Here is a 72089-nt window from a genome sequence, read left to right on the forward strand (position 1 = left end):
GAGGTGGTGAATACACCTCAAAGGCCTTTGAGCATTTCTTGAGGAAGCATGGAATAAGGAGACATCTGACTTGCGGGTATACACCTCAGCAGAATGGTGTAGCTGAGAGAAAGAATAGAGTCATATGTGAAGTGGCAAGGGCAATGCTTAATGAAAAGAGCATGCCAGATTACTATTGGGCAGAAGCATGTGCTACTGCAGTTTATATATTGAACAAAACACCTACAACAGCCATTCATGGAAGCACGCCAGAGATGCGGCTCACAAGTTACAGGCCAGACATTGGACATCTTAAAGTTTTTGGATGCATAGCTTATGTGCATGTGCCTGATGAAACAAGAAGGAAGTTGGATCCTAAGGCAGAGAAATGTATATTTGTTGGACATGCACAGGATCGAAAGGCCTACAAGTGTTATAATCCACAAACTAGACAAGTGGTCATCTCACGTGATGTGGTGTTTGATGAGCTTGCTAGTTGGTATAAAGCAAAAGATGAGGGTGTTATTGAGTCACTTGAGGCTGATGTACATGTGAACTTGCCATCACAAGCAAGTTCTAGTTCTACTACTATGTCTGGGCCAGCACAGCAGAAGCTGAGAGTAGCAGTGTACGTCCATGGTCAGGACGTTTGAGGCATGAGAGTGTAAGCACTGGGAGTAGTGCTATGGATAAAGGCAAAAAGAAAGTCGAAGGAATTGGAATCACAGGATATGAGTCATCTAGTTCTGAGAGTTTGGATGAGGAGTTTGGCATACCTGTTTTACGCACACCTGGTGCGAGGCAGGACAGATATGTGCTACCACATGCTAGAGTTACAGGTGTACAGAGTGACCCGCATGCATTGCGGAGATCCCAAAGGGTCAGATATCCTGTTGACAGATTGACATATAGAGATTTTGCTATGCACTATGCATACATGACATCTATGGTGAAGCATGTGGAACCTACATGCTATACAGAGGCTATTGGAGAGCATGTATGGGAAAAAGCAATGGATGTGGAGATGGACGCATTGGTCCATAATGATACATGGGATTTGGTTGCACTACCAAAGGACAAGAATGTTATTGGATGTAAATGGGTTTACAAAGTGAAGTGCAAATGATGGTTCTATTGAAAGACATAAGGCAAGATTGGTAGCAAAGGGTTATGCACAGACCCAAGGATTGGATTATGATGAGACGTTTAGTCCAGTGGCTAAGATGGGCACAGTGAGAGCAGTCATTGCTATGGCTGCAGCTAATGGCTGGGAAATGCATCAGATGGATGTCAAGAATGCATTTCTGAATGGAGATCTACAAGAGGAAGTATACATGGCACAGCCAGAAGGGTATGTACATCCTAGATATCCCACTCACGTATGCAGGTTGAAAAAGGCATTATATGGTCTGAAGCAAGCACCACGTGCTTGGAGTGATAAGATGAGTAGATATCTTATCTCACTTGGTTTTCAGATTTCTACAGCAGATTCTTCACTGTATGTGAAGAAGACACAGCATGGGATTGTTTTACTAGTCATCTATGTGGATGACTTGATTATCACAGGTGATCATGGTGCAGATGTGATGCATGTCAAGAAAGCTTTGAGTGGGCAATTTGACATGAAAGATCTTGGTGAGTTGAGATACTTCCTTGGCATTGAAGTGGTGAAAGATCATGCAGGTACTTGGTTAGTACAGCGCCAATATGCATTGGATATGTTGGCAAAGTATGGCATGACAGGGTGTAAGCCTATGAGTACACCATTGGAGAAAAATGTGAAGTTGCGGGCTGATTATGGTGAGGAATTGGATGATCCTTCTATGTACAGGAAGATGGTTGGTAGTCTCATATATATGACTATCACACGCCCGGATTTGAGTTATGCTGTGGGGCTAGTCAGCCAGTTTATGCAGAGCCCCAGGAAACCACATTTGGATGCAGTGAGACGCATCATGAGATATGTGAAGACCACAGCACATTATGGTCTATTTTATGAGAGTGGTAAAAGCTTGGACATACATGGCTACACAGATGCTGATTGGGCAGGTAGCGCATATGACAGGAGGTCTACTAGTGGATATGCTTTTACACTTGGAAGTGCTGTGGTGAGTTGGAGTAGCAAAAAGCAACCTACAGTTGCTTTGTCCAGTACAGAGGCTGAGTACAGAGGAGAAGCCATTGCTACTTGTGAGGCTATATGGTTAAAGAGTCTCTTGACAGATTTATGTGAGCCTCTTGATGGCAAAGTTGTCATACATTGTGACAACATGAGCAGTATACAGTTGGCAAAGAATCCAGTGTTTCATGCGAGAACCAAACACATAGAGGTCCATTATCACTTTGTCAGAGAGAAGGTGCTCGATGGTTCAGTTGATCTTCAGTATGTGAAGACTGATGAGCAGGTGGCAGACATCTTTACGAAGCCACTTAGTAGGGAGAAGTTTGAGTACTTCCGGACTATGTTGGGAGTACATGGGATGAGCTTGAGGGGGAGTGTTGAGAGTCTTGATATCCCAAGCTCATCTACATCTTCATCGGCAGTACGTCATGAGCTTGAGAGGGGCTGTTGAGATTCAAGCTCGATGTCAGTGTGAGCCAGCTATGCTATGTGCTGGCAGATTAGGTAGGAACATGTGTGAGACATAAATGACCGCGTGTCCAGCTGGTCATAGTGTGTGGACATTAGCTAGGGTTAGTAGAGTGTGGACAGAACTCATTGTGTGTTGTGTGGGTTATGGATTAGTGCATCATGCTTTGTGTGAGAGTGGACATGGCTTCCCTCTATGGTTATGGGTTTGCAATATACTTTAGGGTTTGCTCCTGTGTGTGTGTCTCCTCCTCCTCTACCGTTCTTTCAACAAACATTGTACCCAAACATTTTCCTATGGTGACCAAACATTGCGAGAATGTGGGAGAGACAATGCGTGCAAATCTTGGTCAGTATATCTACGCATGTTTGGATTAGCAAATAGCGCCTAGTGTAGATTCTTCAAGTCTCTTAGTGCTAGAGAGGCCATGGAAAATCCCGCTTTTCCCCATGCCATCATACCCAAACATGCTTTGATGGTGGCCAAACTTTGTGATCATGTCGGGGACCCAGCCCCACATGCTTGCAAAGTTTGGTCAACCTCTAAGCATGCTTGCATTAGAAATTAGCACCCAGTGTGAATGTTTCAAGTCTTTTAGTGCTTGGGAGGCCATAGTAAATCTCTCAAGAGAGGCCATGGAAAATCTTGCTCTTCCCCATGCCATCATACCCAAACATGCTTCGATGGTGACTAGACTTTGCGAGCATGTGGGAGAGCCCACCCCACATGCTTGCAAAGTTTGGTCAACATCAGAGCATAGTTGCATTAGCAATTAGTGCCTAGTGTGGATTTTTAAAGTCTCTTAATGCTTGAGAGGCCATAGAAATTTGCTCTCTTCCCCATGCCGTCATACCCAAACATGCTCTAAAAGAGAGGCCATGGATAATTGACATATGGGAGGGTTCCACCCCTACATTCTCGCAAAGTTTGGTAAGCATTCGGAGCATGCTTGGATTAGAAAATAGCACCCAGTGCAGATTTTTCAAATCTCTTAGTGCAAGGCCATTGAAAATCCTACTCTTCCTAATGCCATCATATCCAAAGATGCTCCGATGGTGACCAAAACTTGCGAGCATGTGGGAAGGACCCACCCCCACATGCTCGCAAAGTCTAGATAGCATTGGAGCATGGTTAAACTAGCAATTAGCACCCAATCTGGATTTCTCAAGTCTCTTAGTGCTCAAGAGGCCATGGAAAATCTCTCTCTTCCCCATGCTATCATACTCAAACATGCACTGATGGTGGTGAGCAAACTTTGCAAGCATGTGGGGGGGATCCACCCCCACATGCTTGCAAAGTTTGGTCAGCATCGTAGCATTGTTGGACTAGAAATTAATGCCCAATGTGGATTTTTCTAGTCTCTTAGTGCTCGAGAGGCCATGGAAAATCCCGCTCTTCCCCTTTCCATTATGCCCAAACATGCTCCGATTGGTGACTAAACTTTGGGATCATGTGGGAGGGACCCACCCCCACATGCGAGAAACGTTTAGTTAGCACTGGGAGCATGGTTAGATTAGCAATTTGTGCCCAGTGTAGATTTCTCAAGTCTCTTAGTGATAGTAGAGAGGCCATGGAAAATCCCATGCCATCGTACCCAAAACATGCTCTCATGGAGTCCAAACTTTATGATCATGTCGGGGGGACCCAAAACATGCTGTCGTGGAGTCCAAACTTTATGATCATGTCGGGGGGACCCAGCCCACATGCTCGCAAAGTTTTCTAAGCATCGAAGCATAGTTAGACTAGCAATTAGTGCCCAATGTGGATTCTTCAAGTCTCATAGTGCCCAATGTGGATTCTTCAAGGCTCATAGTGCTCGAGAGGTCTCATAGTGCTCGAGAGGCCATGGAAATTCTTGGTCTTCCCCATGCCGTCGTACCAACACATGCTGTCATGGTGACCAAAATTTGCGAGCATGTGGGGGAGACCCACCTTCACATGCTCTGACGGTGGTGACCAAACTTTGCGAGCATGTGGGGGTGGGTCCCCTACATGGTCGCAAAGTTTGGTTTGCATCGAAGCATGTTTGGATTAGCAATTAGCGCCCAATGTAGGTTTTTCAAGTCTCTTAGTGCTTGAGAGGCCATGGAAAATCCCGCTCCTCCCCATGCCATCGTACCCAAACATGCTCCGATCCTGACCAAACTTTGCGAGCATGTGGGGGAACCATCCCCACATGCTCACCAAGTTTAGTTAGCATCGGAGCATGGTTAGATTACTAGTTAGCAACAAACAGTGCAGGTTTTTCAAGTGTCTTAGTGCTCAAGGGGCCAAAGAAAACCTCGCTATTCCCGATGCCATCATACTTAAACATGTTCTGATGGTAACTAAACTTTGCATGCATGTGGGGGGGACCCAAGCCCATATGTTGGAAATGTTTGGTAAGTATCGAACATTGTTTGGATTAGCAATTAGTGCCCAATGTAGAGTTTTCAAGTCTTTTAGTACTTCCGAGGCCATGGAAAATCTTACTCTTCCAGATGCATCGTACCCAAACATGTTTTGATGCTGACAATTAGCACCCAGTGTAGATTTATCAAGTCCTTTAGTGCTCGAGAGGCCATGGAAAATCCCGTTCTTCCCCATAACATCATACCCAAACATTCTCCCATGGTGACCAAACATTGCGAGCATGTGGGAGGGACAAACCCCCACATGCACACAAATCTTGGTCACCATCTGAGCATGTTTGGATTAGCAATAAGTGCCTACTGCAGATTCTTCAAGTCTCTTAGGGAGGCCTTGGAAAATCCCACTTTTCCCCATGCCATTATACCCAAACATGCTTTGATGGTGGCCAAACTTTGTGATCATGTCGGAGACCCAGCCCTGCATGCTTGCAAAGTTTGGTCAACCTCTAAGCATGCTTGCATTAGAAATTAGCGCCCAGTGTGAAAGTTTCAAGTCTCTTAGTGCTTGGGAGACCATAGTAAATCTCTCTCCAGAGGCCATGGAAAATCCTGCTCTTCCCCATGCTAAACATGCTTCGATGGGGTGACCAGACTTTGCGAGCATGTGGGAGAGACCCACCCCCACATGCTCGCAAAGTTTGGTCAGCATCAGAGCATAGTTGCATTAGCAATTAGCGCTAGTGTGGATTTCTTAAGTCTCTTAATACTTGAGAGGCCATAGAAATTCGTGCTCTTCCCCATGCCGTCATACCCAAACATGCTCTAAAAGAGAGGCCATGGAAAATTGACATGTGGGAGGGTTCCACCCCTACATTCTCGCAAAGTTTGGTAAGCATTCGGAGCATGCTTGGATTAGAAAATAGCACCCAGTGCGGATTTTTCAAATCTCTAGTACTTGAGAGGCCATTGAAAATCCTGCTCTTCCTAATGCCATCATACCCAAAGATGCTCCGAGGGTGACCAAAACTTGCAAGCATGTGGGAAGGACCCACCCCCACATGCTCGCAAAGTCTGGTTATTAGTATCGAAGCATGGTTAAACTAGCAATTAGCACCCAATCTGGATTTCTTAAGTCTCTTAGTGCTTGAGAGGCCATGGAAAATCTCGTTCTTTCCCATGCTATCGTACTCAAACATGCGCCAATGGTGAGCAAACTTTGCGAGCATGCGGGGGGGACCCACCCCCACATGCTTGCAAAGTTTGATCAGCATCGGAGCATGGTTGGACTATAAATGAATGCCCAATGCTGATTTTTCTAGTCTCTTAATGCTCGAGAGGCCATGGAAAATCCCTCTCTTCCCCTTTCCATCATGCCCAAACATGCTCCGATGGTGACTAAACTTTGGGATCATGTGGGAGGGACCAACCCCCACATGTTCGCAAAGTTTAGCTAGCATTGGGAGCATGGTTAGATTAGCAATTTGTGCCCAGTGTAGATTTCTCAAGTCTCTTAGTGATAGAGAGGCCATGGAAAATCCCATGCCATCGTATCCAAACATGCCATCGTACCCAAACATGCTCTGATGGAGTCCAAACTTTATGATCATGTCGGGGGGACCCAACCCACATGCTTGTAAAGTTTTCTAAGCATCAAAGCATGATTAGATTAGCAAATAGCACCTAGTGTGGATTAGATTAGCAAATAGCGCCTAGTGTGGATTCTTCAAGTCTCATAGTGCTCAAGAGTCCATGGAAATTCCTGGTCTTTCCCATGTTGTCGTACCAACACATGCTGTCATAGTGACCAAAATTTGCGAGCGGGGGAGACCCACCTTCACATGCTCTGATGGTGACCAAACTTTGCGAGCATGTGGGGGTGGGTCCCTTGCATGATCGCAAAGTTTGGTCAACACTGGAGCATGTTTGGATTAGCAATTAGCAACCAATGTAGGTTTTACAAGTCTCTTAGTGCTTGAGAGGCCATGGAAAATCCCATTCCTTCCCATGCCATCGTACCCAAACATGCTCCGAATACTGACCAAACTTTGCGAGCATGTGGGGGAACCATCCCCACGTGCTCATCAAGTTTAGTCAACATTGGAGCATGGTTAGATTACTAGTTAGCGAATAGTGCAGGTTTTTCAAGTGTCTTAGTGCTCGAGGGGCCAAAGAAAACCCCACTCTTCCCGATGCCATCGTATCCAAACATGTTCTGATGGTAACCAAACTTTGCGTGCATGTGGGGGGGACCCACCCCATATGCTGAAAATGTTTGGTAAGTATTGGACCATGATTGGATTGGTAATTAGCATGCCAAGTGTAGATTTTTCAAGTCTCTTAGTGCTTGAGAGGCCATGGAAAATCCCCAACATGATTACAAAGTTTGGTCCCCATGCCATCATACCCAAACATGCTTCGATGGTGACCAAACTTTGCAATCATGTTGGGGGGACTTAGACCCACATGCTTGCAAAGTTAGGTTAGCATCTGAGCATGGTTGCATTAGAAGCTGCGCCCAGTGTGGATTTTTCAAGTCTCTTAGTGCTTGGGAGGGCATGGAAAATCCTGCTTCTTTCCCATGCCATCATACCTAAACACGCTTTGATGGTGACCAAACTGTGCGAGCATGTGGGAGGGACCACCCCCACATGCTCGCAAAGTTTGGTCAACATCGAAGCATAGTTGCATTAGCAATTAGCACTGAGTGTGGATTTTTCAAGTATCTTAACGCTTGAGAGGCCATGGAAAATCGCGCTCTTCCCCATGCCATCGTACCCAAACATGCTTTGATAGAGAGGCCATGGATAATTGACATGTGGGAGGGACCCACCCCCAGATGCTCACAAAGTTTGGTCAGCATGGGCGCATGCTTGGATTAGCAATTAGCTCCCAGTGCGGATTTTTCAAATCTCTTAGTGCTTGAGAGGCCATGGAAAATCCCACTTTTCCCAATGCCATCTTACCCAAAGATGCTCCTCCACCGATGGTGACCAAACCTTGAGAGCATGTGGGAAGGACCCACCCCCACATGCTCGCAAAGTCTGGTTAGCATTGGAGCATGGTTGGACTAGCATTTAGTGCCTAATGTGGATTTTTCAAGTCTCTTAGTGCTTGAGAGGCCATGGAAAATCTCCTTCTTCTCCATGCTATCATACCCAAACATGATAATGGTTAAAAACCTTTGCGAGCACCTGAGGGGGACCCACCACCGCATGCTTGCAAAGTTTGGTCAGCATTGTAGCATGGTTGGATTACCAATTAATGCCCAATGCATATTTTTGAAGTCTCTTAGTGATAGAGAGGCCATGGAAAATCCCATGCCATCGTACCCAAACATACTCCGATGGAGACCAAACTTTGTGATCATGTCGAGGGGACCCACCTCACATACTTGCAAAGTTTGCTCAGTTTTGAAGAATGGTTGGATTAGCAATTAGCGCCCAGTGTGGATTCTTTAAGTCTCATAGTGCTCGAGAGGCCATGGAAAATCTTGGTCTTCCCCATGCCATCATACCAAAACATGCTCTAATGGTGAACAAAATTTGTGAGCATGTGGGGGGGGCACCTTCACATTCTCCTAATGTTTGGTAAGCACATCAGCATGTTTGGATTAGCAACTAGCGTGTAATGAAGGTTTTTCAAGTCTCCTAGTGCTTGAGAGGCCATGGATAATACCACCCCTCCCCATGCCATCGTACCCAAACATGCTTTGATGCTGACCAAACTTTGTGAGAATGTGGGTGACCCACCCGCACATGCTCACAAAGTTGGTCAGCATTGGAACATGGTTAGATTACATGTTACCACCCAGTGTAGATTTTTCAATGGAAAATCCTGCTCTTACCCATGCCATCATACACAAATGTGTTGTGATGGTGACCAAACTCTGCGTGCATGTGGGGGAACCTAGCTCCATATGCAGGAAAAGTTTGGTCAGTATCGGACCATGTCTGGTATAGAAATTAGCACCCAATGTAGGTTTTTTAAGTCTCTTACAGTGCTTGAGAGGCAATGAAAAATCCTACCCCTCCCCATGCCATCGTACCAAAACATGCTCTGATTATGCTGACTACACTTTGCGAGCATGTGGGGGACCCACCCCCACCATGCTTGCAAAGTTTCATCAGCGTTGGAGCATGGTTAGATTACCAATTCGTGCCCAGTGCAGATTTTTCAAATCTCTTTAGTGCTTGAGGGACCATGGAAAATCCCACTCTTCCCCACATGCCATCGTACCCAAACATGTTCTCATGGTGGTGACCAAACTTTGCGTGCATGTGGGGGAGACCCAGCCACATATGTTGGAAACGTTTGGTCACTACTATCAGACCATGTTTGGTATAGAAATTAGCGCCCAGTGTAGATTTTTCAAGTCTCTTAGTGCTTGAGAGGCCATGGAAAACTTCGCTCTTCCTCATGCCATCATACCCAAACATGATCTAATGCTGACCAAACTTTGCAAGCACGTGGGCTGACCCACCCCCACATCCTCGCAAAGTTTGGCCATCATCAGATCATGTTTGGATGGGAAATTAGCACCTAGTGCAGATTTTTCAAGTCCCTTAGTGCTAGAGAGGCCATAGAAAATCCCACTCTTCTCCATGCCATCGTACCCAAACATGCTCCGATGGTGGCCACGTTTTGTGATCATGTGTGGGAAAGACCTAGCCCCACATGCTCGCAAAGTTTGGTCAGCATGGGAGCATGGTTGGACTAGAAATTAGCACCCAATGTGCATTTTTCAAGTCTCTTAGTGTTGGGAGGCCATGAAAAATCTATCTCGAGAGGCCATGGAAAATCCTTCTCTTCCCCATGCCATCATACACAAACATCTTTGATGGTGACCAAACTTTGCGAGCATGTTGGACGGACCCACCACCCCCACATGCTCCCAAAGTTTGGTTAACATCGGAGCATAGTTGCATTAGCAATTAGCATCAAGTGTGGATTTTTCAAGTCTCGTTGGGGGAGGGACCCACTCCATCATGTTTGCAAATTTTGGTTATTATCAGAGCATAATTGCATTAGCTAGCGCTTAACGTTCATTTTTCAAGTCGCTTAATGCTTGAGAGGCCATGGAAAATCATGTTATTCCCTATGCCATCGACCCAAACATGCTCTGATAAAGAGAACATGGATAATTGACATGTGGGAGGGACAAACCCCCATATTCTCGCAAAGTTTGGTCAGCATTAGAGCATGCTTGGATTAGGAATTAGCACCCAATGTGGATTTTTCTAATCTCTTAATGCTTTGAGAGGCCATGTAAAATCTCCTTCTTCCCAATGCCATCGTACCCAAATGTTGCCATATATAGAGGCAGTGATGTGTGTGAACACACTTAGGACCGTCGGGGCACTTTTTTCCTCTTTAGGAGGTTTTTTCCCCGGCTTGGATATACGCCCATCATTCTAGGGCTAACTCATCTTTTGTACATTGACACAATCTAATACACTTTGTGTTGTGTGCATTCTTGCTTCTTCTTCTCCAAGCTTTGTGTGCTTTCCTGTAACCCTAATTCCAACATTGGTATCAGAGCAGGCATCGGCTCCCAGGGCTACGCCGCTAGCACCCTTCGGCTCACGTTCTCCGATTGAGAAATTTTGACAGTGCAATTTTTTGCAAAACAAGCATACGTATTCTATTGTGGACCGTGCTACATAGTAGGAGTTGTTTTCTGTTCAGTCTTTGCTTCATTACAGGTAGCTTTTGCATCAGTTTCAGTCAGTGGCCATGACTGATAATAGCAATGATGTATTTCGCATGTTGTCTGCTGATGACAAACTCGATGGAGACAGCAACTACCCACTTTGGGCATACATGATGCAGCACGTTTTGGTTGCAAAAGGAGTGTGGAACATTGTGCAGGGTATGGATGTACATCCAGGTTCTATGGATGTAGGATCTATTTAGGATGTTGCAGGTTCTAGCAGCTCTACTGTTGCTGCTGTTTTACCCAGTGCTGAACAAGCTCGTTGGGATGGTAAAGATGCACAAGCTCATGCCTTGATTGCACTTTCTCTCAAACGTAACATCACTCCACATATTCGCTCAGCTAAAACAGCAAAACAGGCTTGGGATATTCTAGCTGGTTTGTATGCAGGTCATAACGAGGCAAAAATCTCTTACCTACGTAAAGAGCTAGAATCGAAGATTATGCAGGAAGATGATGACATGAATGTTTTTCTTGCTGAGATTAAAGATCTCAAGGAACAGTTGATTTCTGTAGGTGAGATTATTCCTGATCATTCTCTTGTGCAGACTGTTCTTGATGCTTTACCTGAGTCATATCAGACTTTTGCTTCCACGTGGAGACTTGTTACTGAGAGGACAGACCTGATGTTGTCAAGTATGATACTTTAGTCAATAAGCTCTTGCAAGAAGCACAGCCCACCAGGAAAAACAGGGCAGCATGTAGTTGATCAGGCATTTGTTGCTGCCCAGCAGAGAAGAAGTGGTAAGGCAGCCCCTTCCACTGTTTCTTCTCCTATTAGTAGGTCTGCAACTTCTTCTCCTTCCACGGGTAGCAACAATAGGTCTAAGAAGGCTCTTGATAAAGGCTCTGCTGCCCAGTAGAGAAGAAGTGGTAAGGCAGCCCCTTCCACTGTTTCTTCTCCTATTAGTAGGTCTGCAACTTCTTCTCCTTCCACAGGTAGCAACAATAGGTCTAAGAAGGCTCTTGATAAAGGCAAAAAAAAATCAGGTGTAACTATTGTAAGGCAAGTGATCCCTTAGCACGAACCAGGCTCTGATACCATGAAAAGATGTAGGGGGGAAGAGAGCTTGAGCTCTTGCAAGCACACACACACACACAAAACCCTAATAAAGAACACACAAGGTGAGAGGCTGAAATCTTCTTCTCTACTCAACACTCAACACACCATATACAAGAATAAGAGTACACATAATATGAAAGGTACTCAACCAATACATACACAGGTTCTCTATAGTGTGAACCCGACTAAATGAGCTGGCGCTATAACTATGCCAGTCTCTAGAATGGCTGTCACACAGCCTGTCATCCCATTGGCTGCATATCACCCAAGATCTCACCAACCATGCTGTAAGTGTGGGGCCTATCCCCCAGGCGGGTCATCAGTGTCCACCGCCTCACTAGACGAGCTCGATATCTCAATAATGGACACACCAAATTTTGTGATCATGTCGGGGGAACCCACCCCACCTACTTGCAAAGTTTGCTTAACATCGAAGCATTCTTGGATTAGCAATTAGCGCCTAGTTTGGATTCCTTAAGTCTGGAAAATCCCGGTCTTCCCCATGCTATGGTAGCAAAACATGCTCTGATAGTGACCAAAATTTGTGAGCATGTGGGGGGGACCCACCTTCACATTCTCCTAAATTTTGGTCTACACCGGAGCATGTTTGGATTAGCAATTAGTGCGCAATGTAGGTTTTTCAAGTCTCTTAGTGCTTGAGAGGCCATGGAATATCCCGCCCCTCCCCATGCCATCGTACCCAAACATGCTCTGATGTTGACCAAACTTTGCGAGCATGTGGGGGGCGCCCACCCTCGCATGCTCATAAAGTTTGGTCAACATTGGAGCATGGTTATATTATCAATATTAGCACCCAGTGTGGATTTTTCAAGTCTCTTAGTGCTCGAGGGGCCATGGAAAATCCCACTCTTCCCCATGCCATCATATCCAAACATGTTCTGATGGTGACCAAACTTTGCATGCATGTGGGGGGGACCCAGCCCCATATTGTGAAAATGTTTGGTCAGTATCGGACCATGTTTGGTATAGAAATTAGTGCAAGTGAATATTTTTCAATTCTCTTAGTGCTTTAGAGGCCACAAAAAAATCCCGCTCTTTGAGATGCCATCATACACAAACATGCTGGGTGCGTCTATTTAGCGAGCCAAGAGCAGTGAGCACAGAGCAGTGAGTAGAAATAAAGTCCTTGTGAAAGTGAGCAAGTAGGGGCATGGTATGATGTTAAGCGAGCATGTAATGTTAAAGAGAAGAGTGAAACCATAGTGCAACTCTATAATGAACAGAACAAAGAAGACTAAAAAAGTTTAAAAATGACTATTGCAAATAAAGCATTTTCAAATGAATGGTGCGGATATAAAAAATCACTACAAAACTCATACTACTTGGCTCGCTAAAAAGACGTTGAATTGGTCATTGAGCTACTAATAGAAACAAACTATTGTTTGCAACCACATGGAAACCACAGCGACCAGAGAGCATAGAAATCAAGCCATTAAGATGCACACCAATTTTAATAGCCATACCACTGACACAACAATATAATACTCTTTAGAAACCATAACCATAGGATTTAAAAATTTTATAATCCAAATAAAAATTGTCCAACAATCAGCTACATGCTATTGTAAAAAACATTCAGAAAAATAACATCCATCAAAACATTACTTCCAATAGTCCCAAAAAAATGATTGTCTCAATTAAAAAAAAGACTATCTCTAATGGCATTCTGATGTAGACATGTGATCCTCATAACTGCAAGAGACACAAAGAAAAGAAAATAAGCTTTATCAATACAAAATTATTCTCTACTAACATATTTATCTTTTCAACATGCATACCTTTGCTGAGTATGGTTCTAACAGGTGATCATAGATCCGCTCATCCTTGTCTAACATTATGACATTGCGATCCATAAATGCTGCCACTAGCCCAAGAGTTCCAGTGCCAGCAAACAAATCCAAAATCGTGTCCCCAGGACGACTGAAGACGGAGACGATGTATTTGCTAAGCCGCTGACCTCTCTGACAACCGCCCCGCCATGGTCTACCCTTTCTCTTCACCAGATCCTCCGATGGCACTCTTGAAAACGCACACAAACCATTAACCATATGCCATAAAGATCACCGAAAATCATTTTAAATTCTATCTTGATTTGAATGCATACATACATGTCAAAGATAAGATCTTGCCCTACATCAAGATCATCACCTAGTGCCAAATCCCTTAGTTGATCCCCATGCATCACAAAGCTTGTAGCAGGAGATGTTGAGCGAACAAAAACAGCCAATATTAGACAAGTGACCTACAAGCAAAGACACATTGGTTGTTCATGCATTTTCACCTTAAATGGGACAAAGAAGATTTGCACAAATGACAGCCCCAAAGAGAACAACACCAATACCTGGGTAGTAATCATTTGCCCCATCTTCTTCCCAATAGGTGGAGTACACCTCACAACCTGTCTATGATAAATGCCAAACCCAACGCTCTGTGCAACCTGCTCAATGGTCACTCCTTCTTCCATAGTGTAAAGGCATGTAAAGAAGCCTCGATCCGAGAGACAAGAATCAACAACTTTAAAAGTAGAGTCATACATGCCATCCCCAATCTTATTCCAATATGGAACCTTGTTTGCAACACAACCTCCAATGATGATATTTGAGGGGAAGTCTGCAAATATCAACTCCACACAGTAATCGGACCCTCTACTCTTGACATTCCCTACTGTGCAAATAACATTCATGGCATCAAGCACTTGCTTTCCCAATGAGGATGCATCCTCCATGTTCACAAAAGTAGCTGCAAGGTCCTCAATACTGACATTGAAGGCATAAATGGTTCCTATAGACAGGTTTTTGACATTTAACACACATAGTCTCAAGTCAAAACAATCGGATCACGATAGAGATGAGGTAGGAAGCTCACATACCTGGAGCTTGCAATGTCTTGGTTATGATGTCAGTTGGTTGTATCCCGCCTGCACTACTATTGGATGTCTGTTTGTTGACTCTGCTCCCTATTTGCTTCCATTGCTCGATTCACCTCCAATGCACGATTCACTATTTCCCTCCCTAAATTCACTGGCAATGACTTACGAAAAGAAGCCGATGCAATCGATGTTGCATGTGATGTGGATGTGGCCTCATTATGATCAATTTGCTGGCTACGAAGCTCCAATATAGACTTATGTTGGCGATACAGATCAAGCTCCTCCTCAGGCACATGGTTTCTTTCAAGGTCCAACCACCACGAGCAGAAACGAGACTCTATGCTTGACATGGCCTGTTCAATGACAAACATGGGTAAACACAACTCAAACTAAATATGAACATGTTTCTCAATCATGGATTCAAAATGACAAATTCAATCACTTACTCTTCCAAGCTTCAAATCGGCATACATATAAGATTGATTGTCAACACAAAGCCACACACTAGCGAGAGGGGGTAAAATATCCAATTGGTGCTCCTCAATTTCAGAAAGCAACCATCTGCAAGCCAAAGCACAAATGATAAAACAACACACAGAAAGAAGCATGCATGTTTTTTAACAAGGAATATCTGGGTTATGTTGGAGGAAAACCTATAAACGACTCGCCGTGTAGCACTTTGTAGGCCTGGTTGATGGTCAATATCATGGCTAAATTTTATGCCTCCTTCGTGCACTTTGAAAGCCCTTTTGAAGTACTTTCTTCTGCATAGAACAACAAAAGAGGTGAATCGGCTCTCACCTGGCAACCTGACTCGATCGGCATTTTTAATATCATTTTGGATTCTCAAACCCAGCTCCGTGATCTGAAGCCAGTAGGAGTACATGTGCAGCCATTCCCTAACCTTTGTCTTATCATTTGGCATACCCTCAAGTGATCGCACTGCAGCCTGAGAGTTGTCCAATAGCTTGACAATGTGAGCCTTATCTGTGTCTCTGATGCAAGCAGAACCTATCATATTGAGCTTTTCCTCTGTGGCCACATGATTGCTTGACGCGTGCCATGGGAGGGAGAGCACTGCACACCAAAAGGCCTCACCGTTGGAGGGATCAGCAATCCTTGCATATTTTGATGTTTTTCCTCTGTAGAGAACTTCTACCTTTCGAGTCACATTCTCCCTAGCAGACTCGGCAAGTGGTCCATTTGATGCCTCATCAATTTTTTGCTCCATCTCATCCTTGAACAAGAGCCAAGTCATAATCTGGATTGGCAAATGAAGCCAACTAGGCCTTCCTCTGGCAGATGCACTTTGCATCTCTCTCTCAACCCATAGCTTGTCCTCATTGTCCAAATGTGCCATGAGAGTTGTTAGGTCGGACTCTCCCAATCTTCTTAGTTGAAATAGACGATCACCAAATGTGGTTGGCACAAATGCATAATCATGCGTCCTACAAAACAAAGAAGAAATATGTTAATATTCTTGAGTACAAACAACTTACTTGACATAGAAGGACACTCTGATGACAAATTAACTTACTTGTTCAACCTGGACAATGAAAACAAAAGCTCACCCACATCCCTCCGCTCGAACACATAAAATTTACAGAGAACACAACAATGCATGGACAAATCCCCTTGAAACCCTGTAATAAAACACAAAATTAGGAAGGACAAAGAAGCATAAGAAACTATAACATCCCAATGAGAACTCACCTGTAGAAATGCAGTCCATCCAAGCATTGTGTCGATTATTACCATCAAGAATATGCACCATTTTTCGGCTCAAGTACGGACCCCACTCGGGGTCAAGTGCAAGAGTTTCCTCAAATTGTTGATTCACAGTCCTCCAATGCTCATCCCAAGATTCCTCCCTCTCTTGTGTCAATGGTGTCTCCTCCCCTTCTAAGTCCATAATTGATACTGTGAAAGCTCCCATGCTCTCAATGTACCCACCTAGTTTTTTGAAGCTTCGAGTAAGAGATTTATCTGTTGAGGGAGAAACCTTTCGGATTGCCTCCGTCTGGATCATCCTACAGAGAGGAACACGTGGAGGTGGAGACCTAAATTTGACTCCTATCCTATCTAAAAAGGCTTGTGGAGTAGATGTCTCTAGAATCTTCCCAAAAATATCAACCTTATTTTTTTTCTGCTTGCTTCCTTCAGTTTGGGTTGTGACAACTGTTTCTTCTTGATCCTCTAGTGGATGTGTGTTCTCTTCCCCCTCTATCTCTCTCCCAGTATCCTCAGTATTCTCACCTTCATCCTCATTATCACCACCTTGAGTATTCTCACCCTCATTTTGATCACCTTTATTTTCCTCAATTGCCCCCACTACATTTTGTCCATCCTCCTCATTTCTTTCATCACTATGTAGATGCTGCCTATCCATATCCACCTCCAGGTTAGTGTCATCTATGATATGTACCGCATGCTCTGTAGTAGTAGGGTTTGAGGAGGCGGCTTGCTCCAAAGTGCTAGAAAAATCAGCTTGCCTCCTTGTGTGTCTCGATGAGCTCTCACCTGGGCCAACCTGCACACTCTTTTTTCGCTTAGCAAGAGGTAACTCATCCATTTTTGCACAACAAGAACCTTTCAAGCAAGATGCTCTAGTGAAATGACTCGAACTCATTTGAAAACCAGATAGCCATGCAAAAATACAAGAACAAATCTTCAAATAGTATTGTACTCGTATTGTATAATTAATTGATTATTTTAACAGCAAATTCAGTAATACGACACAAACTTAAAGAAAAGGTGGCACATTCACTAAAGAGATTAAATTCAGTACTGCAACACAATCATCAAACAAAGGTGGCACATTCACTATCCAACAAAACGGCCAACTCATTATAACGAACAGAATATCTTTGAGATTATCATATGGAGTGCTTTGGCCCAAATTCCAAGGCATTCAAAGCCGTATTGAATATTTTAAAAAAATCTCCATTGGAAAATATTTACGGAGCCCTTTTCAGGTGTTCAATTCAAGGCATTCAAATTTATTGGAAAATATATAAAGATTCGGTAGCCCAAAACTGAAGGCATTCAATATTGAGTACTAATAAACTTTAGAAGTGATATTTCGCAATCCAACACTTTTTTAAGGACAAACTTTTTTCTTTTTGTGCTATTGTTCTTTAGATGCACATGTTTGCTGGTCTCCTCTCTCGACTGTGTGAGCCGTTTCTCAACCAAGAAGACATCAAATGTGAGTTTTTTGAGCTTCTTGTATACAAAAAGTCTACATAATATAGACAGTAGTAAGAGAGACAGTCTATGCAATGTGTTTGAGACAGCACCATATAGATAGCATGTTCTTCACTACTCTCTCCAAATTTCTGTCGCCGGCCCCCCTGGCGGGGGAGTTCGGGGGCAGCGCCCCCGAAGCTTGAAACGAACTCAAAATCATGATGATTTTGTCAATGCTTGGCAGCAAAACATCCTATTATTTTGTGCGCTGAGCGCACAAATTAATTCAAGAAAAATAGCAAGAGGTAACGCCGCACATCTCATACTGTGTGTGGAGTGTGGCAGCAGCAAAACATCCTATTATTTTGTGCACTGAGCGCACAAATTCATTCAAGAAAAATAGCAAGAAGTAATGCCGCACATCTCATACTACTGTGTGTGGAGTGTGGCAGCAGCAAAACATCCTATTATTTTGTGCGCTGAGCGCACAAATTCATTCAAGCAAAATAGCACAAATTCATGGATGATGATACCTTTCTGTGTCTCTTTGTTGGGGAGAAAGATTGGAGTGGGGAGAGGGCCCTGCGCATGAGATCAGCGTTTCTTTGCTGGGGAGACGTATGATGCTTCATGATCGCTTCTCTGCGTGTGTGTTTGAGGGAAGATGCTTCTGTGTGGAGGACGACTAAAAGCGTTAAGTAATTGCTTCATAAGAAGTAGCCGACTACTAAAAACCCTAAGTTAGGCACTGGACAAATTTTTTTATCCTAACACTAATGAATTTCAACACTAAAATTTAAGGGTTTGGTCAATATTTTTCTGATTTATTTAAATCTATAGCACAGTTATGCTATGGCATCCAACTGGTAGAGTTTTTGAAATCTAACAGGAGATTATGAAAAAGCGCAAGAACTAACACAAAGCAAATATGTGTGTGTGTGTGTGTGTGCGTGTGTGTGTGTATACATACACACACGTGTACACACAAACATATATACATATATACATGTACTCTTTTTGATACCCTTCATTATGACTATTTTTGCAATAAATATTTTTATTTGCTTCTACCCATAGTCTTAAAATGAGCCTGGTAAAATTGTATTATGGCTAGTATATGCTATTGATTAGAGAAAGAACATCTAGTATTAAAATATTTTTGGCTAATATTCAATGTAAATTCCTTAATTGTTGTTGTGATTGCATTATGCAGGGAGGCTCGTGTTTTCCTCCATTCTACAATGGGTGCATGCATCCAAGTCCCCTTCTTGAATGGCAAATGTCTTGTGTCAATCAACATGATCCGGGGGAAGCTTGGAACTATTGGTGGGATAAATGTGGAGGCCTTACTTGAAATTGGAGGAGAGTATGAGCCCATTTGTCCTTTACACTTGTATGCAGGGATTGGAGACGAGGCATATTTTATCTTGGAGCATTCATTGTCCTCTGTATATATTGTCAAATCAGAGAATTATTTTGAGACCCCAGAACAAGGCCCCTCAACTATATTTCCTCCCGGTTCTCGAAAGAGTACTCCAATGTAAGTGGCATTAACTTTGACTTTGACATTTTCTGTTTTGCATTGCGCATTGAATTAGAGAGCATTGTGCTTTACAGTGACTTGGACACTGAAGAGATAGAAGAAATCAATGTCCAAGCACATGGGTCATTGCAAGAGGAGATAGAGGTCTCTCCTGTGGAAAAGTGCTTTCAACATTTGGAAGAGGAAGATGTTCAGTTTGATACTGCGGTCTCTTGCTTTCAAATAATCCGCATGTTACCTCCTACTGATGTCTTGCACACTTTAATCCATGATTGTGATTACAAAGGCAAGGTAAAAGAGCTTCCCAAGGTGTACCCAGAGTTCAGTACATATGAGCTTGAAGGTGGGAAAGGTATGGAAGGGATGGAGCAAAAATACGAGGGCAACATTTGGACAAAGCCACAAACGCAAACTAGGGCCAATAAAACTTTTGTTCTTAGGAAGAGCTTCTGCGGGGGAACCTTCCAGTGCATGAATGAGCACTGCTCCTTTAGGACACGTATGAATCAACCAAACAAACTCCATTGGAATGGGCAGCTGATAAAATCTCCAAAATATGGGAATTTAGCAATTGGGAGCTTCGGGAACCTTGAGTGTTTTTTCTGCAAGCATGTGCCAATGTGTCTTAAAGAATGTCCTGCCTGTGTCTATTATTTTATGCCAAAAGAATCAATGCATAGCAGACTATTTATTCATTATGGCAAACATACACACATGGTTTCCAAGGGAATGTGCCGAGCATCGATACGAAATATCAAGGCCTTTGTAGCACGTGCAGTGGGCATCGACCACAACGCTGGGCCCAGAAAGGTACAAATGATTGTGGCAAGGGAGGTGGTTCTAAGAGCATTCACTGATGATGACAAGGCACAGGGAGAATTCATGACAGAGAGGGAGCTACAGGAGATGTCGCAAGAGTTGCAAAGTTTGATAAATGTCAAAAAGTACGTAGGAAGTGCAATTTAGCAAAGAATAGTATGCAATTATCATCTTTAATACACTAAGTATGCTTTATGAATGCAGGGTGAAGCAGATGGTAATGCAAACACGAAAAACAACACGGCCTCTGGGTGAAGGATATGAAGCCATTCTTAATCTAAAAAGAACATGCCATTTTGAGTTCTTCCATGGTTCTCGATTTCCATTGCAAGCCACCACTACTACTGAGCGTTGCTTTATCTTTAAGATGTCTACTACTGGACCTGGTTCTGGGATTGACATTGTTCGGCGAATGGACAAGGATGGTAATGGGGATCTTAATCAAGCATGGGTCTGCTTTGATCATGTGCATCGAGTGGATACTGGATGGCATACAATGGGAGCACATGTTTATGACCACATGTAAGTTACAAGCGGTAGAGAGCATTGCTTAATTTGTGTCTTTAATATAACTCTGTTTCCATTTGTGGCATGCAGGATTGGTGAGCTATTGACAATAGCAACTTGTGAATTTAGAGAAGAGGATGAGGATGCTCAAGTCATGTTTTGGGAAAATATGAATTTGGTAATGGTGGAGCACACAGGGAAGGTAGCAAATTTTTTTGGGTTTATGGCGGATGAGGCTGGCGCTAACTGGAATGCAGTGAGACGTGTCTTCAACGACGGAAAGGAGATGATTGAAAGGGAAAGGTCATGTTTATGGCATTGGGAAGACAACCTTCGTGTCCACACGCAGAGGTACATCTATAGCCCACATCAAGAAAAGCACAGGGAGATGTGTGAGAAGTGGAGGACTGCCCCAAACAAAGAAAGTGCCCTTCAGCAATTTCGCAGGATACGAGCATGGTGGGCAACTGGCAAGGCAGCTGATAGAAACATCCCTAAGCTTCTTAGCTGGTTGAGTTGGTGGCACTATAGGGTTAGTCGATGGGGTCATTTCATTTTAAAGGTAATGTTTGTAAGAGATTATTCATTGTATTATTGTGTGCCTCCTACTTATGTGCACTGCATTGTTTTTAATCAATTTCTACCACTCTCTTGTAGGATGGAGAGCCTATTGTCAATGCTCTTGTCCCAAGGACAAATATGTCAGAGACCAAGCATGCAAGCTGGTTGGCAGGGGAGGGGTATAGGCAAAAGATTAGTCTTTATGATGCTTGTGTGACAGATCTAATCAATGCTTACTTCCAATGTGCCAGACAACTGGCTTTCTTGGAAGGAAAATACACAGGTTGTGGGCCTACATTGGAGCTTTTGGTTGAGAGAGCTCTTTCTCGACAGAAAGCAAGTCCATCCCCAATAGCTACCTCACGAGCAGTGGATGATGCAGTGGCGGGGACCCCTATGTTTTCAAATAGGGTAAAATTCAAGGGTGAGAATAAAACTATTCGAGCCAAAAGGCCACTACACGACTCGACAGAAGAAAACTTTGGCAACTCTAGCCATAGGCCTGAGTTTAACTATGTGACAAGAGAGAGGTTAGAGCCTGCAATAGAGGTCGATGAGCAATGCAAAGTTTTAGAGAGCCTTGAAAGTGATGTGCATGATACAAAGTGGGCCTTGCGGAGGATACCAACAGTGAATCGAGTTGAGTGCAACCACTGGGCATCAGGGAAAAAGTGTAGCTCAAGGTTGCGAGGGGGTGATGTCAGTCCTTGTTTTTGGAGTGATTGTCAACTATCCTCCTGGAAAAAGGAGAAGTATTGCTATTTTTGTAATACAGATGTTAGGCACACTTGGAAAATTACAAAGACAATATTACATCCACCAGAGGATGTCCCTTGTGTTTGGCCCATTGCTAAAGGTACCAAGTTACAAGTGAAAGAAGCCTGCAAGCTTATTAGAGCAGGATATGACATTGGTATTCCTCTTGAGTTTTTTCTAGAAAAGGAGCTTGCAAAAGGCACTAGCGAGACAAACAAGGAGGTGAAACAATTTCGATATCGACGAGGAATTTCAAAGGCTGCATTTGGTCAAATCACTGCAGCCTTAGATATGCATGCAGAAGTTGTAGGCAGCCATATACATATAGAAGGGGTAAAGGAAACATTTAGTATTAATCCATTGACCAATGGGAGCCAAGACACATCTCTGATAGAGGTCACTATTCAGAAGAATCCAATGTGTTCATGTGTGGAGTTCAGAGATAGAGTGGCCAAGAAAAGACCATATCTTGCATGCAAGCACATATACTTTGTGTTCTTAATGATTCTTGGACAGGATGTGAACAACAATATGCATATTCATCAAGTTTGTATTTCTGAGAGAATTATAAAAGACATGCTAACTAAGTCTATTAGAAGTCATCCTCAACAGCTTTAGGAACCTGCAACCCACTTTAGTTGAAATATGTATGGGGGTCATGTCATACCAGCTGAACCGTAGTACTTGTTTTGGAAATGTTTTGGTTATTTTATAAATTTTCCTGTCTATTGTCTTTTGTTTGCTAATGGCTCTCCAACATTGTGAATACTATAGATTCAATATCTTTTTAGCGAGCCAAGCAATATGGGTTTAATAGTGATTTTTTGTATCTGCACCATTGGTTCGAAAAAAAAATTATTGCAATGGTCATTTTAGAACATTTCATGTCTTCTTTGTTTGATTGCTACAGAATTGCACTGTGGTTCCACTCTTCTCTTTAACATTTCATGCTCGCTTAACATCATACCATGCCCCTACCTGCTCACTTTCACAAGAACATGAGCTCTACTCATTGCTTTGTGCTCGCTGCTCTTGGCTCGCTTTTTGACCACCCCCATAGGCGCTTTGATGCTGACCAAACTTTGCGAGCATGTGGGGTGACCCACCCCCACATGCTCGCAAAGTTTGGTCAGCATCGGAGAATGTTCTGATAGGAAATTAGCACACAGTGAGGATGTTTCAAGTCCCTTAGTGCTAGAGAGGCCATGGAAAATCCCACTCTTCCCCATGCCATCCCCATGCCATCGTACCCAACCATTCTCCGATGGTGACCAAACATTGCGAGCATGTGCGAGAGGGACCAACCCCGTATGCACACAAAGTTTGGTCAACATTAGAGTATGTTTGGATTAGCAATAAGAATCCCAGTGCAGATTCTTCAAGTCTCTTAGTGCTAGAGAGGCCATGGAAAATCCTACTCTTCTCCATGCCATCGTACTCAAACATGCTCCGATGGTGACCAAACTTTATGATCATGTCAGAGGACCCAGCCCCACATGCTCGCAAAGTTTGGAGCATGGTTAGATTAGAAATTAGCTCCCAGTGTGCATTTTTCCAGTCTCTTAGTGTTGGGAGGCCATGGAGAATCTATCTCGAGAGGCCATGGAAAATCATGGTCTTCCCATGCCATCATGCACAAACATATGTCGATGGTGACCAAATTTTGCAAGCATGTGGGAGGAACCCACCCCCACATGCTCGCAATGTTTGGTTAGCATCAGAGCATAGTTGCATTAGCACTCAGTGTGTCAGTGTAGATTTTTCAAGTCTCTTAATGCTTAAGAGGCCATGGAAAATCCTGCTCTTCCCCATGCCATCGTACCCAACAATCCTACTCTTCCCCATGCCATCATACCCAAACACTCACTGATGGAGAGGCCATGGATAATCAACATGTGGGAGGGACCCACCCCCACATTCTCGTAAAGTTTGGTCAGCACCACCGGAGCTTAGCTACATTAGCAATTAGTGCCTAGTGTGGATTTTTCAAGTCTCTGAATCCTTGAGATGCCATGGAAATTCCCACTCTTCCCCATGCCACACGGTACCCAATCATGCTCTGATGGATAGGCCACACGGTACCCAATCATGCTCTGATAGATAATCAATAGGTGGGAGGGACCCGCCCCCACATTCTAACAAAGTTTGGTCAGCATTGGAGCATGCTTATATTAGCACAATTAGCTCCTAGTGTGAATATCTCAACTCTCTTGGAGCTTGAGATGCCATGGAAAATCCCGCTCTTCCCAATGCCATCATACACAAACATGCTCCGATGTTGACCAAAACTTGCAAGCATGTGGAAAAGACCCAACCCCACATGCTCGCAAAGTCTGGTCAACATCGGAACATAGTTGGACTAGCAATTAGCGCCCAATGTGGATTTTTCAAGTCTCTTTAGTACTCGAGAGGCCATGGAAAATCTCGTTCTTTCCCATGCTGTTGTACCTGAACATGTGCCGATGGTGAACAAACTTTGCAAGCATGTGGGGGGACCCACATGCTTGCAAAGTTTGGTCAGCATCACATCATGGTTGGATTAGAAATTAAGGCCCAGTACGGATTTTTCAAGTCTCTTAGTGCTCGAGAGGCCATGGAAAATCCCGCTCTTCCCCTTTCCATCGTGCCCAAACATGCTCCGATGTTTGTAACTAAACTTTGCTGGCATGTGGGAGGGACCCACCCCCACATCCTCGCAAAGTTTGGTTAGCATCGGAGTATGGTTAGATTAGCGATTAGTTCCCAGTGTGGATTTCTCAAGTCTCTTAGTGATAGAGAGGCCATGGAAAATCCCACTCTTCCCCATGCCATCATACCTAAACATGCTCCGATGGAGACCAAACTTTGTGATCATGTCACGGGGACCCACCCCACATGCTTAGAAGGTTTGCTAAGAATCGGAGCATGGTTGGATTAGCAATTAGCACCCAGTGTGGATTCTTCAAGTCTCATAGTGCTTGAGAGGCCATGTAAAATCTTGGTCTTCCCCATGCCATCATACCAAAACATGCTCTGATGGTGACCAAAATTTGCGAGCATGTGGGAGGGAACCACCTTCATATGCTCACAGCGTTTGGTCAACACTAGAGCATGTTTGGATTAGCACCCAACGTAGGTTTTTCAAGTCTCTTAGTGCTTTAGAGGCAATGGAAAGTCCTGCCCCTCCCTATGTCATCGTACCCAAACATGCTCTGATGCTGAACAAACTTTGCGAGCATGTGGGAGACCCACCCCACATGCTCGCAAAGTTTGGTCAGCATGGAGAAAGGTTAGATTACCAGTTAGTGCCTAGTGTAGATTTTTCAAGTCTCTTAGTGCTCGAGGGGCAATAGAAAATCCCGCTCTTCTCGATGCCACTGTACCCAAACATGTTCTGATGGGGTGACCAACCTTTGCGTGCATGTGGGGGGGACCTAGCCCCATACACTGGAAAAGTTTGGTTGCTATCAGACCATGTTTGGTATAGAAATTAGTGCCCAGTGTAGGTTTTTCAACTCTGTTCTTGCTTGAGAGGCCATGGAAATCTCGCCCCTCCCTATGCCATCGTACCCAAACATGATCTTGCCCTCCCTTGCAAGTGTGTTGCAAGTGTGTGGGGGGGACCTAGGCCCATAGGCTGGAAAAGTTTGGTGAATATCTAACCATGTTTGGTATAAAAATTAGTGCCCAATGTAGATTTTTGAAGTCTCTGAGCTCCTAGGCCCCCTAGTTGGCTCTCATGCACAAGTTAAATAGACACACCACTTACACACCCAATATGAAATTGCCTTTTCTTAGACTCGACTATTTCTGAAATAGCATTGCAATAAAACCACAATGTTTCCATCCTAATCCTCAGTATTCCATTTCTAGGTCCAATTTCTAACTTTTCCACTTTCCAACCATAAAATCCAATTTTAATCATTCATTCCTCAGCATACCTATGGCATCATTGGCAACCAGAACGCTCACCACCTGCTCACTCAGAGGCCTTTTCAATAGTTCTTCCTAGCCCATAGTACCTAGGAGTATAATCTCATAAAATCCACATGGACTCTCTATTGAAGAGATCATCTAGATCAACCCCAACAAGATCCATTTAAAAGAGCCATGAACTCATCCGTTGAGACCAGCAAGTTCAATCAACCAGATCCATGCCCGTTTTCAGAAAACAACTCCAACTCATTTTTCTTCCTTGTCGCACACGTGGGTATCCTGGGCGTGACCCAGAGCCTGAGCCCCGTATGGTCAGCACCCTCTAGGTTCCTTCGTCGCAAAAAAGTGACCTAGCACTTCACTCATAGGCCACTTCCTTGGTCTCTCATCCACCGTACCAGAAGCTCACCATTTTAATTCGAACCGAGGCTGGTCAAGACCTCGGCCAACCTTGCCACATGTGAGACGTCCTTCTTTGACTCTCCACCATCAGCTGTTGCAACATTTTTCACTTAGGTCCCCACCCCGTTCCATAAGATAGTCAAAATGCTTCCCCCATCATTCTTGATGTAAAACAATCTTTAAAAAATAGGTTTCACATACAAATACAATTTCCAAAAAATACAATCTTTAAAAAAATAGGTTTCACATACAAATACAATTTCCAAATAAAATTTCCATCTTTCCTCATCATTCCAAATCCTTTATCATCGTTCCATATCATTCCACATCATTTCTCATTATTCTACATTTTTCTACATCAATTCTCATCACATTATTTCACATCAATTCACATCATCTCACATCGGTCTCACATTCATCCCACATCATCCCACATCATTCTGACATTTATTCACATTATCCCACATTGTTCCCACATTCATTCACATCATTCCACATTGTTCCCACATATTCATTTACATGATTCCACTCGCTCCCACATTCATTCACATGATTTCACATCGTTCCCACATTTATTCATATCATTCCACATCCTTTTCACATTCATTCACATTATCTCACACATCATTTCCACATCATCCACATCATCCACATCAACCACACACATCATCCATACATCAATCCACACATCATCCACATATCAATCCTTATCAATGCACATCAACCACACATCATCCAACCCCCTCAATCCAATTTCTATAAACAAGATGGTCTCTTTTTGCTTTCAGCGAATCAGGTTTGATTATTAACTTTCCTTGATATCAGAACTTTTGTTCCACAATCAACCAAGCTAGTCCTCGATCCTTTCAAGTATTCTAGATTTCATTTTCAGGGAATCTAGGAATAATTTAGTCACAAGTAATTACATTGATTCACTGAGCATGTTTCTGATCTTTTTCTCATTAAAAATTATCCATGTTTTCTCGATGCATTCCTATGAATATTTTCACATTCTTTCTCAAATTTCTCAAAATAAAATATGCTCAATATTCTTCTTTTTTAATAATATATTTATGCCTACGATCTCATGGGATTTACAAAATCAATTATACCCATAATTCCTCTTTCTGATTAAAAATTAATATATATTTCTTGATGCACCCCTATGAATATTTTCACATTCTTTCTCTATTTTTCCAAAATAAAATATCATGAAAATCCCTCTTTTAGTATAAAACATTAATGCATAAATACCAACTAATCCATTTTTATCTAAATGAAATTTATTCCTCATCATTTCTGTAATTCTCATAATTTGAATGAATCTAGAAAAATTGTGCAGAGCATGAAGGGGAGGTTCTTATATCTTTACACCTCAAAAGCTGGAGAGTTGAATCTTACAATGCCATTGTACTCAATCATGCTCTGATGGTTACTAAACTTTGCATATGGGGGGACCCACCCCCACATTCTCGCAAAGTTTGGTCATCCCCCATCAGAGCATGTTTGGGTACAATGGCATGGGGAAGAGTAGGATTTTCCATGGCCTTTCCACCACAGAAACTTGAAAAATCAACACTGGGCGGTAATTGCTAATCCAACAATACTCTGTTCCTAACTAAACTTTGCAAGCATGTGGAGGTGGGTCCCCCCCACATGCTCGCAGAATTTGGTCACCATCAGCATGTTTGGGTACGATGGCATGGGGAAGAGAGGGATTTTCCATGGCCTCTCAAGCACTAAGAGACTTGAAGAATCCGCTTGGCCACTAATTACTAATCCAAACATGCTCTGATGTTGACCAAACATGCTCTGATGTTGACCAAACGTTGAGAGTATGTGGGGGTGGGTTCATTTTTGGGTATACGATGGAATGGGGAAGAGCGGGATTTCCCATGGCCTCTCGAGCACTAAGAGACTTCAAAAATCCACATTGGGTGCTAAATACTAACCCAAACATGCTCCAATATTGGTCACCATCGAAGCATTTTCTGGTACGATGGCTTGGGGTATAGCGGGATTTTCCATGGCCTCTCGAGTAGTAAGAGACTTCAAAAATCCACACTGAGCATTAATTTCTAATCCAACCATGCTTTAATGCTGACCAAACTTTACAAGCAGGTGGGGGTGGGTCCCCCCCGCATGCTCACAAAGTTTGCTCACCATCGACGCATGTTTCAGTACAATAGCATGGGAAAGAACGACTTTCATGGTCTCTCAAGCATTAAGAGACTTGAAAAATCCATATTAGGCATTTATTGCTAGTCCAACCATGTTCCGATGCTAACCAAACTTTGCGAGCATGTGGGGGTGGGTCCTTCCCACATCCTTGCAAGGTTTGGTTACCATTGGAACATGTTTCTGTATGATGGCATTGGGAAGAGCTCTCGAGCACTAGAAAAATCCACACTAGGTGTTAATTTAAAATCCAACCATGCTTTCATGCTAACCAAACTTTACAAGCAGGTGGGGGTGGGTCCCCCCCACACGCACACAAAGTCTATTCACCACATCACAAACTTTGTGAGCATGTGGGGGTGGGTCCCTCCCACATGCTCGCAAAGTTTGGTCACCATCAAAGCACGTTTGGGTATGATGGCATGGGGAAGAGTAGGATTTTCCATGGCCTCTTGAGAGAGATCTTCCATGGCCTCCCAAGCATTAAGAGACTTGAGAAATCCACACTCTGGATGCTAATTTATAATCCAACCATGCTCCGATGTGCTGACCAAACTTTGCGGGCATGTGGCGTTGGGTCCCTTCGACATGATCGCAAAGTTTGGTCACCATCAAAGCATTTTTGGGTATGATGGGATGGGGAAGAGCGGGATTTTCCATGGCCTCTCTAGCACTAAGAGACTTAAAGAATCCACATTGGGTGCTAATTGCTAATCCAAACATGCTCCGAGTATTGACTTAACTTTGCGCACATGTGGGGGCTCCCACATGCTCACAATGTTTGGTCACCATCGGAAAATGTTTAGGTATGATGGTATGGGTAAGAGCAGGATTTCCCATGGCCTCTCGAGCACGAAGAGACTTGAAAAATACAAATTGGGCATTAATTTCTAATCCAACCATGCTATGATGCTGACCAAACTTTGCAAACATGTGGGGGTGGGTCTCCCCCACATGCTCCCAAAGTGTGTTCACCATTGGGGCATGTTCGGGTGCGATATCATGGGGAAGAATGAAATTTTCCATGGCCTCTCAAGCACTGTCACCATCGGAGCATGTTTGGGTATGATGGCATTGGGAAGAGCGGGATTTTCCATGGCATCTCGAGCAAAGATTTGAAGAATCCTCACTGGGTGTTAATTGCTAATCCAAGTATGCTCCGATTAGTGACCAAACTTTGCAAGAATGTGGGAGGGTGGGTCCCTCCCACATTTTGATTATCCATGGCCTCAGGATCATCAGAGAATGTTTGGGTACGATGGCATGGGAAAGACCGGGATTTTCTATGTCCTCTCAAGCATTAAGAGACTTGAAAAAGCCACACTAGGCACTAATTTCTAATGCAACTATGCCCCGATGCTGACCAAACTTTGCGAGCATGTGGGGGTAGGTCCCTCCCCCATGCTTGCAAATTTTGGTCACCATCAAAGCATGTTTTGGTATGATGGCATGGGGAAGAGCAGGATTTTCGATGGCCTCTCAACAGATTTTTTGCATGGCCTCCCAAGCACAAAGAGACTTGAAAATCCACATTGGGTGCTAATTTCTAATCCAATCATGCTGCTCCAATGCTGACCAACATTTGTAAGCACGTGGGGCTAGGTCCCCTCGACATGATCACAAAGTTTGGTCACTATGAGTGCATGTTTGGGTATGATGGCATAGGGAAGAGCGGGATTTTCCATTCCCTCTCTACCACTAAGAGACTTGAGGAATCCACACTGCATGCTAATTGCTGGTCCAAACATGCTCTAATGCTGACCAAACTTTGCGCGCATGTGGGGTTGGTCCCTCCCACATGCTCGCAATGTTTGGTCACCATCGGAGAATGTTTGGGTACGATGGCATGGGAAAGAGCAAGATTTTCCATGGCCTCTCCAACACTAAGAGACTTGAAAACCTGCATTGGGTGCTAATTACTCATCCAAACATTCTCCGATGTTGACCAAGCTTTGCGAGCATGTGGGGGTGGGTACGATGGCATCTAGAAGAGCAGGATCTTCCATGGCCTCTCAATCACTAAAAGACTTGAAATATCTACACTGGGCACTAATTTCTATACCAAATATGGTCAGGTAATGACCACTGGCCAAACATTCTCCACATATGGGGTTGCATCTCCCCCACATGCACGCAAAGTTTGGTCACCTCAAAACATGTTTGGGTACGATGGCATGGGGAAGAGCGGGATTTTCCATGGCCACTCGAGTGCTAAGAAACTTAAAAAATAAGCACTGGAAACTAACTCGCAATCTAACCACTCCGATGCTGACCAAACTTTGCGAGCGTGTGGGGGTGGGTCCCCCACATGCTCGCAAAGTTTGGTCACCATCAGAGCATGTTTGGGTACGATGGCATGGGGAGGGGCAAGATTTCAACCACTAAGAGACTTAAAAACCCTACATTGGGCACTAATTGCTAATCCAAACTTGCTCCAGTGCTAACCAAACTCTGTGAGCACGTGAAGGTGGGTCTCCCCCACATGCTCGCAAATTTTGGTCACCATCAGAGCATGTTTTGGTACGATGGCATGGGGCAGACCGAGATTTTTCATGGCCTCTTGAGCACTATGAGACTTGAAGAATCCGCACTGGGTGCTAACTGCTAATCTAACCATGCTCCGATGCTGAGAAAACTTTCTGAGCATGTGGGGTGGGTCCCCCCTACATGATCGCAAAGTTTGGTCTCCATTAGAGCATGTTTGGGTACGATGGGATTGGGAAGAGCGGGATTTTCCATGGCCTCTCTATCACTAAGAGACTTAAGAAATATTTACTGGGCACTAATTGCTAATCCAACCATTCTTTGATGCTAGCTAAACTGTGCAAGTGTGTGGGAGTGGGTCCCTCCCACATGCTTGTAAAGTTTAGTCAACATCGGAGCATGATTGGGCACGATGGAAAGGGGAAGAGCAGGATTTTCCATGGCCTCTCGAGCACTAAGAGACTTGAGAATTTCGCACTTGGCATTAATTTCTAATCCAACCATGCTCTGATATGTTGACCAAACTTTCCAAGTATGTGGGGGTGGGTCCCCCCCACATACTCGCAAAGTTTGTTCACCATTGGCGCATGTTTGGGTATGATAGCATGGGGAAGAACGAGATTCTTCATGGCCTCTTGAGCACTAAGAGACTTTTAGAATCGACATTGGGTACTAATTTTGCTAGTCTAACCATGTTATGATGGTGACCACACTTTGTGAGCATGTGGGGGAGGGTCCTTTCCACATGCTTGCTAGGTTTGGTTACCATATCGGAGTATGTTTGGGTACGATGGCATTGAGAAGAGCGAGATTTTTCATGGCCTCTGAAGTACTAAGAGATTTGAAAAATCCACACTAGGTGCTAATTGCTAATCCAAGCATGCTCTGATGACCAAACTTTGTGAGAATATGGGATGGGTCTTTCACATGTCGATTATCCGTGGCCTCTCCATCAAAGCATGTCTGGGTACGATGGCATGGGGAAAAATGAGATTTTCCATGGCCTCTCAAGCATTAAGAGACTTGAAAAATCTACACTCGGTGCTAATTTTGCTAATGCAACTATGCTCCAATTTGCTGAACAGACTTTTCTAGCATTTGGGGTGGGTACCTCCCACATGCTCGCAAAGTTTGGTCACCCCATCGAAGCATGTTCGGGTATGATGGCATGGAGAAAAGTAGGATTTTCCAAGGCCTCTCTCTCTCGATTTTCCATGGCCTCCCAAGCACTAAGAGAGTTGAAAAATCCACACTAGGCACTAATTTCTAATCTAACCATGCTCCGATATGCTGACCAAACTTTGTGAGCATGTGGGGCTAGGTCCCTCTCCGACATGATCTTAAAGTTTGGTCACCATCAGAGCATGTTTGGGTACGATGGCATGGGGAAGAGTGGGATTTTCCATGGCCTCTCTAGTACTGAGAGACTTGAAGAATCCGCACTGGGTGCTAATTGCTAATCTGAACATGCTTCGATACTCACCAAGCTCTGCGCGTAGATGGAGGTTGGTCCCTCCCACATGCTCGCAATGTTTAGTCACCATCGGAGAATTTTTGGGTACGATGGCATGGGGAAGAGCGTGATTTTCCATGGCCTCTCTAGTGCTAAGGGACTTGAAAAATCCGCACTCGGTGCAAATTGTCCATCCAAACATCCTACGATGCTGACCAATCTTTGTGAGCATGTGGGGGTGGGTCACCCCACATGCTCGCAAAGTTTGGTCAGCAAAAGTAATTGATGTGAAATGATATGATGTAGAAAAACGCAGGATAATGAGAAATGACGTGGAATGATATGGGACGATGTGAAATGATGAGAAATGATGAGGAATAATGTGAAAGGATGTGGAAAGATGGGAATTTTATTTGGAATTGTATTTGTAAGTGAAAATTTTTTAAAGATTGTTTTATGTCAAGAATGCTGGGGAAGCATTTTGACTATCTTGTGGAATGAGGTCATATGGACCTAAGTGAAAAAGTTGCAACAGCTAACAGAGAGTCAATGAAGGACGTCTCAGATGGCAAGGTCGGCCGAGGTCTTGGCCACCAGCCTCAGTTCGATTAAAATGGTGAGCTTCCGGTACGGTGGATGAGGGACCAAGGAAGCGGCCTATGAGTGAAGTGCTAGGTGACTTGTGAAGGAACCTAGAGGGTGCTGACCATATGGTGCTCGGGTTGTGGGTGGCCGAAAATACCCACGTGTGTGACGAGGAAGAAAAATGAGTTGGAGATGTTTTTTGAACACGGGCATGGACCTGGTTGATTGGCCTTGCTGGTCTTCAACAGATGAGTTCATGGCTCTTTTACATGGATCTTGTTGGTTGATCTTGCCGATCTTCAACTGAGAGTCCATATGGATTTTATGTGATTATATGGGCTAGGAAATATTGAAAAGGCCCTTGAGTGAGCAGGTGGTGAGCGTTCTGGTTGCCGATGATGCCATAGGTACGCTAAGGAAGGAATGACTGAAATTTAGATAGAAAAGTTGGAAATGGAATACTGAGAATTATGATGGAAACAGTGTGGTTTTATTGCAATGCTATTTTGGAAATAGTTGAATCAAAGAAAAGGCAATTTCATATTGGGTGTGTAAGTGGTCTGTCTATTTAATTTTTGCATGAAAGCCAGCTGGGGGGGGCCATGGAACTCTTTTCCCTGGTACTCGGGATAAAACATAACCAAATTTTTATAATGGATCCTATCAATACAGTGGTTGGGCGGTTGGCTAACCCATGGGATTGGATAAGATTAGCTTAGGCTGGACTGATGGATTCCTATAATTAAAATTCAATTCTGTTTAAGTTACGATAGTTGAAGTAAGTCATAGGATAATCCTTGTTCTATGGAAAAAGAATCAACAGCTGTCCTCTTTTGATGAGAAAAATAAGCATTGATCTCTATGAACCAAGTGCAAGTTTCTCCTTTGATTCGGCCATGTGACCCGTGGGTTCGGTCAGAATACAAAGGTTAACTAAGGCCCTTGACTATGTTAGAAGATTTTTCCTGGAGGAATCGCCTATACTTTCTGGGCGAGGGAAGTTTTTTTCGGGTTCGGTTTTGGAAGAGCCGACGGATTAATCTCTTATTCGGACATTCGTGGTGGGCAAGGCCCTGAGTGAGAAGCTCTGCCCTATGCAAGAGGTTACTACTTCCGCTGCTAGCACTCCAGAATTTGATGTGTAGAGAGGGGAGGGATCTCACAATTGCTAACCCAAGCATGCTCCGATGTTGACCAAACTTTGCAGGCTTATGGAGGTGGGTCCCTTGCACATGATCGCAAAGTCTAGTCACCAGCGGAGCATGTTTGGGGATGATGGCATGGGGAAGAGCATTATTTACCATGGCCTCTCTAGCACTAAGAGACTTAAAAAATACGCATTGGGTGCTAATTGCTAATCCAAACATGCTTCGATGGTGACCAAACGTGCAAACATTTGGGGCGCTCTCCACATGTTTGCATGTTTGGTCACCATCGGAGCATGTTTAGATTAGCAGTTAGCACACAGTACGGATTTTTCAAGTCTCTTAGTGTTGGAGAGGCCACATGCTTGCATGTTTGGTTACCATCGAGGCATGTTTGGATTAGCAATTTGGTACCCCCCACATGCTTGCATGTTTGGTAACCATCGGAGCATGTTTGGATTAACAATTAGCGCTTAGTGCAGATATTTTAAGTCTCTTGGTGCTAGAGAGGCCGTGGAAAATCTCGGCTTCCCCATGCCATCCTACCCAAACATGCTCTGATGGTGACCAAACTTTGTCAGCATGTGGGGGGGACCCACCCCCCACATTGGGGGCTAGTTGGTAATCCAACCATGCACCAATTATGCTGACCAAACTTTGCCAGCATGTGGGGGGGACCCACCCCCACATACTTGCAAAGTTTGGTCAGCATAATTGGTGCGCATGGTTGGATTACCAACTAGCCCCCAATGTGGATTTTCGTCTTTTAGTGGTTGAGATGCCACGAAAATACCGCTCTTCCCCATCCCATCATACCCAAAAATGCTCTGATGGTGACCAAACTTTGCGAGCATGTGGGGGGGACCCATCCTCACATGCTCACAAAGTTTGGTCACCACATGAGAACATGCTTGGGCTAGCAATTAGTGCCCAGTGTTGTTTTTTCAAGTCTCTTAGTGCTCGAGAGGCAATGGAAAATCACGCTCTTCCCCATGCCATCGTACCCAAACATGTTAGTGTGGATACTTCAAGTCTATTAGTGTTGGAGAGGCCATGGAAAATCTCGCTCTTTCCCATGCCATCGGACCCAAACATGCTCTGTTGGTGGTGGTCAGACTTTGCGAGCATGTGGGGAGAACCTACCCTCACATGTTTGCAAGGTTTTGTCAGCATCAGAGCATGTTTGGGTTAGCAATTAGCGCCCAGGTGTGGATTTTCAAGTCTCTTAGTGCTTAAGAGGCCATGGAAAATCCCCCTCTTCCCGACGCCATCGTATCCAAACATGCACTGATGGTGACGAAACTTTGCGCCCATGCGGGGAGGACCCACCCCCACATGCTCACAAATTTTGGTCAACATATCGGAACATGTTTGGATTAGCAATTAGCGCCTAGTGTAGATTTTTCAAGTCTCTTCGTGCTCGAGAGGCCATGGAAAATCCTGGTCTTCCCAATGGCATCCTACACCCAAACATGCTTCGATGCTAAAAAAACTTTGCGAGCATGTGGGGGGATCCACCTCCACATGCTCGCAAAGTTTGGTTAGCATTAGAGCATGGTTGGATTAGAAATTAGTGCCTAGTGTGGATTTTTCAAATCTCTTAGTGCTCGCAAGGCCATGGAAAATCCAGCTCTTCCCCATGCCATCCTACTCAAACATGCTCTGATCGTGACTAAGCTTTGCGAACATGTGGGGTGGACCCAAAGTTTGGTTAGGAGCATGTTTGAATTCGCAATTAGCGCCTAGTGCACATTTTTCAAGTCTCTTAGTGCTTGAGAGACCATGGAAATCCCACTCTTCTCCATGGCAACGTACCCAAACATGCTTAGCTGTTGACTAAACTTTGGGAGCATGTGGGGGGGACCCACCGCCACATGCTCGCAAAGTTTGGTTAGAATCGGAGCATCATGGTTGGATTAGCAACTAGAACTCAAATAATGTGAACTACCTCTCTAGATTTCTCTCGCTCTCTCTCTCTCTCTCTATATATATATATATGTATACATGTATATGTATATGTGTATATATATATATATATATGTATATATATATATATATATATATCAGAAACATGCACGCAAAAATGCATGTGTACATGCACACATATGCACATGCATGTATGAGCATTTGTGTATACATCTCTCTCTCTCTCTCTCTCTCTCTCTCTCTCTCTCACACACACACACACACACACACACATGCACACGTGCACACAAGACATATGCATGGACATAAACTTGTATAGACACATCTCTCTCTCTCTCTCTCTCTCTCTCTCTCTCTCTCACGCATACATGCATGTGTGTGAATATGCACACGTGTATGCACACACACACACATACACACATGCTTTTGTTAAGCTTGCTTAGATGATTGGCCAAGGGGGAGAACACTCTATCAAGTATCACTTGGGAATTGATCACGGGCCTATCAAAGCCTCAATGTTCATAGTCAGAACATTAAACGACTAGTTGGGTGACTAGACGATTGATGGTGGATAGAACTTACAAATCCAATGGAGGGCCCAAATCTCCTAATGGGTGGCGAATTACATTTTCACTACCAACTTGGAGCCAATTCCCAGAGAATGTGAATATCAAATTATGGGCCAAATTTATTCACATTACTTTTTTTCATATGATTAATGGTTTCATGTGTCACCCATCAATGCAGCCCATGGGGTTTGAACTCTAGGTCCTTTGTAAAAGAGACAAAATTCTAACCTCTCTCTCTCTCTCTCACACACACACACACACACAAGTTTCTTGCATGTAATGTATGCATGGATGGGCTGCAATATGAACATATCTTTCTCTCTCACATACACTATTTTTTGGTGAATTCTTTCACTCACACACACATAGAAACTTTGAGCAAAGCCTTGAAGAGGAGATTGGTATTTGGTTTGTGGTTACTCTTGGTGTAAGGAGAACTGGGGTTGTTTTAAGGACACGTAGCAATGATCCAGGTATACGTAGGTCTACGAGGGTTAGGTACCCTATTGATAGGTTGAGATATAACGGATATAAAACCCATCATTATGATTACATGGTTAAAGAAATATAGGAGTTGGAAACCACTTCTTTTGATAGTCACTAAGAAATAACAAATGGGAAGATGCCATGAATGAGGAGATGGGAACATTGGATGCAAATGCAACATGGGAGTTAGTACCTTTGCCTAAGGAAAAGAAGTTAATTGGATGTAAATGGGTGTATAAAGTTAAGCATAATGTTGATGGTTTAGTGAGAAGGTATAAGGCAAGATTGGTTACCAAAGGCTATACGTAGCCTTATGGCATTTACTATCAGGAGACATTTAGTTGGGTTCCAAGAATCGTAAAACCATGAGAGCTGGACATCATTGCCATGGCTATAGCAAAGGGTTTTTGTTTACATCATATGGATGTAAAGAATGCCTTCTTGCATGGCGATTTGCAACAAGAAGTATACATGATGCAGCCACTAAGTTATGGGAGCGATGCACACCTAGATTTTGTGTGTAGGTTATGCAAAGCTTTGTATATCTTGATGCAGGTACCGAGAGCATGGTAAAAAAATATTGGGGAGTATCTTTTTACCCGGTTGGATTTCATATATCAAATGCAGATTCACTTTATGTGAAAAAGATAATTAGAGGGATCATGCTATTAGTCGTCTATGTGGATGACTTGATTATCACTGGTAATAGTGATGCTAACATACATTATGTTAGGAAGCTTTTAAAACAAAAGTTTTAGATGAAGGATTTGGGTGAGCTATGATATTTCTTAGAAATAGAGGTGGTGAGATCACCTCATGGCATTTTGTTATTGTAGAGGAAGTATGGCTTGGACATGTTTTCTAAGCATGGTATGACAGGTTGTAAATCTATTTCTTGGGCAAAGATTTTGTGAGATCACGTCATGGCATTTTGTTATTGCACAGGAAATATGACTTGGACATGTTGTCCAAGTATGGTATAACAGGCTATAAATCTATTTCAGTGCCATTAGAGTAGAACACAAAGCTTTCCGTAGATACATGTGAGCTTTTGGTAAGTTTTGGAGGACCTCACTATGTACAGGTGCATAGTGGGTAGAGGGAACCTTACCTTCTCCATCGAAACAAGGACAGATGCCTCCTCCAAGAGGGAACCTATGCCCGCAGCAATAGAAAACCTTTTCAAGCAAGCCTTTGTGCCACAAATAATCTCAACACTCCACCACCAATCTGCAAAACTTCTCGAGCATTAGGAACCACAAGGACCAATCAGCCCCCTTAAAAATCCGAGATAGAAAGCTTGGAACAGCAAAACATTCCACAAAAATCCTCCAAAAAACACCCACCGGGAGTGAAGGGAAGCCGGGAAAGAAGATGAACAAGCGCCACTTGTCAAGCTACACCACAAGAGTGATACACACCCAAATTTTGTGTGGAAGTTGTTGGAGATGGAGGCAATAGCATGAGAGAGATGAGAGAGAAGCACACGAGACACAAGATTGAATCCCCAAAGTGTGTGGAATACACACAATAGATGAGTATATATAGAGGAGATCCTAGGGCTATATATAGAGACATTCTATATATAGCCAACACCCCCGCTCAAAGAAGGGTCTCTAACTATGGATGAAAAAACCCTTGGGGGCTCAAGGGAAAAACCCACAGCTCTATATACACCTACCGCTATATTAAATTATTTTATAGTTACAAAGTATTATTCAAAGGAGCTACATCACTCCCATATATACAATAGCCATGAAGGCTACGAAGGAGCTACATCACTCCCATATATACAATAGCCATGAAGGCTGCGAAGGAGCTACATCACTCCCATATACACAATATCCATGAAGGAGCTACATCACTCCCATATATAGAATAGCCATGAAGGAGCTACATCACTCCCATATATACTTCATCACTCTTATATGTGTACAATAGCCATGAAGGCTTTGAAGGAGTCATCGTCATCCATCTTCATGTTGTCTTGATCCATTCATGTAGGTTGGGTGCGAGTCTATCTTCGTGACGATGCCCAATAATATTTTTGTAGTCTCTTCTCTATATTGAAGCTCAACAATATCCAAATACAATCCTGATCCATAAACCCTATAATATGGAAGAAGTCTCCATAACAAATGGAAAACCATAATTTTGTTATAGAAATATGAGATGTACACGAAAAGATGTACACAAAGAAATAGACATAAAGGTATCTATTATATGGTTGCTTAGGAATATAGTCCATCCGCCGCCGCAAGGACATGCATGGCAATGTCAACTTGTGGAAGATCATCCAATCAATGGCAAATGAACTAGATTTGGTAAGAGAATCTGGTTACTTGGAGAAGTTGACTTGGAAGATTAACCTGTCAATAAACACTAAAATAGAAAATGACACTCATTCTAGTTAGTAAGGATATCATGGAAAGCTAGAATCATATCTTTGCCATGGGAAAAATCTATGATATAAGATCAAACCTCCAATATTATGAGTCAAGATAATGAGACAACTATATCTTGGATCAAACCTCCAGGATGACATGATATGAAAGTAAACCTCATAAGATGACAGGATGAGAAATCAAACCTCTGACTTCCATAGGTAGGAAGACGAGACATGATGAAAAAACAAACCTCTGACATGAAACAACAATTAGGATGTAGACATCTCTGATGAGATGAAAAAGCAAACCTCTGACATGACGTACTTGAAAGTAAACCTCATAAGATGATAGGCTGAGAAATCAAACGTGTGACATTCACAATCAGGATAGTAAACCTCATAAGATGACGGAACGAGAAATCAAACCTTTGAGATCCGCAGGCAGCATGTAGCCAGGATAACATGATAGGCCGAGAAATCAAACGTGTGACATTCACAATCAGGATAGTAAACCTCATAAGATGACGGAACGAGAAATCAAACCTTTGACATCTCCGCAGGCAGCATGTAGCCAGGATAACATGATGTGAACATAAACCTCATAAGATGACGGAACGAGAAATCAAACCTTTAACATCCGCAGGCAGCATGTAGCCAGGATAACATGATGTGAACATATAAACCTCATAAGTTGATAGGACAAGAAATCAAACCTCTGACGGGAAGAGAAATCAAACCTCTATCCTGACATGTAGTCAGGATGACATGACGTGAACGTAAACCAACCTCGTAAGATGACAGGACAAGAAATCAAACCTCTGACATGTAGTCAGGATGACATGATGTGAACATAAACCTCATAAGCTGATGGGACGAGAAATCAAACCTCTCGGAAAATATGCTCGACGGAAAATATGCTCGAGAACATATAGCATCACTGTACGTGGCTGGATCTTCAGAAGTAGAGAAAACATTAGCCTCAAAATCTTCATCATAAACATGACAAGAACCATGCTCAAAATCAATAGGCAGATCAATAAAAATGTCAACATCATCAATGACAGCATTCGGAATCAATGGTTGTGAAGAGGAAAGTTGCTCTTTAGATGGTTGTGAAGAGGAAATTTGCACTATAGAAGAAGATTCATCATCACACAAGAATGGAAAAGCTTGAAGCAAAGATTTAGTATCATCAGAATCATCCATGGACCATGTACCGCCCATAAGCTGTTCATTGAAAATAGCATCACGATTCACAAGCACTTTCTTGGAGGACGGGTCATAGAATTTGTAGCCTTTGGAAGTGTCAGAATACCCAATAAAAATAACTTTAAGGCCAGGAGCATCAAGCTTTGCTCGTGTTTCTTTAGGAACATGAATGTAAGCAATACATCCAAAGGTTCGAAAATGAGATACAGAAGGAATTTCACCTGTCCATGCTGTGATGGGTATCTTACCAGAAGGAGCAGTAGTAGGAAGATGATTCTGAACAAAGACTACTGTCAAGAGAGCTTCACTCCAGAAGACACGAGATAACCCAGAATGAATCAGCATACATCGTATAGCATTGATAATAGTGCGATTCTTACGTTCAGCAACACCGTTCTGTTGAGGTGAATATGGAATTGTATGTTCATGATGAATACCATGGTCCGTACAATAACTCTCAAACTCACGAGACACATATTCTCCACCATTATCGCTGTTAAGTTTCTTGAGGCGACGTCCAGTTTGAAGTTCGGCAGCCTTGTGAAATTGCTTAAAAACAGATAACGCCTCAGATTTTTATTGAAGCAAGAAAACAACTGTATACCGTGAGTAGTCATCAATAAACGTAATGAAATAACGATGTTGTGTTCTCGATGGAGGCAAAGGTCCACAAATGTCGGTATGAACAAGATCCAACAAATCATGAGAATGAACTGAATTCGAGAGAGGAAAGGGTTTACGATTGTGTTTGCCAAGAGCACAAAACTCACAGATTCCCATATGAGGATGAGCTTTAAGATCCATTCCGCGTACAAGACCTTGACGATGAAGATTAAGAAGCTTTGCAACAGAGCGCGAATAAAACTTGCCAGGGCTGCTGGGTGTCCCCGCCCTCCGCCCTGCGCCCTTGATGACCGTCCCGCCGTGCTCATTCCGCCGGTGGTGAAGACTGCTGAGCGATCTGACGGGTGTTTTCCCCACCCCGCCATCTCTTTGCAAAGCCCAACAACAACAACTGCTTCGCTTCTTCCTCGTCGTGTGTCTGGGCGGCATCCCACGACCGTTTCTCTTTGGCTGCTGGCCAGCTAGCCAACCTCTCACAGTTACTTTTTGTTGACGTGAGTGAACACGATTCGGGCTCTGCTGCTGTTGCGCAGCTATCCCCACCTTGCTTTTTGTTGATCTTGTTAGACGTGAGCAGACACGATTCGGTGTTGCGCAGCTATCCCCACCTTGCTTTTTGTTGATCTTGTTAGACGTGAGCAGACACGATTCGGGCTCTACTGCTGTTGCGCAGGCTGCTCTCTATCCTCACCTTGCTTTTTATTTCTTCAAACCAGAAACACAGAGTTCCTTCGTATGGAGACGAGAGTCACACAAACCTCTCCGATAGACTTTGACCTGTAGAGATCTCTAGGTTCACGTAGAACCATAGCTCTGATACCATGTTGGAGATGGAGGCAATAGCATGAGAGAGATGAGAGAGAAGCACACGAGACACAAGATTGAATCCCCAAAGTGTGTGGAATACACACAATAGATGAGTATATATAGAGGAGATCCTAGGGCTATATATAGAGACATTCTATATATAGTCAACAGAAGTTATGTGCATTCTTGTATGGCTTGAACTAGGCACCCAATGGCAATACCAGTTAGCAGATGGGTGTAGTACAAGTGCCTGTGAGTTAGTGTTGGGAGTGGAAAAAAGTTTAGTGGGGCTGGCTGGCCTCACTAGAAATCGAGAACCAGAGGAGGAGTCTGAGCAATTAATCAACCCTAATTATGAGATTAATCAACCCTAATTCCAACCATTGGGCAAAATTGATGGTTGAATCTTCCATTAGAGACCTGCCCATGAGTAATCAACCTTAACTTTTACCAATTGGAGATTAATCAACCCTAATTCCAATCATTGTAAAAAATTAATGGTTGAATCTTGACATTAGGGACCTGCCCCATACCTCCCTATCACTTCATATTGTAAAAGTCCCTTGTTTATTTATCATTATGCTTAATCCACCATGTTAATCGTCTTTTGGGATCCACGTTAAATCCTTCAATCACACACACACACACGCACCTCTCTCTCTCACACACACACTCCCACACAACCACATCGCTCTCTCACTCACACCTCTCTCTCTCTCTCTCTCTTACACGAGCACACACATCCCTCTCTCACATCACCTCTCTCTCTCTCTCTCTCTCTCTCTCTCTCTCTCTCTCTCTCTCTCTCTCTCTCTCACCCACTCACCTAGCAGGAGGTGGTATGGATGGGTTGAGGAAAGGGCATAGACTAGCATGGAGGGGTTGTGGGCGAGCGATTGAGGTTGTATTGAGCTTGGCTAAAATAGATGGCTCCTATGAATTCATGGGAGCCATTTGTTAGGGTTTTTTTAAAACTTTCCAAGGATCCGCTTAAGTGACACATTGTAGTTTGCAAGTGTCATTTCAAATGTTGTTTATATGATGCATAATTACACGTCCCTTATGCTCGTCGATGTGCGACGGTCATTTGCAACGAGATTTTTTCAGCTTTAAAATGTCATTTGCATGACGTTGGTTATCACGTAAACGACGTATTTGGAAAAATCCATCATTTTGAGCTCATCTCGTTGGGGGGGGTGTTTTGTTGTATAAACATGTTGAAGTCCCATTAGCCTCCCCTAGAAGGATTTCCTTGAACATGTTGGAAATAGTTTCTATAGCCTCCTAGATCTCGAGAAACTCCCATCCCTTATACCAATTTTTGTTGCTCTCTAATTGGTCCAAAGGACCTTATGCAAGATCAGCCACAAGAGACAAGACATTTTTGCAGGATTTACTTTTGATCAGATGTTGGCAAATATGAAGTACCACTATCTCCTCTTCCTTGATATGTTTCATCTTAAGTTAAGCTTGATGTGAAGAGGAGGGTCCACTTCTTTGAAATGAGGAACTGGGAGTAGGTAATCTTTTCCTTCCCACACAAATGGTCTAATCATCAGGACCCTTGAGTTGTATCATATCTGCAAAGTTATTGTCCCACAAGATAATCTTGGGAATGAGAAGGTTGAAGTCACATTCATTGATCTTAAAAGTCTCCCTAAGTTCTTCTCTCAAAAGCCATCTGTGGTGTTGATAGTCCCAAATATCTTCGCAGGTGGTGATCCCTTTCTTGGATATCTTGCAGGCAAAGGGATGAAGGTAAGGATCAATGTAATTATGGCAAGCCACATTGAGTCCATATCCATATTTCATGCTTCAAATCTAAGGTTTCCCATGAGGGAAAGGTGAGGCTTACCCTCTGTTCCACACTTTTCCATATTTCTTTGCTACCTTTGGGTTGATGTGCGTTTTGCTAAAGTATAGGGTAAAAAGGAGGGAGCCCTCTCCATCTTGGGAAAGCTTGCACTAAGAATTGTGCTGCATCTCTATCTTTCAACTGAGCCCAGTCGTCACTAGGGTTGGATAAGCTTTTAATCACTTGTGGGTGAAGCTTTTAATCACTTGTGGGTGAAGCTTCCTTTGCTCCTAGTTTTGAGCAAAACCTTTTGGTTGATGAAACCACTAGGTGATATTTGGTTTGTAGACATATATAAAAGGGCACTTTCCTCTATGAACTAAATTTCAAGTTCTATTTGCCCACATCTTGTGTATTTTATCACTTTTCTAGCATTTATATTAATTATAATTTTTTAATCAACTCTTAACTTTGAGCCTCCCTAGCTCACGTGCATTCTTAACCACTCTTTTACACCCCCCATGAGAAGTTCTTGCACATTATTTCTAGGGGTTTGAGTTCATCTTGACAAGGTCTCTCCAACATGAGAAATAATAGATAGTCGTTGGAATTATGATGTGTTTTAGAACTACTAATCTTCCTACACCAAATTCTTGTTATAAACCCTTCCATCTATTAAATTTTGGTTTTATTACTCTGTCGAGGATTCATAGCCATCTTTGATGTTGGCCCACCCCAAAAACCACGGGGATGCCCAATAACCTCAAAATCCTCCCTTTAGGGATAAGTTGACATCCTTGCTCTATAAGCCGATTGGAGCTTCAAATTGGGGGAACTAGGTAGGCTAGAAAAAATTCAATAAAAAAGTGATTTTTTAAAAAGTACCATTAGAAAAAATATGGACTCACAAAAGGCCCTCTTAAAAAATATTAAAAAAAGAATAGGCTAGCCAATGAGAGAGGTGGGATTCAAGATCCATGTAACATGGATCTTTTTGAATCTTCTGCCACCAAATCTTACAAGATCAATCTAGTGGAATATAATATTGGGATCAAATATTAAAAAACTAAAGAAATGTCAGATGTGCCTTGAGGTCCTCATAAAATAAAGTATTATAATGTTAGAGTAGTGAATGTTCCTTCTCAATCTCAAATTTCTTTCCCTCTTTCACTTTTCATGCTTTGATTTTCCCTCCCTTTTCAATTTCCCTCCTTTTCTTCTCTGCAAAATTCGATTTTATCATATTTCACGCTGTTGAGCAGATTTTACGAACCCTATCAATTCACAAAGTTATGCTAGGATTGAATGTCGAAAATCATTGAATAAAGAAAATACCAGGTTTTTTGAGTAGAACAACTCAGTTGCTAGGGGGTGTTGTTAGGATGCATTTTTGGTTGTGTGTTCATCACTTTTGTAAATATAGCATCTTGTGACTGCATTGTTTAGAGGAATAAGGATACAAAGTGTAGTATTGTTCTTGACTCATGTGGGGAAGGTTAGAATAAAATAATTCAATGTCAAGAGCATGGTGATATGCTAAAGGTGTTGAGTCATAATAATATGACGGGGTGTAGTAAAGTAAGCAGGACATTCACATCACTTGGACAAGGTGCCAAAGGTTGCTGGCTAACGTCTCTTTTTTACACATATTGGAAATTTAGACAAAGGCATTAATGGGCATGTGAATACCCGTTATTTTTTCAAAGGTCCTGGCTATAAAGTTTGAACTTGAAGGCCTAATAATAAACTAAAGATTGGAGGGTGGTAAAAGTGTATATACGCTCGCGCATCATCAAATGGAGGAGACCGTTAGGCTGTGTGGAAAAAAAAAAGCATTAAAGAATGGTAGGAGTGAAGCGTGGAGGAAACAGATTATTGGAGAAGCAGACAAACTAGCGCATACAAAAGCAAGGGCACTCAAACGACGTCTAAAGGATGGTGGAGGAGAGAAGAAACCACCGATTAAAAGGAGAGAAGGCATGAAGACCTGCAACCGGAAAGAATGGAAAACAACGATGGCCAGCCAGAGCCGCCATAAATCGATGGAGTGCAACCGCTACTGGAAAGAAGATAAAAGCTATATTGAAAGGAAGGGTGTGGGTTAAAAAAAATAACAAGGCAAGCTAAGGCTATAAAAAGCCTATGGAAGCTGGGACGGCTTGGATACTCAGGCGGGTTGATGTCGAGTGGAGGTTTTGAGTGTTTTATTTTTGTTGATGGGTTGGTTGTTGAGGGTGGAGGCCATCAATGATTCATCGGGCTATCAAAGGGTGCCATCTGTGGGATATCATGCTGCAAAATCTCTAGAGTGTGATGCCTGCATGGGGGGCTCAAGGTGAGGAGTGGTAGCTAGAACGTGGGCAACATGGTGAGGTTGGCTAGTTCTCATCTGCATTGAAACCAACTTCGAGTAAGCACCAAGAAGTCTTCTTTTTATTTTTTTTCCAGTTTTTTAGAATATTTCTTTGCCCTACTTCGTATTCAGATTGCGCCGAGGTGTAGAAGTATTGGTGGAGAATATTTGTGGGTTTTTTTCCCTTATATTATTAATGTCTTGTTGGTCAATTTGGTTAGCCGTGTGAAGAGAGCAAGGTGCCCATCTCAGAGTTTTGTTTTTTATTTTATTCTTTTTGGAAGCATATTTCAATTTGTGCTGAAGGCAATAGTGCATATAGAAGGCTTTGGGGAGATTCAATGGAGTAAGAGAGGGCGGCTAGCTTCTAGCCCTTCATCTCCATGTGATGATTGATTTAATTTTGAAGTAGTCAACATTAAAGGCAAACATCTTCTCTGGTTGGTCTCTGTAAGAGGTTATAGATCTACATTGAAGCCACTTCTTACTGAAGATGTTGTCTTGGGGTTCCTTGGACTGGATATTCTCTGGGAGTTTTACCCCTTAGAAGAAGCAACTATGTCGCCATGATCCTATCATTGGTGTTGGTGGGTACTGAGATAACTTAGGTGGAGTGTCTTGGTTTTCCTGTTTCCGTGATTTTATCATTCCAAACTAATTATGAACGGTTTATTCTACTGCAAGTTCGAGACTCCTTGCAAATTAGTGAAGTTGAATCCTATATTCCTGAAGAAATCTATCATATAGAATTAGAGAAGAGGAGACTATTTTTTGAATCTTCATCTTTGTAATGATCCAATCACAATAGATATATGTAATAAGAGTGAACTCTATATTTCACTCAATATCATATTGTGATGTCAGTCTTTTTTTACTGGATGTTACTTTTGGTGTTCAAGGCTTTTATTAAAAATTATGTCAGTAGTGTTTTATTCTTAAGTGTTGTGGATATTGGTGATGTGGATATGGTACGAGGTGAAACTAAATAGAGGCATTGTGCTACTCTATCCAACGATTAACACCTATTTTGGTGCCCCCACCAATATGAGGAGTTTCTTGGGAATTAAGGTGACTAGGGAAAGGACTCAAAGATAAGTGTGTGGGTACGTGGTCCAAAATTGACTCAAAGTTTTCCTAAATTCCTTGGGCTACCGAATGAAGATGCAGGTGGTTTTATTGAGGATTTGGAATTTGCAGCCTTAATGAAGGATAGGGACACTTCAGAAGTTCTGCTACAAATTTTGGCTTATTTTCTTAAAAGGGAGGCAAAAACATGGTTGCAAGTTTTTATTCAAGACTTCCGAAGCTCTCACATTCCTCCTTGTGAACCTGAATATAAAGAAGTGAAAGTTGCTTTTTGTCACAGTATGCTAGGGAAAGGGATCCTAACGGGATTTGGAGAGAGCTTTGCAATTATCAGCAAAGCACCTAATGAAGAGGTGGATCGGTATATGATTCGGTTTGTTGAATTATGGAATAATTGGAGAGATGCCTTGCACCTTGAAGTTCCACCGAAAATGATAAAGAAAGAGAGATTTGTGTCCGGACTTAAACTAGATATCAGATTGAAAATAGAACTGAAGAATCCTCTCCGTTTTTTTGATGAAGGTATCCGGTTTGCTCAAGAAAAAGAATGGAAAATGAAGAGACTTGGTCAATTAAGGTTGCAGGAAGGATCAACACAAAGGCCTGTCAGTAAATGAAGTCATTCCTACTGCTAAAGAAGAACTATCTCCTCTTCAATTAAAAGGGAGGGATAATTCCTCCAAGGAGGAATTACATGAAGTTGTTGAATTAATGAAAAATATGAGTGCTAACATGGTTGGTGGTGCAAGTAGAGGACGAGAAAGATGACCAATTGGTGGTAGAGGAGTAGGCTCTCAATCAAATGAAAACGAACAAGCTACATGGAAAGGAGGAAGGGGTCATGGAGTATATCCGATGAGGTACATTGCTTTAATTGTGGAGAATGTGGACATTATAGTACCTACTATGATAAACCTCATCGCATAGGAGGAGATATGTTTCCTCGACTGTCTCAGAACTTAAACAATAGAGCAAATGATTTTGGTGTAGAGATCAAAGATGTTCCTCAACCCAACAGCAGTGGTACTACTACAGATGAGACAAGGAAAGGTAAAGCAGTAAGTCTTATCGGTGTGGAAGAGGAACCAGAAGTGATGCATGTAGGCAAAAAGAACCAAAGATTCTATCAATGGAGAGGCTGAGCCCAACTCAGCCTCTCCATTGATCCCAGCTCAAAGAAACGAAAGTAAGAGATGTCAGAACAGTCAAAGAAGAAAGCGAGGAAACCATGAAGACGATTCAAAGTGAGATAGACTTGCCTTTGGGGAAGGAACATGAAGATTATGATCTGGTAAAAGATCTGGCTCAACGGAAAGCTGATATTACTTTTGGTCAGATAATGGGAATGTGCCCAAAGTTGAAGAGGGAATGGAAATGAGCAGTGAATCCCAACAAAAAAGTTGTTCCACAACCATTAAAAGGGAGTAATGACTGTCAAGGAATTACCATATATTTTTCCATGTGTTGAAGCTTGGCATCAAGCAGTAGGGTTGGGAAAAGCTTATATTGATGGGGGAGCTCAAATTTGTGTGATCACCTAATCTTGTATGGAGAAACTTAGAGTATCTTGCTATGTTTACTAGATTTCCTAATGAAGAGATAAGAGGATTTACAAGTGAACCACTCAAGATTGAGCTAAGGGAAGGCGTGAAACCAGTATTTCAAAAGCTGAGAAGGCTGGGACAAGAATAGTCTCAAGTACTCAAGGAAGAGGTATAGAAGCTTTTAAAAGCCGATGTTATTTATCAAGTAGAAAATTCAGATTGGGGTAATCCAGTTGTGATCAGGCAAAAAAAGATGGAAGATGAAGGATATGTGTAGATTACAAGCCATTGAATGCAGCCACAAAGAGGAACCATTACCCTTTACCTTTTCTTGATGACATTTTGGATAAAGTTGGATTGCATGAGAGATATAGTATTTGTGATGGATATTTTGGATATTTCCAGTTAGCCATTGTACCCGAAGATCAAGAGAAGTCAACTTTCATCACACCTTGGGGATGTTTCTGCTACTATAGGGTTATGCCATTTGGTTTAACAAATTCTCCTTCCTGGTATCAACAAGGATCGAATGAAGTGCTTGCACCATTCCTAGATCACTCTGTTAAAGTTTTCTTGGATGATATTTGAATTTTTAGTTCGATGCATAAACATTGCAATAAATTGGAGGAAGTATTGAATAGGTTGGATTCAAGGGGTGGGCAGCTGAATCCAAAAAAATGCTTTATTGGGAAACCCAAAATTAAACTTCTTGGGCATATGGTGTCTCAAAATGGAATAGAACCAGATCTAGACAAGGTCAAGTCTCTAATCTTATTATCTTCTCCTACTTCTACAAAACAGTTACATACTTTTATTTAAAAAGTGAAATATCTGTCAAGATTCATTCCGTTATTATCCCAATTGCTATATCCACTTCAACAAGGAGTAAAGAAGGATCCTCTTCAGTGGGATGAGGAATGTGAAGAAGTTTTTGGCAAGGTCAAAGAAATACTGGGAGAAATTTCAAATATAAAAGCTCCTGAGTTTGATAAGCTAAAGTTTATGTGAATCCTTCTATAGGGCCAGATGCAATAGGAGCTATTATGTTGTAACAAGGGAATGAATTCAGGGTCATGAGGCCGGTGTATTATGCAAGTAGGGTGAAGATTGAGATCCAGGAGAGGAAATTTACTAAATCAGAACTGGTGATATCAAGCCTAGTTTATGCTTGTAAAAGATTTAGATCATACTTGTTACCCAAACCCTTTGTAGTGTTGACTAGTTATACTCTTTTACCACAACTTGTCAACAATACCAATTTGTCAAGAAGTATGCTCAAATGGATAGTTGAATTGCGAGAATTTAAATTTACATATTTTTATCAAGGAGACCACTTGAGCTTCTTTAGCTAATTTACTCACATATAAAGAGGGGCCAATTCTAGTAAAAGAGGTAGAAAAATAAAGTAAAAAGATGGAAGATCAACAACTTGTCAATGCTTATGTACTCTTTTTTTATGGCTCTTTTTATAAAAAAACCAAGCTACTGGAGGAATGGTGGTTCTAGACTCACAAGGAAAAGAAATACAAAAGATAGGATTTTAACTGGAGGCCAAGAGCAATAATGAGGCGGAATATGCAACTTTATGTCAAAGTTTAAAGGTATGTCTTAATTTTGGAATTAAAAGGATTGCAATTAAAGGAGATGCTTTGTTGGTAGTCAAATAGGTACTGGGAGTATGGAGAACCAAGCATACTCATCTCAAAGCTTGGGTAGGACAAGTAAAAAGATTACTTGGACATTTTGAAGCGTGGAGCATTCAGCACATTGACATGAAACAAAATCATGGAGCTCATGAAGTTGCTCAAAGTGCAATATTTATGTCTACACTTTATGCAGCCAAGGTGGATGGACCATTGTATCAAGGAAGAGAGTACCTTTACAAGCAAGAAGCATATCTCATGACAGGCAGAGTGCCTCAAGATGTGCCAAAATCAAAGAGGTATCACTTTGTTAAGAGATGTCAAATTTTTTCTTGATTAATGACTTTATATTCATGAAAGGACTAGATTCAGTACACTGAGAAGATTTCCTTGGAGAGAAGAAATCTCTTGGATCCTGGAAGTGAATCATGAAGTGGCCGTGGAGGACATTTTGTGTAAGATTCCTCCCTCCAGCTTTTGAGGTGTACAGGTGTAAGAACCTCCCCTTCTAATCTTGTAATTATTCCCCTCTTTGAAATAAAAGAAAGATTCTGTTTTACCTTGTTTTGACCTGGAGAGAGAAAATGTCTAGAGAAAGGTAATCCAAAATTGAGATATTTTTGGATATAAAAATCCTCTTAGTGTCTAAAATGGTTTTCCGTGAAACAGAAATTAAAAAAGAACTTTTTCCAATGTGCAATTGGAATTAATTGAAAATAGGTAAAAAGGACCTTAGCCTAAGGGTCCAGATTTTCAGAAATTTTTGAATTATGCTCCAACTAAGGTTCGTATGGACCAATAAGATTAATCCAAATGTAGGGAGGAGATAAATTGAAGAATAAAAGAAAAACCTCCAAAAATGAGTAAATGCTCACATAAGATGAAGAGTTGACTAAGAACAAGGTTTATTAGTAAAAAACTATGAATATTACTTAAAAATGAGACTCTTTAGGGTATAATGATTCAATTTTGACACCTTGGTAAGGAGAAGGGGGCTCTTCAAGGAGGCGCCTATTTCACATGTGTGGTGGAGTTTTAAACTCAAAAATATTGTGATATTTTTATCTCTCCTCTCTCCTGGATCAAACCAAATCAAAAGGGAGCCAAACTAGGTCCAAATCTTGTCCAAATTCAGCCAAACTAAACCTGGAAAATTCTAAAAACTAGTTGGACTTGGTTAGAGGCCTCCCTCACCTGTAAATAGATCCTTAGCTCTTTGTAAAAAAATATGAGAACTATACCATGCCAGTATTATACTGAAATAATGATATTTTCTATTATCCTCTAAAAATCGTCTAAAAATTGAAGAGATTGGAGCTTCTCTCTCTCTTCAATCTTCCTTGGAGTCTTCATTAACATACTAAACTAATTGATTGGTTGGGGGCCTCTACATTGATTAAAGAATCAAGCAATCTAGGAGGTAAAGTGTGGTTTATGGTCTTTTTTTTTAAATCTCGAAATGTTTCTCTCTTCTCAACCCCTCTCAAGCTTGAGAAGTATTCAATTGAATGGCTTTTTAATACAATTGAAGTTGTAATGAATTGTAGTAATAAAACACATAAATTTGCATTTATGCTTAAATTAAATGTTTTTTTAAGCATGTCTCTCTCTCCCCCAAAGAGTGGTCATTCCTATGACCTATTCTATATTCAAACGATGCTTCTCTCTAATCTAAAACTAATTTCTATGCTTGTCAAATTGAGGCCAAATAAGTGGCTTTTTAATGCTTTTATGCTATTTAATTCATGGAAAAATTAGGAATCAAGTCCATAATTGGATATTGATCTAATTAATGGTTATTCTATCATATGATATTACTAAACTTTATGTTTTCAAAATTATTGAGAATTATCAGTAATAGCAGCGAAGCTATGGTAAAATTTTTAAAAAATTAACACATAAATCATTTTCATTCATAATATGAAAAGAGAACTTCCTACCATATTCTAGGATTAATCATCCTAGATTAATTGAATGATTCTTATTATAATCATGAAAAAATTAATTTTTATGTTTATGCATAAATAGTTAATTAGAAAAAAGAGGAATCTCTAGTAATTCATTTTTTGTTAAAAGAGTAATCCCCATGACAATGGAAATCCATGTATTCCAATGAAGTAAGAGAAAAATTGGGATGCTAAAATAATGTATATTTTATTTAAAAATTAAAGAAGGATTTTAGTTAAATTTATCTTTTTGAATAGATAAATTTAAATGATGAAAGAGGAATTCCCACCATATTGGAATTCAAATATTTAAATGAGGAAAGTGTAATTTTTAGCATATTGAAATTAATGGGTATTTTATTTAAATTCAAAGATGAATTTTAGATAAATTTATTTTATCTATGAGAAATATTTAAATGGTAAAAGAGGAATTCCTATGACATTTGGAATTCCGTCGTTTAGATGGGAAAAGAGAAATTCCTAGCATATTGAAATTAATGGGTATTTTATTTAAATTCAAAGATGAATTTTAGATAAATTTATTTTATCTATGAGAAATATTTAAATGGTAAAAAGAGGAATTCCTATGACATTTAGAATTCCATCATTTAGATGGAAAAAAAGAAATTCCTAGCATATTAAAATTAATGGGTATTTTATTTAAATTCAAAGATGAATTTTAGATCAATTTATTTTATCCATGATAAATATTTAAATGGTAAAAGAGGAATTTCTATGACATTTGAAATTCCATCATTTAGATGGGAAAAGAGAAATTCCTAGCATATGAAATAATGGATATTCTATTTTAGATGAATTTATTCTATGAGAAATATTTGATGATAAAAGAGGAATTCCCATGACATTGGAATGTAAATAATTAAATGCAAAAAAGAGAAATTTCCATGGTAATTGAGATCCAAGAAATTCAATGGGAAGGAGAGAAATTTTTAGTATAATTCAATTTATGATTATTTACCAAAAGTGGAAATATGGGTAGAATTGATTTCTACAAATACCATGAATTCTTTTTTTCAAAAGAGTAATATTGAATATAATTCGATTGAGGAATTGAGAAGGAATATATAAATAGTCGTTCGAGAAAAGGAACCTTTACTTAGGCCAAGCAATTGGTAGAAATTTAGAAAAAAGTCCCATTATCGATATCAAACTAGAAAAATGTATTAAATGGGAATAGCATGTGAATGGATGTGATAAGATGAAAATAGGATGTGATAAGATGTGATGTAATGGATATGGATGTGGATGTGGATGTGTATGTGAAAGAATGCATGTGGATGTGTTTTTGAAAGAATGGATGTGGATGAGAATGTGATGTGATGTAAGGGGATGTGGATGTGAATGTGATGTAGATGTGGATAAGATGTGGTGTGATGTAAAGAGATGTGAAATATATATGGATGTGAAGTAATAGATGTGAATGTATGGATAGATGTGGGTAGTCATACATGTGAGCGATTGGAGGGATATGGATGAATGAGATGAGATGTGTATGAATGATACATGATGTGGATGTGATGTAATGTGGATGGGATGAATGAGATATGATGTGGGTAGATGTGATGTGATGTAATAGAATGTATGTGATGTGATGGTGATGAGAATGGATATGATGGATGTGAATAGATGAATGTGATATGATGGATGTGAATGGGTGGATGTGATGTGATGTGAGTTGGACAAGTATGAATGAATGATATGTGATGTGAATGGATGAGATGTGATGTCATTGGAGTCACGATGTGAATGAATGATATGAGATGTGAATGGATGAGATGTGATGTGATGTGAATTGGGATGTGAATGAATGAGATGTGATGTGAATGAATGTAATGTGATGTAAAGTGATGCGATGTGGATCGGGGTAGATATGAATGGATAAGATGTGAATGAATGTGATATGATGAGATGTGGAGATGGGTAGATGCGAGTGGATGAGATGTGATGAGGGTAAATGAGAAAAGATGTGATGAGATGGAAAATGATGTGATTGGATGAGAATGAGTATACATATGAATTGGACGTGGATTAAGTAATGGGATTGATGTGAAAAGACGAAAGTTCATTATAGAAACTGTATTTATGACCTGTTTGAAAATGACTGTTTTATGTCAATAATGCTGGGAAGCACTTTGACCATCTTGTGAATGAGGTCATGGAGACCTAACTGATAAAGTTACAACAGCTGACGGCGGAGAGTCAAAGGAGGATGTCTCGCGTAGCAAGGTCGGCCGAGGTCTTGACCAGCCTTGGTTAGATTTAAATGGTGAGCTTCCGGTACGATGGATGAGGGACCAGCCTATGAGTGAAGCGCTAGGTGACCTGCGAAGGATCATAGAGGGTGCTGACCATACGACGATGCTCGGGCTCTGGGTCATCGTACCCACACGTGCGTCGTGGAAGATATTGGAACAAGGAGTAAGAATTGTTTTCTGAAAACGGGCATGGATCTGGTTGATTAGCCTTGCTCGTCCTCAGCGGCTGAGTCCATGGCTCTTTTATATGGATCTGTTGGTTGATCTTGCTGATCTTCAACGGAGATTCCATCTTGATTTTTACAAGTGAATATATTGTCGAGTACTATGAGCTAGGAGCTATCGAAAAGGCCCCTCAGGGATAGGTGGTGAGCGTTCTGGTTGCCAATGATGCCATAGGTACATTGATGAAGGAATGATTGGAAATTAGGATTCAACCGGATATTTTGGAGGATTATGATCAGTGACACTATGGTTTCATTAAATGATTATTTTTTAAAGATAACTGAATCTGTGAAAAAGGTAATTTTATATTGGGTGTGCAAGTGGTGTGACTGGCATTAAATGTTGGAAATATCACCCAAATCCATTCAAAGGTTAAAAGGGGCTGTATTACCTTGACAACTTTACTCAAGAAGCATCTTCAAATGGGCGCCTATTTCAAATGGCCTAGGAGGGCATCTAGCTCATTTATGAGAAGCCCACATGGGGGGAGATGGCATCTTATGCCTGTCTTACATCATTGATGATGTCAACTACATCTTGTACTCTTTGCCTATATAAGAGGCCACTCCTAATGAAGAAATATATGATTCTCTTTGATTAGTCCACATTATGTTTGTTTAGCCTCTTTTTGATTAGCATTAAGCTCTCTTCTAATCATGTCTTAATCATGGACCTAATTACTTTTGATCCTCCATAGCCTTGTTCATTCTCTTCAAAACCATCATTAAATTTGCATGAATATCTGGCTAGGGGGCCTGGGAACTTGGACTGATCGATCCGTAAAATGAGACTCAATTCTGTTATTGTATGATAGATGAAGTAAATCCCGGATAGTAATTGTTCTATGGAAAAAGAATCAACGGCTCTGCCTCTCGATGGGGAAAAAAGCGTTGGTTTCTATGATCCGATCAAGGGTAAGTTTCTTCCTTGATCTGACCAAGTTTACAAAAGATATTATTGGAAGGTTATATATGGCCCTCAATCCAAAAGAATGTACATAATTGGTGTAAATCATGTTTCCAATGCCAAAGAATGGGAAGAAGAATATTAAAGTTTGAGCCCAGGAATGTTATACTTTCTTTTAACATTTTTGAAAAGTGGGGGGTCGATGCAATTGGGCCATTGCCCATGACTGCACATGGGAAATGTTATATACTCATAGCCATTGATTATCTCTCAAGATGGGTAGAGGCTAAAGCTACAAAAGCAGTCAATGCAAAAGAGGTATCCAAATTTTTATATGAAGGAATTTGCTGTCATTTTAGGGTACCACTAGAGCTGCTTTCTAATAGGGGACCAGTATTTAGAAGTGAATGATGGACCATCTATGTGAGAAGCTAAAAATTCAACATAGATATGTTGCACCATATTACCCCCAATGCAATGGGATGAATGAAATATTTAATGGTGGGGAAATGATACGTATGTTAAGTAAAATGACACAATCTCATGAAAAGACTAGGGATTTAGAGCTTCATTGTGCACTTTGGGCTTAAAGGATTGTAGTCAAAGAGGGCACTCAGTTCTTTCCTTTTCCTATTCTTTATGGTGTTGAAGCTTTATTACCTATTGAGGTGGAAATGCCACCACAACATTTTCTCAGGAACAGGCTTCTTGCAGTACAAATAGCAAAGTTGGATAGGATGCATGTTGTAGAACATTAGCAAAATACCCAAGTGCAAAATCAATAGAGAGTTCACAAGAAGATCCAGGACAAAGTCATTGGAAAAGGTGACTTGGTACTCCGATGGACAGTAAACTGGACAACACGTTTCACACAAAGTTTCAAACAAAATGGGAACGTCCTTTCAAAGTGGGAAGGTCCTTTCAAAGTGCAACAAAGATTCTCTAATGGTTCATATCAGTTAGAGGATTTGGATGGAACATTACACTAGAGAAGAGTCAATGCCAAATGGATATCGACTAAAAAAGTATATAGCAAGGATGATGATGATTACCACCAGTAACCCAAACAAAGACAAGGGTGAAACATGTTCATATGAAAATAAACAAGAAGAAGATATTTCTATACATCAGTTTGTTTGACAACTGCAGGACATGAATGTTCACAGGCTAAGGGGTGGGTAAAATATGTTGAGCAAATTTTACGAACCCTATCAATGCACAAAGTTGTGCTAGGATTGAATGTAGGAAATCATTGAATAAAGAAAACACCAAGTTTTTGAGTAGAAAAACTCAGTTGCTAGGGGGGTGTTGTTAGGATGCATTTTTGGTTGTGTTCATCACTTTTGTAAATATAGCATCTTGTGATTGCATTGTTTAGAGGAATACGGGTACAAACTGATATTGTTCTTGACTCATGTGGGGAAGATTAGAATATAATAATTGAATATCAAGAGCATGGTGATATGCTAAAGGTGTTGAGTCATAATATGACGGGGTGTCAGTAAAAAGGACATTCACATCACTTGGACAAGGTGCCAAATGTTGGTGGCTAACTTCTTGTTACACATATTGGAAATTTAGACAAAGGCGTGAATGGGCATATGAATACCCTTTATTTTTTCAAAGGTCTTGGGCTAAAAAGTTTTGACTTTAAGGCTTTATAATAAACCAAGGATTTGACTTTAAGGCTTTATAATAAACCAAAGATTGAAGGGTGGTAAAAGTGTATGCTCACGCATCATCGAATGGAGGAGATCGTCAGGCTGTGCGATTCAGTCGGGGAAAAAAGCATTACAGAATGGTAGGAGTAAAGCATGGAGGAAACAGATTATTGGAGAAGTAGAAAAACTGGCGCAAACAAAAGCAACGGCACTCAAACGACATCTAAAGGATGGTGGAGGAGTGAAGTAACTGATCACCACCGATTTAAAGGAGAGGAAAAGAACGAGCCAACCAGAAAGAATGGAAAAGAATGATGACCAGCCAGCCGCCATAAATCGATGGACTTCCGCGCTACTAGAAAGGAGATAAAAGCTATTGAAAGGAAATAACAAGGGAAGCTAAGGCTTTAAAAAAGCCTATGGAAGCTAAGATGGCTTGGATACTCAGACGGGTTGATGTCGAGTGGAGGTTTTTAGTGTTTTGTTTTTGTTGATTGGCTGTTGAGGGTGGCGGCCATGAGTGATTCATCGAGCTACCAAAGGGTGCCATCTGTGGGATATCATGCGTCAAAATCTGTAGAGTGTGACGCCTGCATGGGGGGCTCAAGGTGAGGAGTGGCAGCTAGAACGCGGGCAATATGGTGATTATGGTGGACTTGAGGTGGTTGGCCAGTTGTCATCTGCATTGAAACGAACTTTGAGTAAGCTCCAAGAAGTCTATTTTTTCAGTTTTTTAGGAATATTTCCTTGCCTTGTTGCGTATTTAGATTGCACCGAGGCGTAGAAGTATTGGAGAATCTTTGTGGGTTTTTTCCCTTATATTATTAATGTCTTGTTGGCCAATTTGGTTAGCCGTGTGAATAGAGCAAGGTGCCCATCTCAGTTTTGTTTTTTATTTTATTATTTTTGGAAGCATATTCAATTTGTGCTGAAGACAATTGTGCATATAGAAGGCTTTGGGGAGATTCAATGGAGTAAGAGAGGGCGGCCAGCTTCTAGCCCTTCATCTCTATGTGATGATTGATTTAATTCTCAAGTTGTCAACATCAAAGGCAATCATCTTCCATTAGGAAATTTTTGGACCCAAAAAGGGCCTCCTAAGGATTCCTAATTTTAAGGGATTAGAGCTTAAAAAGCTGGGCTTAAGGCACTAACTCTCATGTTGCATTTGCATCCAATGCTACCATCTCCTCATCCATGATATCTTCCCATTTCTTATTTTCAATTGCCTGCTCTCAAAGCAAGTGGAATCCATCATATCTCAACCTGTCAATAGGGTATCTAACGCTCGTAGACCTGCGTACACCTGGATCACTGCCAGGTGTTCTCAAAACATCCCTAGTTCTCCTTATACCAGGAATAACCACAAACGGAATGCCAAGCTCCTCATTTGTTCAGAGCCACTAGAGTCACCATCCACATATGAGTGACCATCCGCATATGAGTGACCATCCACTAGAGTCACCATCCACATATGAGTGACTTGCGTAACAGATCAGGCACAAAAGGTTGATTTACGTTTTCCTTCCCTTTCTGTGATACATGTGTACCTGCATCATTCCTCAACCTGCCTGACCATGGGCTAACATTGGATCCAGTGCTCGAGGACTCCCCAGGTCCACTCAACACCTGTGATTGTTGCTCTACATGTGGTGCAACATTAATACTTCTTACATCTGCATCTTCTATTGCCTTCACTAGTGGTGCATACCAGCTACTCATCTCATCGAAGACAATATCTCTGCTTACTTGCATCTCACGAGTGGTAGGGTTATAGCATCTATAACCTTTGTGCTCCATAGCATAACCAATGAAGATGCATTTCTCTGCCTTTGGATCCAACTTTGTTCTCACTTCATCAGGAACATGTACATATGTAATACACCCAAAAGTAAGACACATCCGGTCTTATGCCTGTGTAAACTTCTGTTCAGGAGTCATACCATGAACAACTGCAGTGGGTGTCTTGTTCATAATGTACACAGCAGTTTCTACTGCTTCTGTCCAAAAGTAATGTGGCATATTCTTTTTAGCCATCATGGCATGTGCCACTTCTGCAATGTGCCTGTTTTTCCTTTGTGTAACACCATTCTGTTGCAGGGTGTACCTGCACGTAAACTACCTCTTGATTCCCTGCTTTCTCAGGAAATCACTGAACTCATGGAGAAATATTCTCCCCCACTATCTAATCTTAGGCATTTTATTTACATGCCTTTTTCCTTCTCGACCAAGGGTTTAAATCTCTAAAAGTAAGAAAACACCTCACTTTTCTCCTTTATGAAATAAACCCACACTTTCCTAGTGTGGTCATCACAATGAATGTAACGTAGTGCCTGCAACTTGCAATTGTTGCAGTCTTGGTCGGTGCCCATACATCTGAAGGTATGACATCCAATGGCCTTGCACTGACATGCTTTTCATGTGGGAAAGCATGTTTGGTTTACTTACCAAGTTATAGAAAGATTCGGATGCGAATGGAGTCGAAGACCTTGGTAGATGCTGATTGGGAATATGATTGTACAAGCATGACTTAATAAGAAAGATTTGGAGTTTTTTTATGAAGTCTATTCAGACTCTTGGGATTTTGTAAATTTACGTATGTAATTTATCAATGAAAAGTTTTATCTTGTAATTGTTGTGTCTTTGTAATTTTTTTATGGTGTTCTTTTAGAGTTACAATATTTAGAGCTCGTTTTATGAAGCTCTTTAAGAGTTCTAATATTTTTCTTTTAGAGATGTACTCGAGTCACGCGATGACAATTATGGCACAATATCTTAAAAAAAACCATTATAAACTCAAGTACAAATGTGTTTTGAGTAAAAAACATCACAACATGAGAAGAGAATTTCTCAATCTTTCCAAACAAGATTATAAATTAGAAGAAAATTTATAAATATTTACAATGATAAATAGGGAGGAGAATGAAGCTTTCTATTTTGTCTCAATCTCCTTTGGTTTTGTCTCCATGTCCCCCTTTGTCTTCTCTGGTTTTATGGCCTCCTTTGTCTTCTCTGGTTTCATGGCCTCCTTTGTAAACTTGAACTTGAGTTCCTTCTTAGCTTTCTTGCCAACACCCTTCTTGGCACCCACTTGAGGACCACTTTTCTTTGAGATACTTCTTGATTTAGTACCCTTGGTTTCTTTATGTGTGTCTTGTTGAGGAGCACCCTTGGTTTCTTTTTGTAGAGTTTCTTGCTTAAACATAAAATGCTTTAGTGGTGAATGTACATGCATTTTCTTCCTCTTCTTAGATGGAGAGGCTTGCCTTGGGGGTGGTGGAGAATCTGGATCATTTGGAGTAATTGAATTATTCAAAATGCTACTTGCACAAACACTCCACATCCAAAACTTGTGAGATCCAAGAGTCTGTCAAATTAAGAAAACTTCTCAGATTTAAGAACCAAGAACTATAGAAAATAAGTTCAAAAATTAAGTAAAGATTTCTGCAAAAATAGTGGGTTTTTAACTTAACCTACACTGTTATCAATCTAAGTATATTTAGATAAAAGATATTCCCACACATTGGCATTAACATGCCATCCACATGGGATAGAATCTTTTTGTAAAGCCACTGACTGATTCAGAAACTTATACTCTGCCTCCTTTTTATAATTTGGATATTCATCTTCAGTAGCCTCAATAGCTCTCTTACATGCCCTATTAAAAACCAAATTTGAATATAAGGAAAAATAAAGTATGAAGCTCAATATTCAAGTTATTAAGGAGAACTACTTACAATTTAATATCTGCCCATACATGCCAGTTAGTCTGTTCATGAAAATAATAGCCCTTCTCAGAAGATTAATAACACAACCACTCCAGTGCCCCACTGGAAAAAACAAAAAGATATATTTAAGAAAGAAAATATTGTATGCTAAATATTTAAACACATAGGAATCATCAGTTAGAAATGAACCTCTCTACATATGGAAAGACAACAAAACAAATGTTCTTATTTCTCATTGGCTTGAAATAGGATGCCAGCTTTGAAAGTTTTCTTCTTCATATCAATCAATGCAGACGACACTAAGGAATCACAAATGAATATTTCTTTGACTTGATTTGGAAGCAATTCCTTCATAAGTGCCCTACAAGAGTTTACAAAGGAATGAACAAAATATAAGAACTTATACATATGAGAAAATATTAACATATGAGAAAATAAGCATATGAGAAAATATACATATGTGAAAAATGTAGTCATACCTTATACACATTAGAACAACACCATCTATAATGTCCTTGCCCTTTGATACTGTCACTTATTGTTCTTACAATTCTCACGAATGGTGCCCTATGGATGAGCAGATGTGTAGCCTCATGTGCTTGCCTTATCTCAACAAACAATTTCTTTTGTCTCTGGAGGAAAGTTCTTGCCTTAGATAAATTGGTTCTACCCTTTACTTGTTTCTTCTCTAATGGTTTCTTAGAAGTTGTTGCCCCTCTGGCTCTTGCTCTGGTAATGAATCTTTACACAAGAAAAAGTGCAAAGTTCTTGAGTACTACTTTGGATTTGTGGCTTATCTTTTTCTTCATGCAGACAAAGAGGACTACACAAAGGATGAACTTGAAGTTCAGAAGGGTTAAAAGGTTTCACAAGCTTCATTTCTTAGAGAGATTGAATCTGATGATGAGGTTATGGACCTAGTTTCTGGTGATGAGGAGAAGCTTCTAAGCACAAGTTTTGATGTGGGAGTGTTTAAGGCATCCACTGTTATTGATGAAGGATGATTTGTGCATGGAGAACACTTGAAATCAAACTTCGTCCTCCCTGGGCTACCCTCCTTTCTTATTAATGGCAAGAATTTTATTCTTCGCTCACACATACAAAAGCTCTATAATTTAAGGGAGGATTATTGCCTGCAATTATAGCAGATGGTTGTGAAGCTGCTAGGGGTTTACTTGATGTGGAAAAATGAACATAAAGAGAAGTTTCTGAAGTTGGACACTGAGGTGACAGAGAACTTCATTGAAGCCCCTAGAGCCATGTCATTGTGCTTTGAAAAAGCGAAGGAAACTTAATCTTCTCTTCCCATAGAGCTAGAATTTCAAAGTCTTCAAGAGGAGTTAGGAATTATTGAAATTGGAAGAGAGCCCTTTCCCACCCTTGATCAAGGAAACGAAGAAGGCTCCATGAAACTTTGGGATGCATCCAAGTTGGAAGAGGATGAGAACCAGAAGGTAATTTATATGTTCTTGAGTGAGTTAATTTATGTGATTTATGGTATTGACTGAATTTATGTGAAAGCTAATTCTTTGATTATTGTAGATTGAGCTTGATGATGCTGATGGTTTCCTTGGACGTGGAGGTGCTGCCCATGCAAGAGTTGGCCAAGATGCTGCTCCTGCACACTACATCCCGTCTATTGACAAAAAAATATTTATTATCTACCACAGCAAATATTCTAGTGATGCTGAAATTCCACTTCTCACACTCAAGGCACTATCTAGATATACGGGCTATTCCTTTATCCCTTACAATACACATAAGGTCATGCTAATAGAGAAGTGTGCTGTTATTCATATCTTTGGATATGGATATACGGGCTATTCCTTTATCCCTTACAATACACATAAGGTCATGCTAATAGAGAAGTGTGCTGTTATTCATATCTTTGGATATGGTATAGGATTTTGGCCTTCCAGAACCGAATACTTCCTCTATTATGCTAGCTATGCTCCAGGTGCTGGACTAGAAGATGTAAATGCACTCAAGGGTTATAGTTGCAAGAAGTTTTTGCATTATAGAGGAGAAATAGTGAAGAGGAAGAGAAAGTACAAAAGAGACTCAAGAGTAGTTAGTTATCTTGTCATTGTAAATATTTCGTTATTTTTTATGTAATGAAATGATACGAATAAGTTTTAATTACAAGTATGTACTAAGCAAAAATGTTTATAACACTTCAAAATGTTATAAATTTTGCATACAAAATTTCATTACACTAAATCCAAATCCTTCCTTCTCGTCTTCTTGATGATCTCCATGCCGCATGACGTGTTGGTCTTGTGCCAACTTTCCACTTCTGTGATCTCATTTTGGCTTGATTTTGTGCTGTGCCTTTGCTAATTCACTCGTATGAATTGAGATGTGAATCATAAGTCCTGCTTGTGTAAAAGTAACGTTTTGAAATTTTTCTGGGCACCACTCGCAGGGCTTTACATTTTTTTTGTGAAAGGATGAAGCAGCAGAGGAAAAGAGCAAGCTCTCCAAACCGAGCAAAGAACACCAAAGCGAGCGAAGAAATTTAAAATAGCAGGCTCTCCAACAAGGCAAAGAACACCAAAGTGGGCCCGAGCAACCCCTCCAATCGAGGTGGAGTCAGATAGAGAAGAGGAGAAGATGCTGAAGAAAGACAAGTTGTCCTCAGGAAACCTGTTAATAAGCATGATAGTTAACAATGCCTAATATGCTTGTTAATAGTTACCTATTAACAACATTCTTGTTAATAGTTACCTATTAACAACCATAATAGTTAACAGTGCCCAATATGCCATTTTATAGTCCCTAGTATGTTGGATAAAACTTTTGAGTATGCTAGTTAACAATGCCCACTATGCTGGATAAAACTTATGAGTATGCTAGTTAACAATGCCCACTATGCTTGTTAATAGTGCCGAATATGCTAGTTAACACTCCCTAGTATGCTTGTTAACAATTTCCAACATACTATTTAACAATCACCTGTTCACTAGCATGCTGCTAGCCAACAACCACCCATGTTAGCTAGCACTTAAATAGGTTTAGTTAAAAGTCACCTATTCATTAGCATGCTAGTCAATAGTCAGCTATGCTAGTTAGCACTCAAGTATGTTTTGTTAACAATCACATATTCACTAGTATTTGACTAGGTCTGTTAGTTAGAACTCATATGTAGATAACAACCATACGCTAGTGCAGTCAACTACTCCCTAGACTCATATGTTAGATAGCAAATGCTTTCCAATTTGTACTTATGTTTCCCAGTTTTGTTTGTCTATTTTTGTAGCTCCATTGACATGTAGCTCATCAAGAGGAACAAATGCCCAAAATATGTTTTCACGTGGGAAAATGGAGAGCAGCGTAATAGCGGGTCATATGCACATGCAGGATAAGGGTGGTGACAACGACTCTTCTGTAGATTTGGCCAATTTAAAGAATGCTACTCATAGTGTCCATGACATACACCCTATTTATGACATGTCAAATTTGGAGTAGAAAGGTGATATACAGGACCTGAATTATAGTGAGACACAAGAGTTGGAGGAGGAAAAGGTACAGGACCTGAATTATAGTGAGACACAAGAGTTGGAGGAGGAAAAGGTACAGGATGAATCAGACCACCTGTAAGAGGAGGAAAAGGTACAGGATGAATCAGACCACCTGTAAGAGGATGCACTACCGTCTGCCCCAAGAAATTGCTAATGTCCTGGAGTTGGAAAGTCAAGGGTATGATCCAAAGATTGTGAATGTAGGAGATGACTGTCTCTTGGGCTACCTTGTAGGTCAGATTGGAACAAGGAAGAAGGGTCATGAGCACATGGCGAGCCGAGCATCTCCTGCAAAGAAATTGAAGGTCACAGCAGGTACAACAAAATCCCAGAAACCAAAATCACCTAGTGTAAAAGTTGGCAAAACTCGTGCATGCAAGAACCTATGAGGTCACAAGGCTAGGTATTTCTTTTGTCCATCCTAGTACCTGCACACCTCATGGAGGTGGTGTATTTGTAGTTCTCAATTATATTGGAACTATGTTTTGTAAACCAACCATATAATAAAAAATATCATTTTTTAATCCATGATTTCCAATTTTGTGTATGAGTGCCTAAGTAGTACGACTTTGTTTGCAGGATACTTTGTTCTAGTGATGTGGGTGCTCCCATGTTTATGTATTGCAGTTGATTGGTCAGTAGGGGGTTTAATGCATGTTCTTTGGGTGCCTTTTATCCATGAGTTCCAATTTTGTGTATGAGTGCCTAAGTACTACAACTTTATTTGCAGGATACTTTGTTCTAGTGATGTGGGTGTCCCCATGTTTATGTATTGCAGTTGACTAGTCAGTAGGGGCTTTAATGCATGTTTTTTGGGTGCCTCAAGTTTTGTGTTTGGATGCAAGTTTTCAAGCCTGCAATCAGTTTAGTGAGGTGTTTACACATCTAAACATACCGATCATAGTTGATGATGAATAGTTAAAGCCATTGTTGGCCCTTGGGTCATAGCCAGTAAAGAAATGAAAACAAAAGAAAACAGGTAGTCAGGCAAGTGGAAGAAATAGTGATTGATCGAGTGCTACCTGTGGTAACATGTGAAGAGCCGGATTTGAACCAGAAACCAGCTACAAAGGAGAATGATCGCATAGCATTGATACTAGATCTTAATGGTGTGCTGTTGTGCCATTTTAGGAAAGGTGAATATATTCCAAGGTATACAACAGGAGTGAAAGAGGTGACATATGTCCCTGGAGAGCGAGTATTTATCCATGAGGGAGCCTTTGCATTTTTTCTATGGTCCATGGAAAACTTCATCGTGTTTATATGGAGTTGCGCGAGGTCAAAGAATGTAAGAAAGCAGGCAGCTAAAGGCAGCATTTCCAAAGTTTGCAACCAAATTAGCACGTCAAATTTTGTCCTAGCAGCATTGTCAAAGACAGGAAGACAACACAAAAGTTCCTCGAACAGAAAAGCCGAATTTTTATAAGTGCATATCTGATTTCTGGAGCCACTACAAGTAGTTTAATGATTCAAACACTTTGATAGTTGATGATTCAGCTTACAAGTGTTTCAAAAATCCACATCACTATTGTCTAATCATTCCAAATATTGTAGACGTGGAAATGTCAGAAATCGCAGGTTTTCTTAATAACAAGATTCTTAATTGGATTTGGCATTGGCTGCTTGTAGAGAACCATCCAGAGCATGCAATTGCCAATCTTATGTGTACACCCTTGGATAAAGAGAGCATGGAAGTGTTTTACATGAATGGTAACCAAAAGTAGCTTTAGAGGGAATTTTTTGAATTTGTGGCCCAATATGTAATCAATACTTTTTTTTACCTCTTGCTGCCTTTTCCAAGGGCTTTTGTAAATTTTTGGCCCAATACAATGAATATACATTCAAAGAATGTGCAGTCTATTAAAGTGTGTATAAACTAACATGTATAGTTTATGAAAGAGTGTTGTTTGTTCAAATGAGTCACCTGCTGATTATATGCAATAGTCACCTATTCTCTCTAGTTAGTCAATATGTTTAGTTAATAGTCACTTGTATGCTAGTTAACAGTTACCAGTGCTAGTTAACAGTCTATGGTATGCTAGTTTTAACAGTCACATGTATGCTAGCTAATAGTTACTACTGCTAGTTAACAATCCGTGTGGTAAACTAGTTAACAGTTAGCAGTATGCTAGTTAACAATCCCCAATATAGTAGCTAGCAGTATACCAATCTTCTTTTCACTGGAAATACAAAGAGGAACCTATTCTGTTCTCTCTAGTTAGTTAGTTAATAGTCTCCTGTATGCTAGCTAACAATTACTAGTATGGTAGTAATAGTCTCCTCTATGCTAGCTAACAATTACTAGTATGGTAGTTAACAGTCACCTGTATGCTGGTTAACAGTTACTAATATGTGTGTTAATATAGTCACCTTTCCACTAGCATGCTGTCAATAGTACCTATATTAGTTAATAGTATACCAGCCTTCTGGTCTCTGCAAAACAAAGAGGCACCTATTCTTTTCTCTCTAGGTAGTTAATAGTCACATGTATGCTAGTTAATGGTTACCAGTATGCTAGTTAACAATCCCCAGTATGCTAGTTAACAGTTACCAATATGTTTGTTAACAGTCACCTTTTCACTAGCATGCTATCAACAGAAGTCACCTATGTTAGTTAACAGTATACCAGTCTTCTATTCTCTGGGAAAACAAAGAGGCTTTGTTAAATTCTCTTTATTGTCTTGTAATTTGAGTGCAATTACGCCTCTCCCTTGAGGTCAGGACAAGGATTCAACACACGGGAAGGATTGGAGGTAGGCACTAAACCTGCCAATTTCAATTTGTGTGCGAAAGAGAGACGCCTGATTTGCATTTCTGTCATTCTGTTTGAAGATAATTTTTGCTGTCTGAGGTTAATTTTTACAGTTTCAATTTTCTGCATGTTTGTTTTATTTTTTGTTCTTAGCCTAGTTTTTTGCATCTTTAATTTTGTGCATTTTAGTTCTCTACTAAACTTGCACTTGTAGAGAAACTGAAATCTGTACACACACATGAAGATTGAACATTTTGAATACAAATCTCACAGCTGCACATTCATTGAGTTCCTTGCCACATGCTTTGAATTCACTGCAAATCTCATAGCTGCACGCGCATTAAGTTTACTGCACACGCATTGAGCACGCACTTCAAAAAAGAAAAAATAATAAAAGAAGGCGACTATGCGTGAACAGCGCACCGCGCGGAGAGACCCACACACCGTACCATAAAGACTGCCACCGCACCGGATAAAGGAGTTTGGAAAAGTTTTCATTTTTTGGCGCAAAAAATTGGGAGGTTTTCTAACTTTTCGAGAGAAGTTAGAAAACACCCATCGTCGAAATTTTGGTCTCGGAACCATTTTCCCATAGTGAGTTCATTATGGGAAACTGGTAAATTTTAGGTGATTTTTGATCCTGAAAAATACGCTACTTTTTTGGCCTAATGTGTTCAAGGGGGTTCAAAATGGGTTCTGGCAAAGTTTGAGCCAACTTGAAAATTTTTGGATTTTTTTGAAAAAAAAATAATTAAAAAAAAACCAATCTTAAAATTTGACCTTATGCACTTGCGGTCGAGACGTCATATAGACACTGCCATAGGGTCTAGGGCACCTTCTAGAGTACCTACGTAAGAAAGTGGGACCTAATCGGTAAGAAATTTGGCAGATATTGCTGAAACCTTTTTCGAATCCCAATCTGATACTCTTTCCAGGACAACTAGCTCATTGTCTATGGACAATCTAGGGCCGTCAAGTAGTCATCCCTTAGCCCCAAATAGGACACCCACAAGATCTTTTAATCCATTTGAAGCCCACATCATGGGGTTACCACTCAATGTGAGACTTCAATATGTCTACGCGAATGCTCAAGGAGCTGAGATCTTTAGGGATCCACAACAATGGTATCTCGTTAAGATTGCAGACTTTTTCTTAGAGCTTGATAGAGCACCTCTAGTCAATGACTAGGGTAACATGTACATGGGCGGAGATGGTGTTCGCTACGAAGTCACCTATCATCCAGAGAATGTAGACAAATTAGGAGGGCTCTCTAAGAGTGAGTTCCTAGATTTATCAAAGCCTTCCGGAGCAAGGGAGTCTAGAGATGATTGGCTCATTGAGCCAGACATGCCTGGACCATCCAATGCCCAGTCCTCAAAGCCATCCATAGATGATTTACTTTTTGTAGATCTAAATTTGGACAGGGATAGGAAAGGCAAGAGAAAAATGGATCAGGGGACTAAGAACCAATGGGAGTTTATACAACAAATTTCAGTGATAAAGGTCTTTCACGATGACCCACTTCAAGAGGTCTATAAGGACTCTTTAGAAGGATATTATGCCACAACTAGATTGCCAGAGCTAGATCTTCCTCTAGCACTTGTGGTGGTAGTCGAGAAGCTTGCAAGATACGAGAATCGAATCGTTGATAAATGGGCCAATGAATACCAAACCTTATATTGGAAGAAGATTTGTGAGCTCACGTGGAGAGGACAACCATTATTCATGGAAGTGTTCTCAACTAATACAGCTAAACCAAGAGAGACACCTTTCTTGGAGAAACTGTTGCTCCTCCCCTACGAGAGTTCACTAGACCCTCAACATCAAAGTGGACCACTGCAAGTAGCCCAACTCTAGCACCAAGATATTGTTCTACACCAAAAGTGCGACCATAGATCACACCACAACAATGTTTTTCTCACTATGACAATCGGAGGGTAGGGGAGCCAAGTGGGCCTCCCATAAATGCACCTCCTGAAATGCGGGTAACAAGATCTTTGGAGAGGGTTGGTGAGGCAGGTAATAGGGGACCCACACCAATTTGGAATGCATATGGACCATCTTACCAAAGAGAGGAACCACTGAGAGTGAGAGGCCGTAGGCTTGATGATGAGTATTCAAGACGAGTAAGGCCATCAACTCTTCAGAAACTGGTAAAGAAGTACGAAGGGTTGAGAGATCCATATGACCATGTAGCAGCATTTAGGCAAGCAGTTCGAGTTGAGCAAGTGACTGACAAGCATACGCAAATTGAAGGATTTGGCCTCACCCTTGAGGGAAAGGCCCTTACTTGGTTTCAGGCACTAGAGGCTTCAAATAAATCTTCTTTACGAGTTTTGGAAGAGAGATTCATTCCTTGATGGGGATTCAGCATGACACAGTAGCAAACATCTACTCTTTCAAGCAAGGCGATACTGAGAGTGTTAGAGACTGTGTAAATAGGATGAAGCAGTACATTAATCGTTACCCAGAAGATGAGAAGCCTACCCAGAGTCGATTAATTTATCTCTTCTTAAAAGGACTCAAAAATTCAACACTGCACACACATCTCTATGCAAAGAAGCATACAAATTTCAATGAGTGTTGCCATGATGCTATGGATTTCACAGATAACTTCAAATTCCAAGATGGTACTGGCCCTGAGGTGCAACCTAAAGATCAGTGGGGTGATGACCAAAGTTCAGGGTCTAGCGCACTAGTAAATCTAGACCAGATAGCTAACCTAGTACTAAGGAGATTGGGACAAACCTATCGCCCACCCATGCAGCCATAACAACAGCAGCAGCGAATGAGGAGTGTACTACCTACAGGTCCTCATCTTTGTGGAGCATGTGGCGGTAACCATAAAACCGAAGAATGTAATACCTTTTCTCCTCTAGTCACAAACCTACCCACAAAGAAGTAGAGCCAGGCCTATGCTTGAAATTATACCCACACCACACAGGAATGTACTCACATTACAAGAATGAGACAAGAGCGTGAGCAGCAAAGGGGTGCAGTGGCTCCACAAATGCATCAACAGTATACTAATTTTGAACGTAAGCCACCGATGGCACAATAGCAAGCACGACCTGTACTTGGAGCTCAACCTCCTGCTCCTGTGAGGTTTGTTGACTACGACAATTCAAATATGTGTAGAGACTTGGTAAAGTCAAGCTATGTGGAGGAGGAATATGCATCATATTCATCCAAGGAAAATCTCTTTGAAAGTCCCGCATATCCAAGCCAAGCACTGAAGCCTCAATCGGGGGAATAAAATTCTTTGATGTTGCTAGGCGGCCGAGTGCGAAGAAGCCCATTGGGCTCGTGATTGTCCACATCACCAAAGGCAAGCAGCTCGATCCAATACAATAGTACCACTGTTTCCACCAATTGAAAGATATTGTCTAGGGTGTTGTGTAGAACACTTTCCAAAGGATTGTTTGTTGAAACAACATGAGGAAGGCACCTCTCAACCAAAGGTCTCACTCAACTTTGTAGAGGCAGTTCCATCGCCACCTTCATCAGAGAATGAGGATGTCATGCCACTTAGAGTCATGACTAGATCACAGACACGAAATGCCGAAAAACAGACTGATGAGACACCTTGAACTAGGGATGCAAAGGCAAATCTAGTTGACAAGACCCTACATTCCAATAGAAAAAGGACCACTAGGAGGAAAAAGAACTGCAACAAGCAAACTAAGAGTGCATCCACTAGTTCTCAAGAAGTCTCTAAACAAAACATGAAGGATCAAGCTTTTACATCCCAAGAAGTGCATGAGGAGCATCAACCTCAACCTGGGCCTAGTGCTAAACAAGATGAGGCTATTACAACCGAGGATAGTTCAGGGGGTTCTGTTTTTGTGGATAAGGTGAACGAGACTCTAGATGTCATCATTGATGCTCATAGAAGTCGCATCGCAGCTTTATCTGAGCTACCCAAGAAGCTTCAAGAATACCCAAACCCTCGTGAGGAGAAGATCAATCTAGCTGTACAATATCAATAGCTCATTATAGGAAAGCTCAATCAATACTTGAGGGCCCACCTCCACCTATCCCTCGGGGCCCCACCTCTCTTAAGCCAACATTAGAAACCATACCAGAAGTGTCATCAAGTTGGGAAATGAAAAGTGAGCTGATCTCATAAGCTCATAGCGAGAAGTCTGCACCAATTGACACCCCATTGAAAGAAGCCATTCTGCCACCACCTCGTCTTGCCTTCCCATGCAATGATGAAGTTATTGATGCTAACGAGGACATGGCAAATGAGATGTGGGCAGCAATTCATGAGAAAGTTAATGAGAATATGTCCTCTATTATTTCACCTCCATTATCTGAAGTGGATTTTACCAGGGGCACAGAAAACAACTTTAGATGCCCAAGCATCCAGGAGGAAGTTCAAACAATTGTTTCTCCTAGAAGTAAGCATACAATGAAAACCTTACCATCTTATTTGGGAGAATATGAGAACTGTTCTCAAACCTTGAGGATACCCTCCATGCATAGAAGGTTGACAAAGGAGATGGATATGGGTATCGTG

At 41.3% G+C, this 72089-nt stretch overlaps 2 protein-coding genes across 2 annotated transcripts; one reads left to right on the forward strand and one right to left on the reverse strand.

Annotated features, from left to right (window-relative positions):
• Nucleotides 1-15021: 15021 nt before the first annotated feature.
• On the reverse strand, nucleotides 15022-18417 carry LOC147622698 (uncharacterized). The gene is made up of 5 exons (XM_086822603.1): nucleotides 18310-18417; nucleotides 16509-17117; nucleotides 16125-16133; nucleotides 15241-15848; nucleotides 15022-15148 (listed from the first exon to the last, which is right to left on the reverse strand). Exons 1-5 carry the CDS (start codon nucleotides 18406-18408, stop codon nucleotides 15022-15024), a joined length of 1452 nt encoding a protein of 483 aa, XP_086678729.1. The 5' UTR covers nucleotides 18409-18417.
• A 1603-nt stretch (nucleotides 18418-20020) lies between these two features.
• LOC147622699 (uncharacterized) lies at nucleotides 20021-48743 on the forward strand. Its single transcript, XM_086822604.1, has 7 exons — nucleotides 20021-20263; nucleotides 20343-20660; nucleotides 20736-21207; nucleotides 47179-47254; nucleotides 47447-47887; nucleotides 48356-48423; nucleotides 48537-48743. Exons 1-7 carry the CDS (start codon nucleotides 20034-20036, stop codon nucleotides 48741-48743), a joined length of 1812 nt encoding a protein of 603 aa, XP_086678730.1. The 5' UTR covers nucleotides 20021-20033.
• Nucleotides 48744-72089: the final 23346 nt, after the last annotated feature.

Source organism: Cibotium barometz, chromosome 28, assembly GCF_041138505.1.
Source record: "Cibotium barometz isolate CiBa-2024 chromosome 28, ASM4113850v1, whole genome shotgun sequence".
Taxonomy (NCBI): Eukaryota; Viridiplantae; Streptophyta; class Polypodiopsida; order Cyatheales; family Cibotiaceae; genus Cibotium; species Cibotium barometz.

What these genes read in the sequence shown, in the direction of transcription:
- LOC147622698 (XM_086822603.1), bottom strand. Translation starts at nt 18,408, where the DNA reads ATGAAGCATCATACGTCTCCCCAGCAAAGAAACGCTGATCTCATGCGC. An exon ending in CAACAAAGAGACACAGAAAG is followed by an intron (nt 17,118 to 18,309) that starts GTATCATCATCC and finishes AAGAGTGTGCAG; the next exon opens with GTTGGCCCAGGTGAGAGCTC. An exon ending in ACACGGCGAGTCGTTTATAG is followed by an intron (nt 15,149 to 15,240) that starts GTTTTCCTCCAA and finishes TTTGGCTTGCAG; the next exon opens with ATGGTTGCTTTCTGAAATTG.
- LOC147622699 (XM_086822604.1), top strand. Translation starts at nt 20,034, where the DNA reads ATGGTTTCCAAGGGAATGTGCCGAGCATCGATACGAAATATCAAGGCC. An exon ending in AGTTTGATAAATGTCAAAAA is followed by an intron (nt 20,264 to 20,342) that starts GTACGTAGGAAG and finishes TTATGAATGCAG; the next exon opens with GGTGAAGCAGATGGTAATGC. An exon ending in AGACAAGGAAAGGTAAAGCA is followed by an intron (nt 48,424 to 48,536) that starts GTAAGTCTTATC and finishes CATTGATCCCAG; the next exon opens with CTCAAAGAAACGAAAGTAAG.